The 72,089-nt window shown below is 37.9% G+C and overlaps 2 pseudogenes; both read right to left on the bottom strand.

The window, feature by feature from the left end:
* Positions 1-39,311: 39,311 nt before the first annotated feature.
* Positions 39,312-39,652, bottom strand: LOC118621442 (annotated as a pseudogene).
* A 1,583-nt stretch (positions 39,653-41,235) lies between these two features.
* Positions 41,236-42,568, bottom strand: LOC118621441 (annotated as a pseudogene).
* Between the last annotated feature and the right edge of the window lie 29,521 nt (positions 42,569-72,089).

Genomic DNA, 72,089 nt, shown 5'->3' with positions numbered 1-72,089 from the left:
ACACAATTGATGTATATTACTTCTCTGATTAAAAAAATTTAATTAAAATTCTAATATTTCAAAAATAATGAAAGAAAATGATTGGCAACATATTCAAGAAAAAAAAATGAGAAAAAAGCTAATCTTCTTGCTTATTCTTAATTATATAAGGAGGATGCTATGAAATCAGATAGAATTGATACTTAACCCATATGGGGATCCTAAGCAGAAGAAGGCAGTTTCTAAACTGAGAACAGAAACTTATTTAGGAATAAATCAGGGGAATGGAGGGAAAAGAAACAAGTGCTACTGCCGCTGGTGGGACCAGCATGTGCAAAGGCCTGAAGTAAATGGGAGTACTTGAATTAGTTAGACCGTGAGTGAGGGCCTTGCAAATGCAAGGTAGCTGCTTTTTTTTTTTTTTTTATCCTCTCCTGAGGACATTTTTTGATAGTTTGTTCAGATAGGTGGGAGGGAGAGAGAGAGAAAAACATCGACGTGAAAGGGACACATCGAGTGGCTGCCACCCACACGACCCAACCAGGGCCGGGGACAAACTGCAACCGAGGTACTGCCCTTAGAAGGAACCAAACCCTGGTCTCTCCAGACTGCAGGCCAACGCTCTAACTGCTGAGCCAAACTGGCCAGGGCAAGATAGCTGCTTGTGCACATACTCTGAGGTATGGAAGATTGTTTCCTAATAGCTCCATTAAATACCCTGTTTTGCAATTTTCAAACATGCCTTGCTTTGTATTACCAGTGCTTTGAGAAATAATTTTAAGTAACTCTCTTGGGTAAATGTTTATAAAGTTAAAACAGGAAAAGGGAAGTGAGTTTCTATCTTTAGATATGGGTTCAAAACAGGTAAAGGTGCTTGTAGGTGAGGAAAGACAATACATATAGAAAGTCAAATGTGTGAGAAAGGATTTGGTGTAAGGTAAATAGGGCATAGAAGATCAGGAAATTTTAACGATGAGCTAAACTTCAGGCTTTTGCCTATGAATCCCTGTGAATGTGTGTGTGTGTGTGTGTGTGTGTGTGTGTGAGAGAGAGAGAGAGAGAGAGAGAGAGAGAGAGAGAACATGTGTTAAGAAGGTAGAATACATTATATCTAAAGAGATAAAGTATGTAGATTAAAATTCATCTAATAAAATGTAGAAAATATTACTTTTTTGAGTTAAAACTAAATCTTGAAGTAGTTTTTAGTAGAAATCCAAACATATGTTTCATTCCATGTGACTTTTTAAATGAGTTAAATTATTTTCACAACTATATTATTACAAATATATGTGACTAGTTTGGGGAAAATGTGGAGCTTCCGACATTAATTTTACCTTGGAATAAGACCAGGTAGATAAAACTGGAGTGTTCTCTGGTGCAGTGACTAAGCTGGTACAGTGATTTAACTTGATTGAACAAATTCATCTCTTGCAGATGGCAGATCTGAATCTGCTTGAAGTCATTTGGGCTGACTGCATCGAGATAGAAAAGATCCTTGAATTTCCATTGTGAAAATGTGCTATTCACAGAAGTAGCTTTCAAAGCAGTTGAATGAAAAAAAAAAAAGTTGTTCAGTCAAATTCAGGGAGAGTCCATTCTTTCCAAAGTGACTATAAAAATTAGGGTCGTGATCCACAGAATCTGCCTGTGTCTGAACTGATTTGAACTAGCTCGACCTGCTCAAGGGAAGTGTTCTGATTTGCTGATTTGAAAGACAGAGATAGAAGATGGCAGATCAGGGATCTCTGTTTCCTTTGGTGACTTTCATCCTCAGCAGGGGCTTCTTTCAGAGAAATTCTTAGTTGGAAGTAGCATAACATGGACCCTAATCACTCTTCCAAAAGAAAGTGATTTTCCTTAGGTAGTTCTAGTTCACCTTCAAGAAGAAATTGCACTCCTAAACCAAATCATCGAAGTGCTATAAGTATAACACTTAAAGCTTTAATCTTCAAATATATAACCATGGGGTATCTCAAGTATATCTGAAATTACCATTTTTTAATTTCCTTATGATTTTTAAAATGTGTATATTTTTCTATGGACTAGTGTAGGCTTTTTTTACTCAGCAATACTAAATGAAGATAATAATAATAATAACAATAACTTTAAACCAAACCAGAAGTTTCAGGATTGTGAGATAATTCAGTCTTAGAATAGGGACTCCCACTAGCCCAATAGGATTATCTGCTGACATGCTACTACTTAATGAAAAAGGAGTTTCAATTTCATTTGTATGTGTTATATTCAGTTACTTACAACCAAAATTCATATGGGAAAGTACTATACAAGTTATATTACTTATATAATATCAATCATTATTATTTCACTGAGATATCTAATACAAAATTAGTACCTAATTATCATTTGAATTCTGGTAATTTTTAATTTGTTATTTCTGACCCATTCAGATCATGCTCTGTAACTCCAATCCCAAGACATCACATATGTTCAACGGCCTATTGGGCATCATACATCAACAAAACATGTTCAATTCTGAACAAATGTAATTATTTATGAAATCCCTCCATCAATCCTACCTCCCTCTTGTATACCCGATCCATCCGTTCAGTCACCTGTGGCAGAGTGATTCCCTTGACTTTTCATTTTCACTCACCATCAACATCCAAACAGTTATTAATTCCTTTTGATGCTCCCTCTGATTTAGCATTCATATTCAGTTACCTGCCTCCTTTCACAACCTCATTGCTTTCTTTTAGTACAGTATATCTTCCTTTCTCGTTAGGATTATTACAGTACCATTCTACTTGGTCTCCTATTCCATGCATCTCTTTCAAACTTTTTATAAATTAGAGAGTAGATTTATATAAAATATTAAACTGTGATTTTGTTCTCATATAGTATTTCAATAATTTTCTTTTCTTTATCTTGGATTCTGCAAAAAGCAGAACCTGAAACAATAATTTGCATGCAAGTAGCTTATTTGGGATGTCATAAAAAAAAAAAAAATTCAGGGGATTGAGAAATAAAGGTGAGAAATAGAAGCAAATTAATAAAGATTGTTTAGGAAAGGCCTTCAAATGTTCCCAACTGAGCAGTGAATAAAACTGTTGCTTCAGTTATCCATTACTGTATAATAAACCACACTCACTTTTTAGGGCCACAGCTATACTTATCTGAAACATCTTGAAATACAATCAAATCATTTTTTCATGCTGTTTCAATAAATTGCCATCATTTTCTCTTAACTATTGAAATATGAGCAAACATGCATTAGTCAGTGACTTCTTGGTCAGGCATTATCAAGTAAAACTAACACGAAAGGAATGGCCCTCTTAGAGTGAAATTTTGGTTAGGTAAATAGGGCACACATATAAATAGTGACAATACTGTTCATTTAGCTCTTAATTTTTCATTCATTGTCCAGCATTATTCTAAGCGCTGAGAATACAGGGGCAAACAAACAAACATACAAAATGTCTACCCTCATTAAACATATGTTTAGCAGAGGGAAACAAAATAAATAAAGAGCTTCTGGTCAAGATGGCGGCGTAGGTAAACGCAGTATCGCCTCCTCCCACAACCACATCAAAGTTACAACTAAACTACAGAACAACCATCATTCAGAACTGCCTGAAATCAAGTGAATAAAAGTCCTACAACTACAGAATTAAAGAAGCCGCCGCATCCAGACTGGTAGGAGGGCTGAAGCAGACGGGCTGGTCCCACACCCACGTGTGGTGGATAAAAATCAGGAAGACACCTCAGCTGGGAAGGTCCTCCCTAAGGACTGAGGGGTCTCCGTCCCACACCAGGTGCCCCGCTCAGGGTTCCAGTACCAGGAAGAAAAGTCCCCATAACTTCTGGCTGTAAAAACCAGCAGGAACTGAGGCTCAGGGAAGCTGAAGCTGGAGCCCCAGGCAGCTCCTCTTAAAGGGCCTGCATGCGCACGGACTTATCGGACTCACTCTCTCTAAGCTTGAAGGGGAGGCAGCTTGAGGGGCACCAAAGACATATGGGGAAGAACTGAGCTGTTTGGCACTGGAGCGAGGGCTGGAGAGGGGGCTTTCTCGGGGACAAACATGCTGTCAGAGGTCTTTGTTCCTTTGGTGAGCCCTTCCCTGGGGCAGCAGACAGCCACCATATCTGGGACTCCAGCAACTTGGCTTACACTTGTTGTCCCGCCCTGGTGATTCCCTGAGGTCCTGCCCCACCCAACTTTCAGGCCCACCCAAGCTGTTGCCAGTTGCTTTACCATAGGATTGGCCTGTCTTAGATCCTGCTTCAGGTTTTCCTAAATTCTTTCAAACAAGCAGCATGTGGACTCAGCTAGCCCTGTACTCTCATGAAGTAATACATAGAAACAAACACAGGGAGGCAGCCAAAATGAGGAGACAAAGAAACAGGTCCCAATTGAAAGAACAGAACAAAACTCCAAGAAAAGGACTAAGCAAAATGTAGATAAGCAACCTAATAAATACAGAATTTAAAACACTGCTTATAAGGATGCTCAATGAACTTAGTGAGGACCTCAGAGCATAAAAAAGGACCAGTCAGAAATGAAGGATGCACAGTCAGAAATGAAGGAGGCACTAACTAAAATAAAGAATAATTTACATAGATTCAATAGTAGAGTAGGTAAAGCCAAGAAGCAAACCATCGATTTGGAAAATCAGGAAGCAAAAAACACTCAATCAGAACAACAACAACAACAACAACAACAAAAAAAATGAAGATAGTGTAAGGAGCCTCTGGGACAATTTCAAGCATGCCAACATTCGCATCTTGGGAGTGCCAGAAGTAGAAGAGAGAGAGCAAGAAATCGAAAACCTATTTGAAAACTTCCCTAACTCGGTGAAGGAAACAGACATACAAGTCCAGGAAGCACAGAGAGTCCCAAACAAGATGAACCCCAAGAGGCCCACACCAAGACACATCATCATCAAAATGCAAAAGGTTCAAGACAAAGAGAGAATCTTAAGAGAAAGGCAGCTAGTTACCTACAAGGGAGTTCCCATAAGGCTGTCAGCTGATTTCTCAAAAGAAATTTTGCCTGCCAGAAGGGAGTGGCAAGAAATATTCAGAGTGATGAGAAGCAAGAACCTACAACCAAGATTACTCTATCCTGCAAAGCTGTCATTTAGAATCGATGGCCATATAAAGAGTTTCCCAGACAAGGAAAAGTTAAAGGAGTTCATCACCACCAAACTGTTATTATATGAACTGTTGAAGGGTGTTTCGGAAGGAAAAGATAAAATATATGAGTAAACAAAATGGCTATGAATACATATCTATCGACAATGGAATCCACAAACAAAATGAACAGGCAGAACAGAAACATTCTTATAAATACAGAGAACATTTTGTTGGTTGCCAGATGGGAGGGGAGTTGGGGGAATGGGTGAAAAAGGTGAAGGGATTGAGAAGAACAAATTGGTTGCTAGACTGACAAACCTCAAAGAGAAGGGGTTGGGGGATGGGAAGAAATAAACCAAAGAACTTATATGCATAACCAATGGACACAGACAACAGTGTGGGAAAAGGCGGGAGGAAGGCGGGAGTGGGGAAGAGGGGGTCAATGAGGGAAAAATGAGGAACATCTGTAGTACATTCAACAATAAAGATTTAAAAAAATGATAAAATAAAAAAAGAAAATTATATATCAAGGAGAAAAAAAAGAAAAAGCCAAAAAAATAAAATAAAATAAATAAACAAACACATAATAACTCAAATGATGATAAGTCCTGTGAGAAACACACAGAAAACAGGTCAAGGTATAAGCAGAGGAGATGGCTTCTTATTTTATGGAGGCTGGTTTATGAAGTTCTCACTGATAAGGAACATTGAGCAGGAACTGAAAGAAGAAAGTAAATTAATTGTGTGGATTTGAGAAGGTTGAGCAGTCTAGGTATTAAGAAGGCATGTACAAAGGTGAGCTGGGAACACATTTGGCTTGTTTTAAGAATGATGAGAAGACCTCTAGCTAGAGAACAGGAGCAACAAGGTGACCATAGGATGAGTTCAGAATTAAAATAGGGCCTGACTATACAGGTCTCACAGACAATTTAAAGATTTGGCCTTTTTGCCGACTTAAACAGAGAAGCCTTCAGATGATTCTGAGTGGAGAGACAGTGAGACCTGATGTATGTTTTAAAGGATATTTCTTTCCTGAAGGTCGTGAGGTTGGAAAATGGGAGCGGCACAACTGTGGGAAAGGCACAAAGTCCTGCTCAATCCAAAGGGGAAAACAAATAAACAAAAAACCACCTCATCCCATCAGTGAAGACAGCTAATGCCATCATGTCCAAGACACAGCTCAAATTAGATTGAAAATGAACAAATTACTTAATGCAGTTCACCCTCTTTAAAATCCTGATCTTATGTCTCATTGGCATTCAGTTCTCTACTATCCACCTTCTTGAGTCCAGGGTCTTACACTCATGGAATCTGTGAGACAAAGTTTCCTGACTCCTAAGATATGGGAAACATTTGAAATGTTAAGAACAGGGGCACACTATCTATCATGAGATTAGCTACCTTCCCATACATAATATCTAAAGATTTCTACATACTAGTTCTAGGTTAAAAAAAAAAAAAAAAAAAGGTAATTGCCTAAAATAATTTTTAGCTTAATGTCTTAAAACTGCAATAGAAAACATGCATGGAAAATAGTTGAAATCAGTTATTAAAGCCTCCTTGTTCTTCTCTTAGCCCAGAGCCAAAAATTTTTATACTTATGTCCATATATATTCTTACTCGAATGTTGAAACTTTTGATTGTTTTGCATTACTTTCTGTTAATCCATGTGATTACATAGGTTTTACAGTCCAGAACTTAACTCTAGAGATGTGTTATCCACATTTATAAATGTGGAAGAATGACCCAATCAGCATTAAGTTCTGGGACTTTGGAGACTTGAAGGAGAGTAATTATGTGTTGTGTATGTGTTTTATACTTTTTTATGTTAACTTTTTTTTCTTTATTGATTTTAGAGAGAGAGGAAGGAAGAAGGAGAGAGAGATAGAAACAATGATGAGTGAGAACATCAACTGGCCGCCCTCTGCATGCCCCCCACTGGGGATTGGGCTCACAACCTGAGCATATGCCCTTACTGGGAATTGAACTGGTGACCTCTTGATGCATGGGTTGACGCTCAACTGCTGAGCCACACTGGCCAGACAATTAACTAACTTTTAATTTTTTTCATGTTATATAGGCACCCATATTTTTCTCATTTTTTAAAGCAAACTAACAGTAGTAAGGATCAAACAATGTTGATCTGATTCTTGTGATATTTTTGAGAGAATTACATTCTTTTATTTTCTTTTTTTTCTGTTTTTGTTTTTTGTTTATTGTTTCTTTATATGCATCAGGCCACCTCATGCTACAAATAGGCACGTACAAAGTGAGTAGTTAATTCTCTTTCACTTAATATGTGTAATTTGTGTAATTAACTGTGGTTTAAAACACATAATGATCATCTCGTCATTTTCTCAGTGCTATTGTCTCTGTGCACCCACTGATCTTAACAAGCCGCAAGAATTGTGGCATTACGCCCTCAATACAGATTCACATTACCCTTCCCATTATAGGCCCATTATCCTTGAAACATAAATAAATCTGTTCCCACACATACACAAAAAGCCTCCCTGAAATACTAATAATTCCACATAGAAATACCTGATGTTAAACAGTGACACAGAGCAGTATTCATGCATTTACTTTGCATTCAGCAACAGATGAGCCTGCAGTTTCCAAATGAATTTCCTTATTTTATGACTTACCCACTGCAGCCAACTCTGGATCTGGGCTAATTTGCTCATCTGGTTTTAGCCTGGTTCAAATAAAGTGAATGGTGTATTTTATTTCCATATGGGCTACTTAGCTCTGCCCAGAGAAAGCCATCCACAAGTTGCATTTTAAGTGCAGCCAACCATCTTATGGATATATGCATATGGCCCAAGGAAATGAGATAAAATATGAGAATTATAACTAAAACTCATTGCATTATTTCTATGTGCCAACCTTGTTCTAACTGACTTACAGGAAAAAAAGTTCATGTACTAGTAACACTAGTAATTCACATAATAATCCAACTGGACATTTTCAGAGTGAAAGTTGTCTATAGATACTTCAGAGGAAATGATGCAACATCTGAAGGCTACACCAAAAGGAGTCTGAACACATGTATACATGTGTTCATGCATGTTAGTCAGGGCCTATTCATTTAAAAATGAAAGGCAAATTGCATCAGCTAGTTGAAGTCAATGAGGAGAGTGTATTATTTCACACCTTAAAATCTTATGAAGTCAGTATGATATAAAGATATATAGAGACTCATTTTTATTTTTATGTGGTTTTCTCACACAAAAACCTCTGTGTGAGTGGATAATTTTTTTTAATCTCTTTTAGTCACTGTTGTGTTTGTAATGTAGTAGGAACACTATCATATAGTTGACCCTAAAAATACTTGTCAAATACATGAGTAACTTATCTCGGTAAAATCCACAAAGCATGATGTAAGACATGCTATTGCTAGTCCTTATCAGCATGTTCAGAGAATTAGGAAAGTTTTAAAAATATGGTTATGCTAGTCTAAGTTAATTACCTTCCCAAATGATCAGGAAGAAGATAGGTGCTATTACTGAAAGAGAAGGTGGAAGTGAGGCCTAGGGCTAAAACCTATAAAAACAAGTAAACAAGCAAACAAACAGCAAACAGAAGGAAAAAAGGTAACTCTTTAGTTGTCTCTTTAGAATTGAACTTCATAAATAAAAATTTTATATACTTTGGATTCCAAAATGGCAGTGGAATGAATGGAAGCTATACAGACCATCTCCCAGGACCAAATTAGAATTACAGCTAAAATAAAGAGAAATTATCAGGAAAAAAACAACAGAAAAGCACTGGAGAGGACCCGTATATCCAAACAGAAAAAGGACACTAACTTGAGCCTGGTGGAAACTGCAGAAGTATTAGAGGGCAGGATGGGAGGCCACAGACAGCAGCTGTTTGAGCTGTGAGCACCTCCCTTGGGGTTAAAATCTCAAGCCAGCTCTACAGCACAGAGGGCTGGGACAGAGCACTAAATTAGCTACAGCCACTCACGTTGGGCTTCAGCAGAGGGAGGGCAGACTGGACTGGAACTATGTGGAGACTTGAGAGCTTGGAGAGTTGAGAGGGCAACGGGAGTTTTTGGCCAAATCATTCCCTCACAGGACAGCAGCCATATTACTCAGAGTCCCTTCCCAGAGCCCTTGGGAGAAGTAACACCCCCTCCCCCAGAAATTTAACACCACCCAGCCAGCCAGACAAATGCAAATAGAGGCTCATTAACAGCCAGAAAGCATCTGCCACACCTGCTGGAAATTCTCTTACTCTGAACACCTGAGAAAATTTTTCGTTCTCTTGAGGGCTACAACCCAAGGCTCATCAAGTAACTGAGACTAATAGCCTCTAGGCAAAAGAGGATAACTGAACCTTTCCTGGACTTGCAAATTTACCCAGGAAAGTAAGACTTGACAATGGTGTTTAACATGGGTCCTTCCACACTCATCCAAACCCAGCAGAGGGAGCCACAACTAGCAGAACACCAATACCCACAGAGAAAATTGGTCAGGCTCCAAACCCACTGAGGCAACCAAAATGGTGAAACAAAGAAACAAATGTAAGAACAAGATAATTCAACAGAAGATGAAATGGAATTGAGCAAGATATCAGAGGGAGAGTTCAGAGTAATGACCATGAGGAGGCTCAACAGCGTGAGTAAAGATATGGAAGTGCCCTGGCCAGTTTGGTTCAGCGGTTAAAGCGTAGAACAGTGGTCCAGAGAGACCCAGGTTTGGTTCCCACTAAGGACACGTACCTTGGTTGCAGTATGTCCCTGGCCCTGGTAGGATGTTTGTGGCAGCCAGTCGATGTGTCTCTCTCACTTCAATGTTTCTCTCTCTCTCTTCCTGTCTTCCTCCCTCCCTCTCACTCTATCTAAAAATGAATGCAAAAGTGACCTCGGGTGAGGATAACAAAAAAGTAAAATAATAATAATAATAACAATAACAATAATAGTAAAGATACAGAAGCATTGAAAACCAACAAATTGGAGAAAAATTTATATATTTTCAAAACAATTCAACGTCACATAAAATAACAACCCCAATATTTTCCTACTCTTTTAAAAAGATAAACACACACCTAACTACTCTGCACAGTAGAGAACCCCGGGATGAAGAGCCTTCGATTCAGTCAGATTTAGATGGGTCGTCTTGTAATACATCCAATGAATCTTGATATGGCTGCCTACTCTACTGATAACCATGCAAATCTGACTTCTGCAAAATTGACAAGTCGAGTTTATAAACCTGGATTGGTAACTTTATGTAATCAGTAAAACTCATTTCTTGGAAAAATCACAATCAAGTAATATCTTAGTCAAAGCTTAGTATTTGGTTCACGTATTATCAGCCAATTAGCATCACCCAGAAACTTTGCTTTCTGAACATAAAACAGAAATAATTTCCAGCTTAAAAAAAAAACAAAAAACCTTTTTATCAGTCATTAACTCTTATCTCACATAGCCTAACCTGGGTTTTGTGCTTGACAATAATCCTTTTTCTCATCACTGTATCTTCGGACTCACAATCTGTTTTCTTTTGATATGAAACACTATTCAATAAATGACAAAATTGTTTACCAAACAACCAAATGCAATCATAATCACAATAAAATTTCTATATATAAAATGGAGACTAAGAAATCTCCATTCACAATGCACAGCGGCAGCCAAGATGTGAGTATACTTACATTTTTAAATCATGTTCCTGGAGTTGGAGAGAGTCCCTATGCTGCTGATTCTGTTTTACTAGCTGGAGAGTTCTTTTGTGCACTGTCCAAATGCCAGTAAACAGAGCAGCAGATTCTTATTTTAAATGTGGTATCCCTTGGAGGCCTAATTTCTATTGTTCTAGTTGTAAGCCTAGAGGATGCTTTAAATGGTGAGAAATAGTGGGCTCCTGTTTGCCAGAACTGAGATTTCTCAATATTGGTCTCTTAACACCCTAGGTGACCATAAATCATTTTCACATTGAAGGACTCCACTGCCTCTTGGTTGGTATTAGACTTCTTGTAAATGCAGTGATATTTAGGTCTGCACACTGAACTACTGATTTCCTTCTTTTCAACCAACCACGCAGCCCTCAGATCAATGGCTTGTGCCTTCGTCTCTACTTTAGACCAACATGACACAACAGACTCCTTTGAGATGCAATGCTAATTAGTTTTCCGACAGGACCCTTCTAAATGGATTTTCTTTGCTGGGACAAGAATTCAAAAGGAAAGGTTTCAGAATAACTCTGGAAGAGTAAGTTTTCCCTTCATCTCTCTGGCTTTCTCAAGTATCAAAATTTCTAGTCTGCTATTTGTCAGCTGTCTAGAAGTATAAAGAACCTTTATTATGAAAACTATATAATTTTCTTATTTTTTGCTTTCAGGTGGCCTCCTTAAATCGAAGCCTATTGTTTTCCTGTAGTACATTACTACAGCTCATAGAAAGCAGCAAACAAAATTCAATAACTGGACACTTCTTTTTTTAACAAGTCTTCTAAATTTACATCCTTTTATAAAGCAATATGAAATTATAACATAATTTTATAAAGCTCTAATAAAGGAATAAAAGAGGAACTGAAGAAATGGAGAGAAAAGCCATATTCCTGGATGATAATATTTAATGTTTTTTTAAAATTTTTTTTTATTGATTTTAGAGAGAAAGGAAGAGAGAGGGAGAGAGAAATAGAAACATCTATGAGAGAGAACATTGATTTAGCACCTCTTGCATGCCCCCCACTTGGGTTTTGGTCCACAACATGGGCATGTGCCCTGATCAGGAATCGAACCAGCAACCTCCTGATACATGGGTCAATGCTAAACCACTGAGACACACTAGCTGGGCCTTTTCATTTTTTATTAATTTAGTTTTTTACAAATCTTTCCCCTTTTTCCCCACTGACCTCCTCCTCCCCATTCCCCACTCCCCCACCAGCATTGTTGTCTACGTACATTGGTTACACATACATGTATATAAGTTCTTTGACGTATCTCTTCCTTCCCCCCTCCGCCCCCCTCTTCTGAGGTTTGTCAGTCTGTACCCTACCTCTATGTCTCTGGGTCTATTTTGTTCATCAACTTGTTTTGTTCATTATATTCCACAAATAAATGAGATCATGTGATATTTGTCTTTCTCTGCTTGGCTTATTTCACTTAGCATAATACTTTCCAGGTCCCTCCATGTCATCTCAAAGGATAAGAGATCTTTCTTTCTCACAGCTGCATAGTATTCCATTGTGTATATGTACCACAGCTTTTTTATCCACTCGTCTATTGATGGACACTTGGGCTGTTTCCAGATCTTAGCAATTGTAAAGAGTGCTGCTATGAACATGGGTACATATATTCTTTCTGATTGGTGTGTTTCAGGTTTCTTAGAATATATTCCTAGAAGTGGGATCACTGGGTCAAATCAGAATTCAATTTTTAATGTTTTGAGGAAAGACCATATTGTTTTCCATAGTGGTTGCACCAGTCTGCATTCCTACCAGCAGTGTACTAGAGTCCCCTTTTCTCCAAACCCTTACCAGCACTTGTGTGATAATTTGTGATGGTGACCATTCTGACGGATGTGAGGTGATACCTCACAGTCATTTTAATTTGCATTTCTCTGATGGTTATTAACATTGAGCATTTTTTCATATGTCTCTTGGCCATTTGTATGTCCTGTTTGGAGAGGTGTCTCTTTAGATCCTCTGCCCATTTTTCTTTTCTTTTTCTTTTTTTAATTGGGTTCTTTGTCTTCTTTTTGTTGAGTTGTATAAGTACTCTATATATTTTGGAGATTAACCCCTTACCTGATGTATCATTGGCAGTTATGCTCTCCCATACAGTGGAATCCCTTTCCATTTTGATGCTTATTTCTTTTGATGTGCAGAAGCTTTTTAGTTTGATGTAGTCTCATTTATTAAAATTTGTCTTTGTTTTTCTTGCCTTAGGCAATGTATCAGTGAAAAGTGTGCTGCATGTGATGTCTGAAATTTTGTTGCCTACATTTTCTTCTAGGATTTTTATGGATTCACAAGTCACATCTAAGTCTTTTACACCTTTTGAGTTTATTCTTGTGTATTGTGTAAGTTGGTAGTCTAGATTCATTTTTTGCATGTAGCTATCCAATTTTTCCAACACCATTTATTAAAGAGGCCATCTATACTCTATTGTATGCCATTGCCACCTTTGTCAAATATTAACTGAGCATAATGTCTTGGGTCAATTAATGTCTTAATGGCTTCCATTTTCTCCAAGGTGATTTATAAATTCAACACAACAAATTTTAAAGAAATTGTTAAGCTGATTCTAAAATTTATCTGGAAGATAAAAAGTTAAGAATATTAAAAAATCATGAACAAGAAGAATGGTGGAAGAGTAATCATTCTAGGTGTAAATGTTTATATAAACTGTACACATACATATTGAATTAAAATGCAGTAATTAAAGCAATTTGTACCAACTGAATGCAAGGCAAAGAGATAAATAAAACAGAAGATTGGAAAACACAACAGTCCTAAGCATACGTATTTAAAATATAACAAAGTTAACATTTCAAAGACATAGGACAATTATTTAATAAATATTGCAAATTAAAACAACAGTGAGGCATCACCTCACACCTGTGAGAATGGCTTCCATCAACAAATCATCAAACAATAGCTAAGATCTAGAAACAGCCCAAGTGTCCATCAGTAGATGAATGGATAAAAAAGCTGTGGTACATATACACAATAGAGTACTATGCAGCTATAAGAAAGAAAGATCTCTTATCTTTGAGATGACATGGAGGGACCTGGACAGTGTTATCCTAAGTGAAACAAACCAAGCAGAGAAAGAAAAATATTACATGATCTCACTTATTTGTGGAATATAATTAACATAACAGTCTGAAGAAAAGGGTAGACCCAGAGACATGGATGTAGGGTACAGACTGACAATCCTCAGAAGAGGGTGAGGGAGGAGATAAACCACAGAACTTATATGCATGTATGCATAACCAATGGACATGGACAACAAAGCTGGGGACATGGTGGGGGGTGGATGGGGAGGATGGTGTCATTGGGGAAAAAAGGAGAAATATCTCTAACTAAAACAAATTAATAAAAATAAATAAATAAATAAAAGGTGAATTTAAAAAAAAAAAAAAAGAATAACAGACCTTAGGGACTGAAGTGTTGTTGAGCTCTTTCTTTTCCTAATGTCTCTTTATTCTTTTGTGTCAGCATCATTTTCTCCCACTGTGGGTGCCTTTCTCTTTACTCAAACAAACAAGAAAATCGCAGTTCTGGATTTTATCCATATGTTGTGGTGATCCTAAATGATAATGAATTATTTACCCATGTTTTAGTATATCAAATGCCTGGGAAGCGCTCAGATTTGCCTAGTTCAAGTCCATTTTCTGTTACTTAATTTATTATTGAGATCTGCTATATGGGATGCATATAGATTTTATGTAAATAAAATTTAACTGTATCCCAAATAATGCTGAATACTAAAATAAAACCATAAAATCTCAATAAACAATAACCTTTCATTTAGCTTGTAAGTCTGAAGACCAGCTCATTTGGTCTGGCCCGGTCAACCATGTTCCATGTATCTCTCATCTCTCTTCTAGCCCAGGATGCTCTTTTTGTGGTGATGACAGACACAAAATGCAAGAAGAACATGCAAGTTTTTTGGGGGCCTAAGTTTCCCTCTAGTACACTATCCTTCTGTCTTATTTTATTGCTCAAAGTAATTCACATGGCTAAGCCCAAATTTAAGGGACAGAGACACTCCTATAAGATTCTTTTTGCAGGATAGATCACATGACAAAGAGTAGGATCAGGGAGGAGTAAGTATTGGAACCTGTGATGCCATCAATTGTAGAGAACAATAAAAGTCTCCACTGGGATTCATTCTCACTCCTTGTGGTCTTGGGAGTAAAGTCTGTTATCAGAAGACAGAAGAAAGGGGAGCTTGGTTAATACTAACAGGACCACATACGAGACTACATATGTAAACATAAAAGATTCTATTTAGTTTTGCAGATAGGCTTAACAATAATCACATGAAATCTTTAGAGAAGAGAGGCATTTTCATTGTTGACCTGTACAGAGGTCGAGAGCTGCCTAATTCTCAAGTTACCTCTTCTTTCTTCTAGACCTTAGAGTGTACTTACTCTATGGTATTAGAAATGAATAAACAGCAAACACATAACCTGCTGCAGACAGAATACTGAAAAGTATTATCAGAAAGTCCCGTAGGGTTGATATATGTATCAAGCTAACTGAAACTACAAGTTACTTTTCTCACTGACAGAGAAGTAATATAAACTATTCTACTACAAGGCTTGTGGAGGATACAGATGAACAAATGAGAGAACAGGTTGAAAGCTGTCTTATCACAAAAAAAGGAGGAGAAAAAGCTTCATTCCTCAATCATTATTAGTTTTAGCCTTTTAAAACTAGGTACACCTTTTAATAATATAGGAAAATACATTTTAATCAACTGTGCATCATTATTTCATTTTATTAGCAGACAATTAGTAGAACTGACAATTAGTAGGCCGTCAATAAATATTTTCTCAATAAAATGTATACAGCAATGTAGAGAAAATATTCTTAGAATAAGAATAAAAGCCTAACACAAGACTATTAACCCCCAATAGAACTGTAAGGGGACAGAAGAGTGAGATGAACAAGCAAGAACCAACACGCCTTAGGAAAAATATATAGAAATAGACACTTAGCACAAATAGCTCAAAGATAACATCAGCTTGTGTTGTATAACACTGTATTGTGGAGGAAAAAAAAATATATATATAGAAAGAGATGTAGATTTAGATATAGATTAGATATAGATATAGATATAAATAGATATATCGAGATGAAGTTTAGAAGCTACCTGATAAATTAAGATTAAATTCATGATAGTAAAATTAATATAATCACTATTAGTAATAATATAAAGAGGTTGATATTGAGAGTAGGAAGAAAAAGGAAGAATAAAATGAAGTTCTTTCACATCTTGCAGAAATAAGGTTTTGTATAACTTATTATCAGAGAGAAATGCAATAAATGGAAAAAGGCTCATAGTTATAATTTCCTACCACATGTTTATGAACCTTTATGTGTCACAAGTAGTCAAACTGACATACTCTGAACTCTTTCCAAGATTTCATATAATTTTAGCTATGTAAATAGCTCAATGTTTCATTAGAGATTCAAAATAAGAAAATGACCTCGATTCTTTAAAGAAATGCTTTCCTATTTAAATAGGAAACACTGCAACCTCTCAGAGAATGTTTGATGGCTTTATCTCTCTTCCCTGAGCTTAATACAAGATGTAGAATTCTTAACATACACTGTGCATATATCCATATCTTCCATACATGAAGAACATGAAGAACTAACTATAGAAGACTCTACATATCTGGCCCAATCTACTTTTACAATGTCTTTGAAACTCTGTTCAGCTGTAAATGCCATCCATATTGCTATGTTAACATTTTGAATTCATTTCACTCATTCATGAAATAATGTCTTTTTTTCACCTGATTGGAAAAACTTAGGTCATATATCCACTATGAGACCTTTACAATCATCGAAGGAATGTGTGCCCTGACTGACTTCCTGTGGTTAAGGAATTCTCATGCTGAAGCTCTGAACGGAATCACCTTTCCCTGTACCCTGTTTTTGAATGGTGTCAAGGAGTTAAATACATAGTAACTGTGGTTATGTTGAGATGGAGCAAGGAACAATGGGTGCTGGATGGGCAACCCCAAAATACGCAATTTATGTTAGACACTTCCAACCTATCAGTTTCTATCAAAATCCTATAAGTTCTTTATATCACTTACTAATATTTTTATTCACTTATATTATTTATCATTTATAACCCTTATTAATTGTAAGCCTCATGACAATTAGGAAAATATGCTATGTTCACTGCTGTATTCCTAGATATTAGAATAGTGTTGGCTCATCATACACAATCAGTGAATGTTTGTTGAATCAATTTGTCTATCATTCAATCAATTAAAGAGCAAAGGGACTTGTTCAGGAAAAAGAACATAAATTAGAAGGTTGTTATCTTATCTTATATTCTGATTATATTTGTCTCTGTCTGTGAGTATATGCATTTATATGTGTTTAGGTATCTGTATAAATTAAAGGTTCACAGTTTTTTCCTTTCTAAATATTCCTTTTGTGGCTGTTAGGTAAACTTGGCCTATGTCAGTAACTAATCATAGCCTGCAAAATTAGTGTTGACTCAGAAATGATTCAATCCTCACAGGAAGTAATTTACACAATAAGACAACTGACTACATTAGAAGATAATTTCTAGGATTAATGTGAAACTGTCCCTGATCACACAGATGAATGAAGCCAATTTCCCTACATTTGTATGGGTTTGCCAAGTATATTATTGTCTTCAATGCACTAAATGAAGAGGGAAAAGTTAATGTAGTTCCAAAAATGCACTATACATTCAGGTCCAAGATATTAGATGTTTTAAATTCCACCAGGGAAAAATAATAAAACATAAATAGAAATAAATTATGGCATTATTTAATTAACTGGGAAGTTCAATGTGCTCTAGAGACAATTTATTATAATAAATAGAGCATCTTATCCTTGCAGCACATTGTAATGAATATAAATCAAGGAATTTCTTTTTTTACTCAAAGCAAAACATTTACCAGTTCTTTGTAAACTACACCTATGGGTCTCATTAGATTAATACTTTACTAGAATACATTCTTTTCTTGGCAGACTTTTTGTTAAGGGACATCTCTGCCACTTGTGACATCATTGATCATTCACTCCTATTTGAAACACTCCTTTGGCTTGCATGAGATCGCTGCTCTTTGAATCTCCTCCTAACTTTCTAAACTTTCCTCCTCAGTACTACTTCTCCTTCAAATAATCACCTCTTAACTGTTGAAGGTTTGCAGAATTTTCTCCTCATCATAATTCTCTCCAAGCACAACATATTCAAAAAGTATATCATCATTTCTCCTGAAACGATTCTTTCAGTGATTAACCTCTCACATGGTCATGGCCATTCAATCTGCTACTAAAGCTGGAATAATGGGTTCACCTGGAACTCATCATTCTCCTTTTCTTGCTACAGCCATTTAATCCAAAATCCTGCCCTATTTGTTTTCTTTCTTTCTTTCTTTTTAATCCTCACCCAAGGACCTTTTTCATTTATCTTCAGATAGAATGGGAGGGAGAGAGGGGGGAAAAGAGAGAGAGAAACATCAATGCAAGAAAGACACATCGAGTGGTTGCCACCCACACAATCCCAGCCAGGGTGAAGACAAACCACAACCGAGGTACGTGCTCCTAGAGGAAACTGAACCCGGGACTCTCTGGTCCACAGGCCGACGCTTCAACCACTTAGCCAAACCAGCCTGGGCCTGCCCTGTTTGTTTTCATAATTTATTTCAATTCTATGCTCTTCATCCTAAACCTACCACTAACCTATTGAACACTCTCATTTATCTCTACCTTTAGCTGTCTCTAAGCCTTCTAACTAATATTACTCTGTTCCCCATACAGAGAATGGGCTGAGAATCACATTGGACTAAAAATTATGAAGTGTATTGATCAACCACATTTTATCCATGCTGTTTTTTCCAATAGTTGGCATATTTTTAGGCTATACTTAGAGAATATAAAAGTACTAACTTTTAGATGGTAGATGATATTCAAAAATAAATTGTTTTGCAACACCTTTAGAGAACAACAATCGATAAGATATAATTTACAATATACAACACAATGACTGCACAATAAAATGACTGCAATGCTCAATTCTTACAATGCAACCGATTCTTTTTTAATTCTTCTAAAGAAATATATATTTTATCATAAGGCTCAAGTACTCAAAAAATTTTAGTTACTTTGTTTTGCTTCTAATGTCATGCTTAAATATGACAATGTAATTTTCTCCCACATTCTTTTTTACATCATATTCTTTACCACTCCCCAGTAAAACATCCAATTTATCTAATGTATTTTTTGGAACCACTAAAATACCTTGCCCACTTTGTACTTTGCAATTCCGCTTTTTTCTTCACTTTTGCATGTCAAGTTGCCATCACTAAATTTCATCCACCAAGTCCTATAGATCCTAATAAGCCAGTCTGAGAAAGACAAATGCCTATGCTTTCACTTATATGTGAAATATAACAAACACAATAAACTACTATACAAAATAGAAACAGACTCATAGATACAGAAAACAGACTGACAGGTGTCAGAGGAGTGGTATATTGGGGGCTGCTGGGTGAAAAAGGGGAAGAGATGAAGAAGAAAAAGTGCCAGACAGGGACAGACTTCAGTATGGTGATCACCAGCGGGAAAGGGGAGTGGAGGGAGGTGGAAAAAGGCAAAGGAGTTAAATGGCTGTAGGAAGAGACTTGACTTTGGGTGGTGAGGGCACAATGAAGTGTGCAGAAGGTGTGTTATAGAGGTGTACACTTGGAGCCTGTGTGGTTTTATTGATCAGTGTCACCCCAATAGCTTCAATAATCTTTTTAATTCAATGACCCTGTTTTGCTTCAAATGTCATGTCTAAATAAGTTAATTATTCAAAACATTGCCATTTTGCCCCACCCTTTCTTTTAAACCCAATAAAACACCTGATTTAATTAATGTCTTTTATTGGGACCCCTAAAATATCTTGCACACTTTATACTTCTGCTCTTTTCATCACTTCTCTCTATCATATTGTCACCATTCATGTTTATCCTCTGAATCTTACAGATCTCTCAAGGTTCTATTGAAGACCCGCCAATTTCCATCGAGTCTTCCTAGAACTGTTTATTTCCTTGAGGCATAGATCTCTACTGAACTCAAGAATCGTTCTTTAAATGTTCATTTGATAACTAATTGCATCCTGACACATGCAGTCTTCCAACTCTTTATTATGTTTTTATTTAAATATCATGGTTCACTATGTCACTATACTCTATTCCTGAGGGTAGGTACTATATGTTTTAACTAATAAATTTTATTTTTTAGAGCAGTTTTACGTTCACAACAAAATTGAGTGATTTCCCACATGCCCTCTGCCTTCTACCCCTATTACCAATATCTCCCACCAGAGAGGTACATTTGTGAAACTATACTGATACATCATTATAACCCAAAGTCCATAGTTACATTAGAGTTCAGTCTCGGTGTGGTACATTCTATGGGTTTTGATGGCTGTAATGACATATATTCAAGTATCATATATGATACTACCACTGTAGAATAACAGAATAGTTTCACTGCTCTAAAAATCCTCTTATCCCCAATCCTTGAGAATACCATTTTACTATCTCCATAGTTTTGCCTTTTCCAGAATGTCATGTGGCTGAAATCATATAGTAGTATATAGTCTGTGCAGATTGGCTTTTTTCACTTGGTCATATGCATTTAATTTGCCACTGTGTCTTTTCATGACTTAATAACTCATTTTTTTTAATGCTGAATAATATTCCATTGTCAGTTTACACCACAGTTTATCTATCCATTCACGTATTGATGGGCATACTGGTTGCTCCTGAGTTCTGACAATTATGACTAAAGCTGCTATAAACATCTGTGGACAAATTTTTTTCTGGACATCTATATTTCTTATTTATAATATTGTTATTGCTTTCTATACTCTATAATGACCTTGAATTTGATTTTCAAAATAAAGATTTCACTCAATAATGATATAACTGAAGCTCTTGTCTTCCCATGTTTTATATATACTCCAATAACATAAAACACATGTCTTTAAATGTTTGTAGACTGTTTTAAAAAACACATTTGTCCTAGCTGGGTAGTTTAGCTGGTTACAGCACTGTCCCAATATGCCAAGGTTGCAGGTTCCATCCCCAGGTCAGGGCATGTATAAGAAGCAACCGATGAATGCATAAGTAAGTGGAACAACAAATCGATGTTTCTATCTCCTCCTCCTCCTCCTCCTCCTCCTCCTCCTCCTCCTCCTCCTCCTCCTCCTCCTCTTCTCTCTCCCTCCCTCCCTCTCTCTCTCTCTTTTTTTTAATCTTCACAGAAGAAAATGGTTTATTTATTTTTTATTGATTTATTTATTTTTATCCTCACCCTCTCACCCTAGGACATTTTTTCATGTTTTGTTCAGACAGAGTGGGAGGGAGAGAGAGGAAGAGAGAGAGAGAGAGAGAGAGAGAGAGAGAGAGAGAGAGAGACATCGGCGTGAAAGGGACACATCAAGTGATTGCCACCCGCACGACCAACCAGGGCCGGGGACAGACTGTCACCAAGGTACACGCCCTTAGCGGGAACCGAACCTGGGTCTCTCTGGACCGAAAGCTGACTCCAACCACTGAGCCAAACCAGCTAGGGCCTCCTCCCTCTCTCTTTAAAATCAGTCAATGAATAAAATTTAAAAACAAAACCAAAAATCCACATTTAAATAAAAATTAGGGGACACACTTTTGTAGCATCTCCACATATCAATTATTTTTTAATAAAATAACTTTGTATAGAGGTAAAAAAAAGCTGAAATTTAAATGATTTTGTACAATCAGCCTGAAATTTCATTGTATTTTACTTAGAAAATTAGTTTTAAATGTTTATGAAATTCTATTAAAGTTGTCTACCACCACTCTAGTGTTCTTTTTGAAACAGTGAAGCAAAACACACCAATTTTCTGCCAAAAAACAACTTTAAAACTTTTATTGTAGAGCAGCAATTTTCAATCAGTGTGCTGCAAGAATTTTTAGCACATGCAGTACCTGACTATTTAGTCAGAAACACTGACCTCTCTTCCCTTAAATTGCAAAATTAAAAAAATGACAACAGCCAACACAACTATAGTCATCCGATGTGAATTAACCAAATTATACCTATGTTTTTGTATAGGTAAAATATAATGTATTTTTTTGGGTGTACTACAGAATTTTAGTAATTAGTTTATATATATCATGAGATGAAAATGGTTGAAAAGCACTGTTCTAGAAGTAAGCAAGATAAACGGATCTGTATATGACGGTATGGCAGTTCAGTGCAATTTACAAAATTAAGTAACATAAATCTATCTTTCAACTATGTGAAAACATCAGCTGAAAGAGCCTCCTCATAACTTAATGAAACACTAAGGTAAGATGCTCAACGGAACGTAAAACCTTAAATATAATTTTATTTTTCAGAGGTTAAAAATTTGCAGAAATATCTTTCCTCATTTTTAATAGTCTTGCATGGTTGGAAAATTACAGGATTGAAATAGTAATAACTTTCTAAGTGACTACTATCTGCTCGCCAAAATACTTTATATTATTTTCTGGGACTAAATTCTAGTCCATGCAGAGTGAATAAAAACGATGTGTGACACAGGCAGCTAACCCATAATATCTTCCTGTTGCTGCTTCTCCATGTCTTCTCCTCATGATGAGAATGGTGATTGCTGCCCCTCTTTCCAAGTGAGTTACACCAGAAACATGGTTTTGAAGATGAAACAATCTCTGTTAACCCAGGGCTCTGAATTACAATGGAAAGAAGAATCAATTTAACTATTTATTTATTTATTTATTTATTTATTTATTTATTTATTTATCTACAGAGAGAGTGGAAGGGAGGGAAGAAATGAGAAGGGAGAGAGAGAGAAACATTGATGTGAGAGAGACATACAGACTGGCTGCCTCCTCAACAACTCTGACCAGGGCTGGGGATGGATCCTGCAACCCAGGTACAAGTCCCTGACTAGGAATGGAACCTGATACCTTTAGGTCCATGGTACTGCTTAGATGTTTTCTATATTGTCAATAAGGAATCTAAAAATTAATAAATTGTCAAGTTCTGCTAATTCATCCATATTCTTATTTTCTCTTAATATTTAATTTAACTTTTTATATTTTTTGTTTCATAACTATAGTAACCTCCAAATTAGTTTTCTAAACACTGGCTCTCTCCCATATAATCCATTTACCATGGTCATCGTGGGTCACCCCGTACTCTTTTTGAGCCCAAATACCTTTATGCTTTGTTAAATAATATTTTCTGTTTTTGTGCTATTCAATAGAAGCAATCAAATGCTAGATAGTTACATTTATAAGAAAGATAGATCATCAAGTGGTTATAGAAATAGATGCAAATAGGAAAGATTCACTACAGATTCTATAAAAAAGTCAATAAAATTCCATAAAAGATACTGCTTCTGCATATTCAACATCTGTTCCAGGGTCCTTATCCATGATCTAGTTTCATAAATGGTTGATTGATTACAAGGCTATTTCCTATGTAAGCTTTACCGGTGTTTTTTGGGAATGGGGACAGGAACCTCTCAGTTTAGATATGACTATGACATTCTAATGGGTTAGAGATTGCTGGTTAGTTGTGGATTTTATAATGTAAAAGTTGCCTAGTTATAGAGGGCAATTACCCTACAAATCAAGTAATCCATTCAAGTGTCAATAAAATAGATGGGAAAGTAATACATAAAAACATACAGATGAAAATGTGAGAGATCACTCATCTCTGAAGTATGGAAACAAACAAGGGCATGTCCTATGTTACTTCAAGGAAATTTTCCTTTAGACAGATCAGAAAGAGGATTTCCTGATAGGAGGTTATTTCTTTTGTGTTCTAAATTGAACAACCATTTTTAGGTCAAAATATCTCTGAAATTGTTATTTAATTTTCCATTTTTTTCTTGATAAAGGTATGCCAGTTAGAGAGATACATATATGAATTAAAACATGAAGCCCTGCCCAGTTTCTCAGTGGTTAGAGCATTGGCCTGCGGTCCAGAGAGACCTGGGTTTGGTTCCCGCTAAGGGCATGTACCTCAGTGGCAGTTTGTCCCCAGCCCTAGTTGGGTCGTGCGGGTGGCAATGACTTGATGTGTCCCTTTCACGTCGATGTTTCTCTCTCGCTCGCTCTCTTCTTCTCTCTTCCTCACACTCTATCTGAACAAAAAAACGTAAAAATGTCCTCGGTTGAAGATTAAAAAAAAAAATGAAGAAAACTGTGTTTGGCTCAGATGTCCAATGAAACTGATAAGACCTTAAGAGAACTTCAGTGGTTTATAGGAACGATGTTATAAAACCAAATGTATCTCCATAGCCTGGCTAAAGACCAACTATTGCCAATTACAGTGTAATAAAACACCCAGTGTTAGATAGAAGTAACCAAATAAAGGAGTTCTCAGCCGCACTCATAAATAAACAAGTATGGCCAGCAGACCGTAAATTGGGAATTCCTAATCTAGACAAACAGAAAAAAGACAAACAAGGACAAGAGTAGGAAACTCCTTATACTGTTTGAAAAGTTGACCACGGGAAACTCTATTTTATAATGATACAAAAATGGTAACAGTTTTTCACCTTATCAGCCCTTGGAACCATCTTGAAAGACAGACTTCTTAGATCTCTATAGATTTCTTAGATGCCTACTCTGTCTAATGAACTTCCTCTTACAAAAACTATAGTGTTGCTACTGAAAGTCACATTTCCAACAATAATAAGTTTTAATTCATGAAAACATAATGAAATAATTTGTAAAAGAGGGATTCTTATTCTCAGGAGATAAACTCAGCATTTAGATCTAAATAAGAACTCAGTAATCGTGTTCTTTAAAGAATCAGATAGCAAATATTTTCAACTATGGGAGTGTACTGTCTCAGTTCCAATTATCCATCTCTGTTGTTGGAGCAGGGAAGAAGTCATAGACGTAATGAAAAATTATAGCCTGTAGGCAATAGCTTGATAATTCTTGATCTAGAAAATGAGAAATCAGAACTTAGATATGACCCAAAGGTGGAGCATAGCTTTAGTAGTCAGAGAGATTCCTGGAAAGGATACTTATAAAGTCTTAAGGGAAGGCACGGGTTCTAAAGGGAGAATCTTAAACCATGCCAGCAAGAAAGTATTTGGAGGCCTGTGGGGTAATTTTCAGAATTGGTATTTATAGTCCTCAACACAGACCACCAGAAAAATCTATTGACTAACTTAACAAAAATTTATTAAATTTGCTGCAACAACAGAGAACACTACTTTGACATTGTTTTAGTGTCTCAAACAGAGGAGGTTAGTGAAAGGAATTTATAAGATTATTAAGTCTCAGTTCAAGGGTTTTAAAGTGGGTCTTTTGAGGAGGTCTTTTTAAAGTTGAACAGTTCTTTTATACAATAGTATAGAATCGGTAGACAAAGCAGGTTGAGGATTTTGAGGTTAGTTTTGATGGAACTGTTGTCATGATAAGTGAGCTGTTTCTTCGGGTGTGAAAAATGTTATCCGACAGTTGTTTGCTCAGATGAGCAAACTGTTTTCTCAGCTACTTTTGCGGCAATGACTTCCTGAAGCAAGCAGTGAAGTTATGTTGACATAGGTGCTTCTATTTCTAAGGTGGGAAGAGGCAGCAGCACTTTTCAGAAGAGAAAGGTGCCAAGCAAATGATATTATAGATGTTCACCCTACAGTATTTTGTTTTCAATCCTCACATGAGGATATTTTTCCATTTATTTTCAGATAGAGTGGAGGAGAGAGAGAAAGAGAGAGAGAGAGAGAAACATCGATGTGAGAGAGACACATCGATTGGTTGCTTTTCCCATGACCCCAACTGGGGCCAGAAACTGAACTGCAATCAAGATATGTGCGCTTTCCTGGAGTTAAACCTGTGACTCTTTGGTCCTTGGGCCGATGCTCTAACTACTGAGCCAAACCAGTCAGAGCAGCCCTATAGTATTTTTTTATTGCTTGCTTAATTTTCTTTCTTTCACTTAGTGAATGGAATCTGTGCAACCAGATGTATGAATATTTTAATATTCAAATTCTTAATAATTATGGCTACTAATTTTAAGATGTTTTTATTTGAAAAAAATGAATAAAAAGTAAATACAGTGGATACTGTCATATGTCACTCAGATCTCTGTTCTCAAATGGAGATGTTATCCTCCCATCTACAGAAAGTTTTGCCAATTGACAAGTCTTGGCTATAAGCCTCAGCTGAAGAAACCTACTTTTCTAGCTGTCACTGGGAAGATCCATCCTATGGCTTTTCACACAGGAGTATGAAGTTTCTCCTCCCAACTCAGAACAACCCCCATAGGCCATCTTAATTCCAGAAATCCCTGTAGAATTAGCTGAAGCCTTCATTGGGATACATGGGCTCAACTCATCCCCATGTCCAAATATCTTTCTTTTTTTCTTTTCCAAAAATGTTGATTCCAAGAGTAACCCCCCATATATGTCCTTTGCACTTAGCTAACGTATATTCTCCTTCCCATGGAACCCAAGTTGGATATGTTGAAAAAGGGATGGTCAAGAAACAAGTTTAAGATTAAATTTTAAAATCTAAACAATTTCTGCCTTGACAACAGTGCGAACCCTGTCATTGGAGGTAGATGAAGTACAGATAGGACCTAACAAAAAATAGCTGTGCAATTTATAAAACTTTCACTGGTAGTGAGTCAATATAGTATACTGTGAAGAGAACCCATTCACTCCCATGCAGTACAAAATGTTTAGATGAAAGTATAGCACAGGAGAAACAGTAGCTACAAAGACAATAAAATTGGGTGTCTATTGCTATGTTTATATTGCATTTACTCCTGGATGTCAGATAACAAAAAGGAACGCCACTCTCACTTTATAATGAAAAAGTACAATTAACTTCAGAATCAGAATCTTTTTCTTTCAAACTCATTGCATAGCTAAGATTATAGAACAACAAACTGCCCCACCCCCCAAAAAAAGATGATTTCTGTCAGGAGAGAAGAGATGTAAATACTTGCTCACGTAGTTCCTGGAAGCAAGTGGACAACAGTAAGAAGAATTCAACCCTACTCATTATATAAACTTAATCACCTGCATGAAAGGCTCACCCGAAGAAAAAGAGTGCCCATTTTGAGGCATGAAACTACCTCAGTCTCTATTGTTGTATACAAGATGTCTGGCTTTTATCAGCAAATAGACATAAATGGCAAGGATAAAAAGGTCACTTGAAAGATAAAAAACAATAATCAGAACCACACACAGGCATGACATTGACATTGAACTATCTGACAAAATTTAAAATAACTTTAATATATAAATGGTGCTAAATTGAAAAAGGTGTAAACTTAAAGAATTAAATAAAAATAGCATGAAAATAGAAAACATATGGGAAAAAAATGTCTTTGACAGGCACTTCTGTGGACTAAACCATATCCAAGAAATGAATCAAAGAACTTGAAGATGAGTCATCAAAACTTACTCATATCGCATCACAGTGAGAAAAAGGGAGGAACGAACAAAAGTATATAAAGATCATCAGGAGCTATACAGCAACATCAAATATTGTAATATGTGTATTGTTGAATCCCAGAAAGAGAAAGGAAATATTTCAGGACATAATGTATGAGAAGTTTTCAAAATTAATGACAGAAAGCATACTACACATCCAAGAATCTCAGAGAAAACTAAGCAGGATAAATACCTCCCCAGCAAAAAATAAAATAAAATAATGAAGTCACCTAGATATATCATATTCAAAAATTACAAGCAAGTGATTGAAGGGAGCTAAAGAGGCATTGCACATAATGAAACAATTTTAAAAATGCAGAAAACTTCTAGTTTGAAACTATGTAAGTTAGAAGACAGTGGAGTGACATCAGTAAATAAGTGAAAGAGGGGAACTGTGAAGCCACCACCCAGAATACCTCCATCAAGAAACAAACAGGCTGAAAATAAGGATGAAAGGAATAAGATATATCATGCAAGATGAAACCATAAAAGAGCTGAAAATAACTAAATTCTATCAACACAAGCTTTAAAGCAAAATATGCTACTAGAGACAAAAGAAATTCATGATAAGTGTTCATTATTTTGAAAATATAAAAAAAATTATTAAAAATATACACATAAAAGCAAAGCGCAGAAATACAGAAAGCAGATACAGAAAGAATTAGAGAGCAAAATAGGCAAATAAACAGTATGAGTTTGAAACATTAATATCCAACTCTTAATGATAGAAAAATTTACTAGACCAAAATCAGAAAAGGTATAGATGAGATGAACAAATAGTGTCAATAATGAAGATAAAGTTAAAAATAAATAGTACAGCACCCCAGCCTGAGGAGGGCATGGTAGTCAAGGTCTTAGGACCCTCAGAGATGAGGGGTGGGTCATGACACAAAATAAGGCACCAAAAGGTAAGGGGAATTAAGAATAGCCAGCAGAAGATGGAGATGATGACCATGTTGTGGTCTTGACAACAGCTTCAAAAGAAAGGGCTCATACTAACCTTCATATTCAAAGTCTCCCAGCAAGAGAAAGCCACTGAATCCATGAGGAATGAATCCCAGAACCTATTAAAAAAAGTTGACTGTAGTTGACATTATGATGCTCTTCCCAGATCTCACTTCAGGAAGGAACTACCCTCCTCACTGACACACTTGTAAATGCTGCCAAAAGACAGTTTCGGCTTTAATTCCTATTTGCAGATTGCTATGCTGAAAAAATCTGCCTTAACCCACAGTGTTATTCCTGCCAGTAGCAGCCTCACTCAATGGCTAATCAACATGGGAATAAAATGCCTGATTATCTCTTTCCAACTTGGGGCAATTCTGATGGTCCATCTTAGCTCCAGATCACCCCAATGGTGCCCTTTTTGTTAGGAGTGCATGTCATCTTCTGCCTTTGCCCAAATCTTTATTTTGCTCCCTTCCACAGATGCTAATCTCAAGAGAACATCCCAAAATAAACATCCTGCAAGCTAATCTGTGCCTCAGAATATGTTTCCTTGCACCTGGGACCCAACCTGCCACAGTAAATGTGGAATTACTATTATTTTTTTCTCATTTTTACCGGTAGACCATTACACTGTCTTCTCCCATCAGTGGGCACAATTCTTTTCCTTTTCATCTTTGGCTTTAGAAATGACAATATACATTTTTCTGACCATGTCGTTTTTCAAGTCTCAGCTGATCTGAGGTTTATCTGACTGAAAATGTTGGACAATTTCATGTACATAAGCTTTAAGCACTCCTAGTACCTTGCACACTTCTCAGATTTCTTAGGTATTTCATTATTTTCTTCCTCACTGATATTGTCTCATATTGTTCTCAGCATTTCCTTGACATATTTTTGCATTCATTTTAAACTATGGTCACATCTAAAGGCTGTTGGAATTGTATGTTATATTTTGTGGGACCTTTTTTAAATCTATTGTCCTAATATCTTTTGTTCAAGTCTGACAATTCTTCACATTACTTTACTTGTCTATTACGAACATTAAAAGGAAGCAGCCTCTTCCTTTTAGTTTCCTTCACATTCATTTTTCATTTCTGTTCACATTAAAAGCAAAATAGCAACATCTGTTGTCACTTCTCCTTTCAAAGAATAAAGCTCTTTCTACTTTTCTCTCAGCCAGTGAATTATACCTATTCAAGGAAAAATAAAAATACATAATGTATTTATAATAATTAAAAAGCCATGTTATAAATAATTTGGTAATTTATTATTTTATTATAGTAAATTTAGCACAAGTTATGCTTGTTGAAAATAATTTTATATACTGTTTTATTTCTATCTTTTAAATTTATATATGGCTGCTATATTTTATGAAATGCAAAACTAAAAAAATTTAAGAATTAACTAGGGAAGAGAGCAGACATAGAGAAAATGATCAACATTTAATTCTTTTTTGTTTTGTTTATTCACCCATTATACATCAATGTTTACTAAGTGTCTACTATGTCAGGTGCTATTATAGGCATTGAGAATATAAAAAATGATAAAGATTTAAAAAATAAAACCAGAGAAAATCTCTGCTCTGTAGATTTTATAATTTAGTGAGGTGAGATCGACAATTATAATAAGTTAATTACTTATTCCATGGACCAGCAAAAATTTTACTTTGAACAGCCAAATAGTAAATATTTCAGCCTTTGTTGACCATATTATCTCTTTCATAACTATATACATTTGTTGCTATAGGAGCAAAGTAACCACAAATAATACATAAACAAATAGGCATGCTTGTGTCCCAATTAATCTTATTTACAAAATCTACAATGCCTAAAAATTAAGTAGAACAGGATCATAGGGAGAGTTTGTGCAGGTTTTTTTTTTTATCCTCACCTGAGGACAATTTTCCACTTTTTGTTCAGATAGAGTGGGAGGGAGGGAGAGGAAGAGAGAGTGAGAGAGAAACATTGACGTGAAAGGGACCCATCGAGTGGCTGCCACCCGCACGACCAACCAGGGCCGGGGACAAACTGCAACCAAGGTACGTGCCCTTAGCGGGAACTGAACCTGGGTCTCTCTGGACCACAGCCCGATGCTCCAACCGCTGAGCCAAACTGGCCAGGGTGTTTGTGCAGTTTTAAATCAGGTGGTCAAATAATGGTCACTTTAAAGGTGGTATGTGAGGATATTTGAAGGAGGCAAGGGAGTAAGTCACTGGATATACAAAAGAAGAATGGCCCAGAGAGCAAAGAACATGTGTGAAGAACTCTGTTAATTACTAAATTAAAAGTGATATTCCAGGGCTAATAATTTCTAAGTCTGTACCATATCGTTGTTCCTTTTTTGTGTGTATTTTTAAAAACTAGTGTCTGTTCTGTTCCAGTACCATACAAGTTATTATATATTCAGACATCACCAAAATGTACTACCACATGCAAAGCATGTAACTGTAGGACATAAATTTGGAAATGTAGAAATTTTAAGTTCAGCAACAAATTATCATTTCAGACTTATTTTTCCTTTACATAGCCCCTAATTCACAGGCATAACATTATAACTATTTACAGGCTCCTTCTTTAAAATTTACAACATATGAGAGTTTTAGAAGAAAAATATAGATCTGTTCATGACAGAATTTTTTCAGAAAGTAAGCTAAGATTATTGCAAGAACATTTTTAATATGTGAAATATAAATCTGAAAGCAACAAATGATCAAACCAAAAAAACAAACAAACAAAAACTCACAGACACAGGCAAGAGTATGGTGGTTACCAGAGGGAAAGGGTTGAGGGGTAGTAAAGGGTAAAGGGGGTTAAATACCTGGTGACGAAAGAAGAGTTTACTTCGGGCGGTGGGCACACAACGTAATATGCAGATCACATGCCATAGAAATGTGTGCTTGAAACCTATAAAACCATATTAACCAATGTCACCCCAATAAATTTAATAAAAAGTAGAGCTTTATCAGAACAAAATAAAATAAAATGCAACAAAAGAGCTAGAGAAATTTGCTTCTCTAACTGGCATCATTCATTAATACTTTATAATCATGACGTATATTTACCATCATGAGAAATAAGCTAAATGTCTTTTAGAAATGTAACAGTTCTTTAGGTAGGAAATAGTTTGAAATGATGTGATACAGCACCGGTAAGTATATTTTCATTTCTGCTCTATGCATAAAGATGGTATTTTAAGTCATTATTTGAAACTTAGTTTTCACGTTCAAACAATTAGTTTTTCATTTTAAAGTCTTTTGTAAAATTATTCATCTGTCTTGTATTATTCTCGTTATCAGATGTGGTTCAGGCACCATATAAGGGAAGAAGAAATGGATAAAATTGTTTGAAAAAGAAAACGGCGTGCTAATTTTCTAAACTTGACATCTGAAATGGCATTGAAAACTAGGTGGAACTTTCATTTCATACCTTCATTTAAAATTTTAAAATTACCAAAATAAAACTAGTTAAAATTATATAGTCCTTGAAAATTTAATTCTAGAAGTTGGAAGCTAGTCATACTGTATATTGATAGTAAAGAAAAATATTCAGTATAACATGACATGCTAATATTAACATTATATATATTATAACTGGCTTAAACAAAGAAAAGATATTCCATGCCTTCAACTTATATTCTAAAAGTAAATTATTATAAAGAATGAGAAAAATAATACCTTCTGGTAGCATCAAATTGTCCATATTTTAACACTGAAGCTATCAAATGTATTAATGACATTACTCTATGAGAACATTTTTTTTTACACAGTGCACTTCATTTAAATGTGTGTTATATAAAAACATGGGAAAATGTATTATTTTAAATATTAGAATATTTTTACAATTTAATATTATTTTTGGGTTTCCCCCCATTTTTGTGTCATGAGTCATTAGAGAAAGATTAAGTAGAATTTCATACTTTCTATTTAAAAACATACTGACACCATATAGTTGATTAATATTTTCCTAGTATACATACATTAAAATGTGCACTCCTATTATTGCCACAAATAGCAAGAAAAAAATAAATAAAACAAATAAAGCATTCACAAATTGGAGCTTCCATTAGATGTTTTTAATGCAGAAATTTTTTTTTTTTGAGAAAGTAAAGAATATAATTATGATTAAATATCTACCGGGTGTCAAAACTAAAAAAATATTTCATTTTTATAGCTCAAAGTGCCTTTTAAAAATTCAAATTAGAATAATCATTTTATCAAAGTTAGTTTTAAATACAATATATACATTCTTTGTATTGTTAACGATTGACAATATGAACTCCTCAGTCAGACTACCTGAATTGCATTCTGAATTCCAGCACCAAATAGCCATACAACCTTTAATAAGTAATAGTATCTGTCATAAATTTGTTATGTGTATTAAATTACTTAATCCTAATAAACAGAGTGGCACAGAGTATATGCTATTTAAATCTTTGTCAAATATATATTTTTCCTTTTTTTGTTTCTTTTTTTTTTGTGTGTGTGTGTTTATGGTTGTTATTAATTTCATTTATTTTTTTTTATTTTATTTTTTTATACAGATAGAGTGGGAGGGAGAGAGAGGAACAGAGAGAGAGAGAGAAACATCGACGTGAAGAGACACATCGAGTGGCTGCCACCCGCACGACCAACCAGGGCCGGGGACAAACTGCAACCGAGGTACGCGCCCTTAGCGGGATCCGAACCCGGGTCTCTCCGGACCGCAGGCCGACGCTCTAACCGCTGAGCCAAACTGGCCAGGGCTATTTTTCCTTTTTTTGAAAGTAAAATCCATACCACACTTCCTTCAGTAGTATCATTATAAAGGGGCTGTCAGTCACATGAGAAGTAGCTGTAATTCATCTATAGTCACTCTAAATATAAATGTAACTACAAATATAAATAAGAGACCAAATATTCATATTTTCTTATGACAGCATGTCTAATATAATTAACCTGAAACTAATGATCTGATTCTTTGAGCCTCAAGAAATATATTCATAAATATATGAATATGTAGACATTTAAAATTTTGTAAATGTCCAGGAAAAATTGCTACCCCAGTGTTCCATGTAAAATTATTATTCAAACATTAATCCATATACATACTTTTTTTTTAATCCTCACCCGAGGACATTTTCCCATTTTTTTGTTCAGGTAGAGTGGGAGGGAGAGAGGGAACAGAGAGAGAGAGAGAGAGAAACATCGATGTGAAAGGAACACATCGAGTGGCTGCCACCCGCACGACCGACCAGGGCCGGGGACAAACTGCAACTGAGGTACGTGCCTTTAGCAGACACTGAACCCGGGTCTCTCAGGACCGCAGGCCGACGCTCTAACCGCTGAGCCAAACAGGCCAGGGCTAATCCATATAATTTTAATAACACTACAATGCAGTACAAATTTAAGATATTGTTAACCATACTTCACTGATGAATAAACATTCTAAGAGGATTGTGCAAGTTAGTAGTAGACTTAGACTGAAATTCAACAGATAGAGTCTTAACTATTTCACTAATATGTACTTCTTAAAATGTATGCTTACTTCCATCTTCTAATATATTTCATAGAAATCAAGAGAGGAGGGATGGCTGAATGGACAAGATTACATTAGAAAAAAAATGAAGGTTACTTGACTTCCATGTTTTTAATCAATAGAGATAAATAGAAATTCAAATGTGGAAAAGGTGAAATAGAGGAATAAATGACATATGTTCTCAAGGCAGGATTGCCTGAGATTCTACCTAATCTAGTGGTTTGCAATAGGGAAGGTAAGGAAGAAAGAGATGAGAGGAGGAGGGCCAGAAGGGTGGGTCCTGAGCAGTCAGGATGCATTTTTGACTCTCACGTGAATGTGGGTACAATAATGTTTTAACAGGTGGAATCCAGAAGGGTTAAGCCTCCTGCAATGCATAGGGCAGCTCTGAACTACAAATTACTGTCTCACCCAAAGTCCCAATAATACCACAAAAAAGATAAGGCTTTTTACCCTGACAAAATTTAACAAATGTGACTATTTCACAAATTAGAAATTTTATAGAAAGTATTTTACTATACATGCTTATTTATTGCATTCTCAAACATGTTATAGCTCTTAATTATTCACTACTACTTTTCATAGGCAAGTATGGAACATGTGGCTTAGGATTTGATTTCCTCCAAGTTTGTGGCAACTAAGATAACCAGTAATCCTTCTTTCCTAATAACTCTAGTAGTTATTATATATAAGTAAATAAATAAGCTTATAAAACAGACATGGTGCCATTGGGGAATTACAGGATTCTATGAACTCCTAATCAGAACCATTTCTATCTGAGTCACCTCTCAGAGTGATGTATCAATGTGTTAGTCTAGGAGTAACAGAAACAATAAGATAATGCTTAAAATAAGATAGAGAATCATATTTCTCTCAAGTAAGGCACTGTATATAGTTGGGCTTTCAGGACAACTCAGTGATGTAATTGATTCCAGCTCGCTTCCATACATGTGCTTCGCCAGCCTTAGGCTTCCACCCTCAAAGCAATCCCACGCTTTGAAGATTTTTTCTAGGTTTCTCACCATTCCATTTGCTTTACTGGCAGTTAGAAAGAGGAAAACAAAATGACATATGCCAGTTTACTTCAGCCCCTTCTTTTGAGTACCCAAGTTTCATGAATAAAGTCTACTGTTGGAACCCACTGGCCAGGACTTAGGGACAGGCTACCCTATTTGTACAGGGGACTAGAAAAGGCGTTCTCTTTGCCAGGCACATTCCATTCACAACAAACTCTGGTTTAGATTGGTGAGGAAGAAGATGAGCATCAGTCAAGGACAGGCAAATAGCAGTTTCCGTCACAAGGATGAGGACATAATTAGATACTTCAGAGGAGATGACGGAAGAAAGAGTCTGTGGGATGGAGTAAGAATCACTGGGTCGCTTGGCATGGAGCTCAGGCCTTCGACTGCCAGGGGCATGCTGGCAGGCAGAGGCAGTGACTGGCTAGATCTGCCAGTTTGTTGATATGATCCAAGCAAACAGGACATTTTGGTCGAGAGATTATTGGCTCTAGAAAATATCACACCCACAGTGCTGATTGTAAGTAGTTCATTTGGTCATGAGAAGGATCTGGTCATGAGATCTGACTCCCTGAACAGGTAATAACTTGGCAGTGAGAATTACATGTCTTAATTGTTCGTTTCTTCAATTTCCTTCCACTGAAAATTTCTTAAAATATAAAAATTGAACTTTTCATTCAAGAGTGGTATTAATAGATTTTCTATTACTATTCTGAGCATTATGAAAAAAAAAAAAAGATATGGCAAAAGTATGTTTACAGTTGTGAGTACATAAAGCAGATTTTATTCTTGTATGATTATTAATTACTGTATCATTTCCCATAAAAACAACTGTAAGCCTACTTTCCCCCAACCCTGTAAATTAAATGCATTCCCTCAGAAGTTCTTTACCATCCATTCATATGTAACAATCTTACACAGTTCCAGACATCTAAGTAACAGAGCCAGAATTCAAACCCAACTCTTATGTATTTACCTAATATGCTATAATACGATCTCTCCAGGACTTTACTGAACTCTTACATTAATGGATATAAAGTGACTAGATGATGAAAGAGGTCAGACTGCACTCATCACTCCTCAAATAACAGGGAGCACCATGTTTAAGCCTGGGCAAAAATTGCTATGAATGTCATTAGCTAACATTCTGAACAACTCAGATAGAAAAGTGACTTAAATCCTGTGAACATACTTAACAAAAGAGGTTACTTGGAAAATTGAATAAGGAAGGACTACTTGTGAGAAAAAAATGATTACAGTGACTTGGGCTCATCCTAAAAAACAAAAGTAGGTCTAGTTTGTGATATCCTTAGATAAATTCACTTGTCCCCTAAAATCATCAAAGATAATAAAAAACATCGAAGAGACTCTATGCCTGAGGTTTCATAAAGAGTCTGACTACTTATCTGTAAAAAAATATATTTATTGGATTTATTTTTGTTTGTTTATAGCAAGAATTTATATAATAGATTGGATGTTGGACTCACCCCTTACATTTTCACTATTTCTGATATTATATCATTTCATTTAACTATCTAGTTGACTGGCATTTTCAGAGCTCTAGGGAGAATAGAAAGTTTGTTAAAAAGAAGTTTGCTTTCATCAGACTTATGTGGGTGCTTGGGGGGGAAAATGCTGATTACGGAACCTAGTCCTAAACCTGCTAAATAATAATCTCCAGAGTAGATATCAGCAATCTTAACATTTTATGAGCTCACAAAATGATTTTTAGTACACTAAAAATTGAAAAATGTTATTATTAAGGGTTGACATTCTTCTGTTACTTGTTCTTTGCCTTATATGATGGCAACTGTAGCATTCAAGTCTCTTTCTCACACTTCTATACCAATAGGCTGCATCACTAACATGGAACCCTTGACTACTGAATCCAGATGAAGTCTTAGAATCTTTTGAACACTATACTACACAAGACTAATCAACTGGAACGAAACTAGTCAACTCAATGCTAATTTTCAATAAATATTGACAGAATTTGATTTAATAAAATTAGTACCATATACTTACTTTCCCTCGGGTACAGGTCTGAAGATTCTCAATAGTCTCCATATTGAAGGAAATTGATAAAGGTCTAACTTGTGTTTTCTTTCTTAGGAATAAAGGAATAACTTTATCCCTAGCTTAAATGTTGGGCCTCAGCTAACGGAAATAGCAGTAGTAAGCTGCCAATTAAATGTTCTTGACTTCATACAAAAACAAGCTTCTGAGTCTATGAAAGGTAGATATTGTTGGACACTGGAGATCTAGAGTTACTGAAAATTAGGTACAGAATCAGGACTTTGAGAAGCCAGGATCATGTAGAAACCACAGTTATGGACAGCAGATACTAAGGGTGTTATATGCAGAAAAAAGTCTCTACAAAGAAGTGCAGACACTTAAAACCAATGCAAATGTGAATGACAATGACCAGTTCCTGTCACTCTGTAACATGTTATACTTCATCTTGTACTTAATTTCTTATATGTGGGTGCCCATAAGTTCATCTGTTTGATTCATTGTTAAAATCATTTTTTTTCTATAAGCTAACTTGAGTAGGTTTTATTTTTCCTTACTACCGAACATTCTATTGAAAAAAAACAAAATTCATATTTATTTAAGTAAACTAAGCTCATGGAAGAGTAAAAGATCTTTAGATTTCAATAGAGGTAGAAAAATATTCAAAGAAATATTTTACATTTTGTTGTTACTAAAATGTAAAATACATATATTATGTGCATATATATACACACACACACACAGTACAATATATTTATTCATTTTTCTTGCTTTGGGGAGATGCAACTGTAAATCATGTGACTTTGAAATCTACATATCATTTGTATTCATTCAAAGCACTACAAGAGATTAGAATGAAATAATATAATTCTTCTCAACAGATTTTTTTAAAAAATATGTTTTTATTGATTTCAGAGAGAAGAAGGGAGAGGACGAAATAAATAGAAACATTGAGACCAGCCTGTGTAGCTCGGTGGATTGAGTGACATCCCCTGGAATGAGAGGTCTGGGTTTGATTCCCGGTCAGGGCACATGTCCGGGTTGTGGGCTTGATCCCCAGTGGGGGTTATGCAGGAGACCGCCAATCGATGCTTTTCTCTTACATAATCTCTCTCCCTTCCTCTCTCTCTCTAAAAAATCAATAAATATATATTTAAAAAGGAAAGAAACATTGATGAGGAGGAAAACATTGATTGCACACCCCTCTTGGGATCAAGCCTGCAACCCAGGCATGCTCCCTGACCAGGAATCAAAAGTGGACCTCTTTATCCAGGGGATGTCACTCAATCCACTGAGCCACACAGGCCGGGCCTAATGTTTCTATCTCTTTCTTCTCTCCCTTCTTTTATATGAAATCAATAAAAACATATTTTAAATATTTTTTCTTTATTGATTTTACAGAGAGAGGAAGGAAGAGGGAGAGAGAGATGGAAACATCAGTGAGAGAGAACATCACTTGGCCATCTCCTGCATGCCCCCCACTGGGGATCAGGCCCACAACCTGGGCATATGCCCTGACCAGGAATCAAACTGGTGACCTCTTGGTGCATGGGTCGACATGCAATCACTGAGCCGTACTGGCCGGGCAAAACAACAACATATTTTAATGATTTACCTAGACCAGTGAAAATCAATTGCTCATTACATGTTATTCAAAATTAGGTTTTCTACTTGATTATTCAGACCAAATCAGGTTTTAAAAATAGGTGAAACTAGACTGGAATGTGTACATTTAAACTGATTAGACATTTGCAGAATGCTTATGCCACTTACCAACAGAGCACTAGACCCAAGGACTCCATTGACAAATATCTCCAGGTTCCTTTATGTTTTAACAATAACAATGGTTAGAACAAAGAGAAGATTGCAGCTTCCAATTGATTGGATTATGCTTTCTGTGTTAGTTACAAGTCAGTTTACACAGTTTGCCCCATTGTCTATACCGTTTGTCTTTTAAAAATTTATATTTAAAACACTTTTCAGCCCTGGCCAGTTTGGCTCAGCGATTAGAGCGTCGGCCTGTGGTCCAGAGAGACCCGGGTTTGATTCCTGCTAAGGGCGTGTACCTAGGTTGTAATTTGTCCCAGGCCCTGGTTGGTTGTGCGGGTGGCAGCCACTCGATGTGTCCCTTTCACATCGATGTTTCTCTCTCTCTCTCTGTTCCTCTCTCTCCCTCCCACTTTGTCTGAACAAAAAAATGGAAAAATGTCCTTGGGTAAGGATAAAAAAATAAATAAATAAATAAAATAAAACACTTTTCAAAAGACAAATACTTAGAGGAACAAGTCTCATGAATTATGTTTCCTTTAGTTACTGTCAGCAAGCAGAAGGATTCATGGAGTGCTCTTCATGGATTTTGAATGGGGTACTCAAGCACTTCATGGGTCTTCTCCCACATGCTTCTCCCACAGGGACAAGAGAATTTGAAAACTCTCTTTTAGACATATTGGCAGAATGACACAATTCTCTTTCGTATGAGCACCTTACCAACATTTATTTTGCTCAACAATGATGAGCCAATCCCATCAATGAATTCAAAAGTTAATAAGATCCCAACTAAGGGTCACAGTCCCAAGCCATCTTTCTCAATTGCTGTTTGTGTCTCTACACCTACTTTTCCGTGGGGTGACTGGTCACCGCATTTGGGTTGTAATGCTCTGGCTTCTTTCTTGGGCATGGACTGTGCTTTCTGGAATCGGCAGGTCCTCTTTGTGAATGTCTGCTATACTCTCTGTATCTGTTGGCACCAGAGCCGCCAAGACAGCAGACTCGTAGGGCTCCTCACTGCCACCTGGAGTCACCATGCCATCTTCCACACCTGTCATCTTCCGGCTTGGCTGTGCTGGCTCCTCCAGCCAGGGCCCAGAGCAATGTGCTTCCCAAAATGCAGAGCAGAATGGGCATTTCTGTACCATTTTGTTGACTTGTTTTCATTATGGCCCAGCAACCAGCTTCTGTGCTGGGGGAGATACAAAAAGCTCTGCAGCCATAAGCTGTACCCTGGCAGAGCACAAGAGGCGGGGGCCGCAACGTGCAGAGCAAAACCCCAGTGCAGGCGATGCCTCCGGTGCCCTTCACCTGCAGCCTCTGCAGGAGCAAACTTGACAGTTGGGAACTTTCAGAGCAGAGTCAGCATTTATCTCTTCCAAAGGCGGCAAGGGAGTGCTCGCTATAAACTGGTTTCATCTGCAGTCGCTGGGCCTGCCCTCTGGCTCTGTTTGGCTAGAGTGATAAAGGATGACCTCAGGTCAGGTTTACAGTTACAGAGCTGCCACTGGGGAGAGGCCTTGCCAGGTTGTGTGGAGGGCCCTGAGCCCTGCCAAAATTGGCTTTCAGTCTGTTCCCTAGCAGGAAGGAAAAGGAGCCTGCAGTAAGTGGTTTATTTAAATCTTTAAAACAGTGTATTAATTGTTCTGTGTTTTACCAGTAAGACACAAACCTCTTTCTTATTATGAGAAGTCAACTGTTCTTTATGTGGCCAATAATTTTAGAACCAAGTATGATATTGTTCTTGTAAATATTGAATTTGATGGCTTAAACAAACAAACAAAAAAAGTGGCTGCCTTCATCTGGGTGGGAAGGAGGCTGGCTGCTTGAGCTGGTTAGTTGCACCCTTTTCCAGGGGACTGCAGTGGGTGGCTCTGGGGACTTCTCGAGAGAGCGTAGCAGACTCTGTGGCTTCGGTATTTTGGAAAGAAAGGCTGAGATCAAGTTCCACCTCTCCTGACTTTGGATGCAGCACCGTGATACTGGGGCCCATGGAGCGACGTGTGTAGATGTTCACATGATACTTCTTGTCTGAAGATAGAGGAGGCCACAAGAAAGGACCAAGAGAGAGGTCATTGGGAACTGAGAGTAATCCTCGCCTGACAGCCAGCGAGAAAAGGAGGACCTCAGTCTTACCACCACACAGAACTGAATTCTGCCCACAACCTGAATAAGCCGAGTAGTATCCTTTTCCAGACCCTCCAGAGGAGAACCCAGCCTAGCGGCCACTTTGACTATGACCACGTGAGACCCTTCACAGAGAACGCAGTCAAGCCTGTCTGGCTCCTGACCTACAGAACCATGAACTAATAAATGAGTGTTCTTTAAGCACTAAATTGATGGTAATTTGTTAGGCAGCAAGTGAAACTAATGCAGAAATCCTGTCACTGCCTCCTGGCACCAAAGCTGTGGCTTCATGTAAGAAAAATTCAACAGCCCAGGATTTTTGTTCAACTGGTTAAATCATGTGGTAGATGAGGGAGTGAAGGTGAGGTATTGGGGAGATTAAAATGGACTCAGATCACCCAGGTGTGAAATAATACACACACACACACACACACACACACACATATTATTGGTCTCTATCTTCAGTTCCCAACTTAGCTCCTAAATCTTGTAAATAAGAATGCTAGAAGAAGCCTTTGTTCTAAAATTTAGTCTTTGATCCCATCTGAAACGTGGGAGTTTGAATATCTATGAAAAACTGCCACAAAGAGTCCTCAGTTGTGTTTCCATAGGGAAGACCTCAATGGTGTATAGTCTCTCACATTTGTAAAGGGGTGAATATCGTGGCAGTGGTACTGGAATAATGGAAGGACTGCAGTGGAATGAGAAGGGACAGGAGATTGATTCAGCACCTGCTGAACTTCAGTTGCTATGCTCCTGAACAGTTAAATGACTCTTATCCAAGTTCACATGCTTCCTCAAAGTGTTCTGCGCATATTCCTCACAAGCAAAGAGGACAAAGTATCTCCTGTTGGCCTACTGTCTGGTTAGGTAGCGAGAAGGATGCCTTCCTTTCCCCTAGTTTAGGACAATGTTGTCCAAAAAAGGCCACCACTTCATCAGTGGTGGTCATGAAAGGGAGCCCCACATGTGGACACGGAATTGATATTCCTTGGCAAGAAATTGGGATACCTCATTGGAAGTACCACCGGCAATTTTAAGACAATCTTGACCTGTTGTTTTGTAAACCTCAGTGTATCAGCTCTCCGCGTAATTTTTGTGTGCCTGTGTAGATCTAGGTCTCTGCTCCTCACTCACTAACTTCACCAAAGCTTTTCCCTTCACTCAGACACAGTGTGGAATCTCCTTTGGCAATAGGAGTCCTCTGAAGAATTTGCAGTGTTTTGATCCACAGACAGCCATGATACACCTGGAGCCCTGACTACAGTGCTGTCATCACTAAGTTCCTTTTTGCTGCAAGTGCCACTTTCCATTTGTAATTTACTCTCTCTGGATCTGAAAATGTGTGATTACAAGGCTGTGAAATCACTACCAAAGTTGTATTCCCCATATCTGCAACTTGAGAGGCTCCACACACAAGGCTGAGTGAGTCTCAACATTTAAACACTCTCACTGCTTACAGCATCCAGTGCATCAGAATCAGGTGCACCGGGGCAACGCTTGTTGAATTCTTTTTGAAGATCAAAAGAGTAAGAGAAGCATACAGGCAATAACTGTTGGAAGCGTCGGGAAGCATCAGGAAGCAGGATTTGCCTGACATGAAGTACATCAGTACAGTCAGGAGGAGGCCTCTACCCTTCAGTGCAGTAACTTGCTGACCCGTTCACCTGTCCCAGGGCTCAGTCTAGCTGTGGTGTCAAGTATAGGCCTTGACCTTATCTTAGTTGTCTCTTTACAACCCTGCATCAGTTCCAAATGATCCCATCTGACTAGTACTTCGTGCAGGTGTCCCACCTTCACGATGGCCAGGTCCATGACTTGCCATAACAACAGGACCAGCTGTTCCTCATGCAAGTGCAGGTTGGTTCCAATGTCCCCCATAGTGATTCTAAAAGGCACCACCATGGAATCTGCAGAAACTGGCATGATGGTTGTTGGCGCTAGAAGAGGGGTCAGGAGGTCATGGGACGGAGTGGAAATGAGAACAAGAAAATCTGTGCTAAAACCTCTTCTCTACATGCTGCACCTGCCCGCACTTACTGTATGGTGGCCCTCATGTGCATCCTGTTGGGATGGCACCCGTGTGCCCACCAAGAAGGGAGTATGCATGTTATTCCTCAGCTGCCCACAACCTGCCACAACGTGAATGGCTTGGTCCACCTGCAGCACTCGAGATTATTTGGGAACCTGTGGTAATCCCCTAGGACCTAGTGAAACCTCAGTGAACTGGGGGGAAGAAAGCTTTGGCTCCAGGGCCTGGGAAGCTCAAAGAGAACGTGCCCACCAGACCTGCCCAGGAGCACCCTGGGGTGGCATGCAAGGAGTTTCCAAGGGCTTTAAACCCAGCTTCCCCACCCCCCACCCCTAGCAGGTAAAACCTAATGGCCCTCAGACCCAGCTCAGGGATGTGTGCCAGGCGGGCTCCCCTGTGGACCACATCAAGAAGGTGGATGCCCAGGGGGCACCAAGCCAGGCACTGTGTCCAATACACCCCGCCCAGCGTGTTGCCCAGAAAATAGTCCTGCAGGCCCGGCCCCCAGCTTCTGGAGTGGAGAGACCACATACCACTTGGAGTGCAACCTGAAGTTGCCCCCGAACCCGCCCAGGGAGACACAGGCTTGGAGAATAAAATGCTGGAGATGCTTTTGGCCACCAGCATCCCCTGGTGGAGTCCAGGCCACCTGAGCCCAGTCGCAGGCAGCGGGCAGCTGCTGCGGAACCCGCTGTGGGTGGGGAGTTAAGGCTGGACCAGACGCCCAGTTCACGGTGCCCACGCTCTCACTGCCAGCCACACCAAGGTGAACAAACTCCTGCACCGCGACACGCTGCGAGACCCCCTGAACTTCCTCCCACCTTTGCGCACCCGCCCAGCATATGCATGTTTGACGGTGCACGTGGCCCCTCAGCCCCCAGAACCATGCCAGTGACAAGGGCAGCCAGCCTCCTCTGTTCAGAAAGTTCTCACTCCCCTCGAGGTGCATTGTCAGCTGGCCATCGCCTCTCTTTGTCTCCCCCCACCTGGCCTACCTGCGCAATGGGGCCACATCAGGGGTGTGGGGGATAAACAGTTATCTCCGCCAGTGCATGCATTCTGCTAGGTCACTAGCAGCCAAGACCAGCGCAAGGCCGGTGCGCCATCCTGGACCCACAGCCCAGAAGTTGCGGTGGGACTGTGACCTCCAGGTGACCCTGATCTCCACCTTTAGTGGCCACACCCAAGTGGTAGGAGGAGACACACACCCTGCTCTAGGCACCAGCCATTGTATTGGGCAGCAACAGCCAAGGGTCCCTGCAGGGAAAGGCATTCCCCACCTGACAGGTGGAGTTCTAGCCCCGACACCCACCCTTCGTCCCCAAATCCAGAATCTGCCTCTGTCTTGAGATTCACCTGCAACAGAAATAAACCAGGTACTCATCTCAAAAATCAATCAATCAATCAATCAATCAATCAATAAATAATGCCCCTCCTAAAAGTGTCTGTACATCCTGTGAATATGTTAACTTCTACATGGCAAGAAGGACTTTATCTTTTTTTTTTCACATTTTTTTTTTTTTATCTTCACCCGAGGACATTTTTCCATTTTTTATTCAGATAGAGTGGGAAGGAGAGAGAGGAAGAGAGAGAAACATCGATGTGAAAGGGACACATCGAGTGGCCACCACCCCCACACGTCCCAACCAGGGCCGGGGACAAACTGCAGCCAAGGTACATGCCTTTAGCGGGAACTGAACCCGGGTCTCTGTGGACCGCAGGCTGACGCTCTAACAGCTGAGCCAAACTGGCCAGGGCTGGCAAGAAGGACTTTAAAAGTGTTATGAAGGTTAAGAATCTTGATATGGGGAGATTATCCTGGATTGTTAAAATGGGTCCAATCTAATAAAAATGGAGACATTTTCCTGGTTGTAGGCAGCCAGAGAGAAATATGACACCACAGGGGGGAAAAAGTCAGTTTCTGGCTTGGAAGGATTCTCCCCAAAGCCTCCAAAAGGAATGCAGCCCTGGCACCACCTTGATATTAGCTCAGTGAGAACCATGTCATACTTCTGACATGTAGAACTGGAAGGTATAAATTTTAGTTGTTGAAACTCCTAAATGTGTGGTAATTTATCTCGGCAACATCAGATATAATATAGCCATAGTCATTAGGGTCTGGAGCGCAACTGAATTTGTTATCGAATGCAATAGATATGCATGATAAACAGTGGACTGTACATTATCTTTGTTAGTAAGTATAGATGTATACCTAAGATCGCTCAGAAAAGGGGAAGACATCATGGACAGTTAGTTGTTCCTTGTTCTTTTACTATGCAGATCTGAATAGTCTGGATAAATCCTGGTAAAGTTGGATATGGGTGCTGGCTTTCAAATTCTAAAACACTACAGAATACAATATGCCTCTTCCAAGAATCAGCATTTTGGAATGAATGGGAACCCACGAAGCACTAGGTAAGCGATTTTGGAATGTCTAGATCCTGTGGTATGGCAGCAAATGTTTAATGGTGATGTCATCCATAAGCAAATTCTTGAATGTATGGCATTTTTTTTAACTTGTGCCCCATTCCATTTTTATAGCTGATTAGCTAGATAATATATTACCTGGGCCTCTGATAGCAGGCTGATAATTTTTCAGCAGAAATTATTTTATATTATTTGATATTAAGAGTATTAACTGCACATATCCTTCCCCATTTGAACAGAACTCCAAAAGTATTAGTCTACATCTACTATATCTAGGACATTATGGTGGTTGGTCAGTGTATGGGTATGTGGTCCAATCTGGGCCACTGAGATGTGGGCAGCCTTTCAGAAGGTATCTGTTTTGCTTTGGGTATGACTGATCTTGCTACTTAGTTCCATAACACTCTGAAATGGTAGAGAAATTTACCATTAGAAATTTAGAAAAAAATAACACTTAAAATATCCATTATTCAAGACCAGAAGTAGAACATCTATAACTTTATTTTGGAGTCAGAAAATTCTAGATTCTGTACTGATCAGTAGTCTAGGTATTATAACAAACTGAACTAAAAAAAATGTGTGTGTGTGCAAGTGTTTTATTTTAAATAGTGAGAAATATAATGGAAAACTAAGCTGAAAATGCAAATAGGGAGTGAGAACAGGATGAATTACGTATTGGCAAGACAAGAACACTATTGTAACTAGAAAAGAAAAGAATAAATGCAAAAAAATAAAGTGCATTTAAAAGGCATCAGAGACCAATGGAAGCAACAAGGACCAGATGCACTAAAATACCAGAGAGAAAAGCCCTTTGAAAGGAACTAATCATTGCCAGCTATTTTATTCCCTCTGGGAATTTGTCAGATATTGGCACAGTTGAGTTTCTATTGGCCCGAGTCGACAGATTTTTACAGGAGAATAAAGAAACAGCAGAGATTTTGACCATCTTATGGTGCTGGCATCACAGTCTGGAAACTAGATGTTCTGGTTATGCAGCTCTCTAAAACAAATTACTCCAAAATGTAGGCTTAAATTTAGATCTAAAACAACAACAATCATTTAGTTTTCTTATGATTTGTGTGATTCTGGCCCAGAGTCATCTCTCAAGTGGTTGCAATACGATATGACTGGAGCTGGAGCAGTGGAGGGATGGAACAAGTGAGAGCTAGATGGGTGTGTGTGTGTGTGTGTGTGTGTGCGCGCGCGTGCTTGAGAGAGGGGCTCTCCATGTAACCTCCAAGGAATAGTTTGGGCTTCCTCACAGCTTGGTGTCCTCAGGGCAATTGAACTGTTAACATGGAATCTGAAGGTTGTAAGAGTGAAAAGTGCAAGAATTCCAGCAGGGAAGTCAGGAGTTGAATCACTTATTATGAGCTAGACATGAAAGTCACATTATGTCGCTTTCATCATACACTATTGGTTAAAACAAAATCCTGCACAGTTTCAAGGGAGAGGGGACATAGATCCCACTCTTCAATGGAAAGATGATCAACATTACATTGTGTGAAAAGCATGTAGCATGGGAGATTTGGTTGTGGTCATCTTCAGGAATTACAGTCTCCCACAGTACAATCTGCCCCCGATGCACACACAAGGTGACTTTTCAATATGTGGCATTTACTGAGTTCTAGGTCAAAGGAGAAGGGTCGGGGACTAGGCCAGAAAGGTAGAGTAAATTCTTCTGTAGTCATAGTGCTTTGGAAACAGGGTCTAGCTAGAAGGAAGGAGCCTACCACAGAGCCAAGACTGGTCTTCTCTAAGTCATTTAGGCTATTGTTAAGCTGCTTGGAGTGAGGTTATAAATTCATCTCAGAATTTCTTCAGGGTGGAATTCTCAGGGCTGTGGAAAGAGCTTTTGTTTCAATTTAAAATATGGAAGGCACCTGGTTTAGTCTTTTAAGCGTGATATAACAAAAAAACACAGACTGGGTGGCTTACAAACAACAAACATTTCTGTCTCATATTCTGGAGGCTGGAGGTTCAGGATCAGGGTGCCAGCATGGTCAGGTTCTGGTGAACACCTCTTCCTAGTTGTAACCTATCAACTTCTTGCTGTTTCTACATAACAGAAGAGGCAGCTAGCTTTCTGTGGTCTCTTTTAAAAGGGCACTAATCCTTTTCAGGAAGAGTCTTCCCTCATGACCTAACCACTTTCCAAATCTCCCAGCCTCTTCATACCTCACCTTGGGCATTAGGTTTTTAATATATGAATATTTTCACTGGATCTTGAGCTATTTTGCCCAAGAAGTTGGGTTCTTGTTTGGTATCTCACTTGGAAAACTCCTTTCTGGTAGATTAAGCATTCAGAAAAAAGCACAACCCATCTGTGGGATTGGGGTGAAACAGAAGTGCCCAGAGTCTAATGACACCTGTAAACCTACCCCAACCCAGCTCAATTCCCTGTGTATTGAGGTGATTTCCCCCTCACTCGGCTTGTACAATAGAGCAAAGTGCATGTCCTTGTTCATGAAAGATGCCATCTGAAGCCTCTACAGCCGATTCTATGCACTGCTGTTACTTCTGCATCTGAATATATATGCTAACAAATCTCCTACTTGGAAAAAGTCACATTTATAGAAGTGCTGGGACCTTTGGGGTTCTCCCAGTCTAGTAAATCTTTGAGGTATGAGTCTCTGTGACTAATGATTTTTAACAATTGAAACCTCTTTCAATGTATGGTGACTTCCTCCTTGAGGATGAGGACTCATTATCTCCCTGGCATGGTGACTTGGCACATGTACATTCAAAAGAAGCTATTAGGTTATTATTCAGCTCTTGTATAAACTGAACACATGAAGCATGAGGTCTTTTGAGTGCTGAGTCACAAATTCTTGTGTTGCGGATGATCAACTCAGAATCAACGACTGACCAACAACATAGGTCCCCAAACCTAGGTAGTCAAGTGGAAAGGTTATATTCAAGAACACAGCTGACTTGGCCCCAGTGACTCCTCAGTTTTATATGAAATAGTGGCAACTGGCTCATTAGAGAAAACTTCATCCCCTCCTCCGCTGACTGAAGCCAAGCTGCTGGAGCAATGGGACCCTTGAGCCACAGGGCTTCCCCTAAATACCTGGCCTGGTTCACTGATGGTTTGGCTGAGGGGAAACTTGATGGTGTCCACTAGGCAGCTGTATCAGCTCAATCTCAGCATCCACTAAACGGATGCTTACCGCTACGTGGGGTGGCTGCGAACGGTTCTGGGCAGGTGGGGCCCAGTCAGAACCGCTCAGCTTGTGGCCCGGGGTCCTCTGGGCCAAGCTGCCCCTCCTGGGACCCTCAGCCCAGCCTGACCCGCCCTCCCCATGTGTAGAGCTCCTGGCAGCTACTGGACTGCAAGCTGCCCTCCCCCCGCACGGTCCTCACACAGGGACAGGAGCGAGGCAGCAGCAAGGCAGTGCCGGACTGTATCTGCGGTAGACATAAGTTACGGTGACAGTGACAGAGACATCTCTGGGCACAGACGCACTTAACACAGGACACAGTCACCCTGACCAGTTACAGACAGAGCCCACAGACACTCGGCAGCAGCCTGCGGGGCAGACCAGTCACTGCAGGGACGGGCGGAGGAACCGTGTCCGGAGGCACACGGGATGGGCATCGCGCACCGGCAGTGCAGTTTTGGCAGAAGCTGCGGGTAGGGGCACATCTGAGGTTGAGGCCAAATCTCAGGGCGAAGCCACTGGGGGTGGCAGGGGCCAGCCCTGCCAGAGGTACTAGCAGCAAAAAGACCCAGCACAGGGTTGGACAATGGGGAGCAGCAAGGTTTTGTGGGTCCTCGTCTTGGGCCTCAGGAGGCTTCCCAGGCAAACCACTCAGGTTCTTTCTGGGTCGTCTGAACTCGGGCTCATCAGCCGTCACCCACCCAGCGGGTCTCCACGGGGAGGAGAAGTCCTGTCTGCTGAGCGGACTCTGGGAACAGTCATGTTGATTATAGGCAAACGAGACGCAAAGTGCTGAGTTGTCCTTGGTGATTAAAGCTCCTCCTCACTCAAAAAAAAAAAAAAAAAAAAAAGGTACACATCCAATGACTGCCACCCACATGACCCAACCAGGGCCAGGGACAAACTTCAACCGAGACCCAGGGCTGTTCTCATGTATCTGGCCAATATTCCCCATGATTAACATTGTTATATATATTTTCATTCACTTCTGAGCTATTGCCCAAGAGGTTGGCTCCTTGTTTGGTCTCTCACTTGGAAAACTCCAGACTGACAGACTAAAGACAACATTCTTGGGAGATGTACATGGTAGAAAAAGAAAAGGAAAAAATCACGCGTACTAATCAGACTCCATCATTTACATAGAGGCCCGGAGTAAGAGCCCTTTTATCTGAATAGACCAAATGAAGTAAAAGCTTCTGATCAAGAGACTTCAATACTCAGATTCTTAGCACTATTTCCTATATTCATAATTGTACCAAACATGACAACAGAGCCACTGTCCTAGACTGGGCACAAAGTATATATATATCTGTGTTGTCGATGCAGGGGTCAGCAATGCATGCCAGATCTGTGACTCCTGCCAAAAGCTGGCCCACTTGTCTCATGACAACATGGTGCATATCATGCCCCTGCTTACTTCTGACATACTATGTGGGCTCATACCATAACTGACATTTTTCATGTTATCTGCTGCTGTTCCAGTGTGACCAGCTGACTTGGACCACATAATTACGACTCTTGAAACAAAGCTGTGTTGTGTGTTGTGTTCAGCTTTCTGGGCAATCTTCCACATGATAAATACACATTTTTTTTCCCCACAAAAGCCACAACAATGAACTGATAATCCATGTTTTTGATAGGCTTTCCACATACCCTAAAATCCACAGGCATTTGTTATCATTTAGTATTGAATTATCCTCCTCAAAATGCATCCAAATAACTTTTGACTCCATCTCCCTCACCTTCTCCTAGTCCACAGGCATAGGTAAGGATTTAGTCATTGAATGGAGCTGTACTTAGAGAGGGATTATTTCATCTCAGTCACTCTCTTAATAATGATCAGAATGAATGGTATGGAATTTTATATATACCTATTCTGATAATTTGGAATTTTATCTTGCTCATTCTTGGGCATGATGATTCTTTCTCTCCCCTATATACAACCCTAGGCTGGACTGGTTGGTATATGTTCCAGTTGGCAGCTCAGTTCAAAGGTGGCAAACAATTCTGGTTCAGCTACCTGGATTCTCTTGATGGCTGTGTGAAGCTAGATCCTAATGAAAATGAATACCTGGTTATGAACAACGATTGCCAAGCCCCTCCTACAGCGGTCCACAAAGTAAGGGACACAATAAACATCTGTACATTTTATTAAAATTCTATTTTTTTTTCTCTTGCCCTCATACTTTCAGATGAAATAACTGGTTTGTAGTAAGTGCTGATTGAAAATATGTGAAATTATGGCTACTGGAATGGGACCTGTGGATTCAGGAGCATTAGAAGAGCAAGAATCCTAGTACCTGGAGAGGAAACAATGGCCGGAGTTACAGGTGTGTGAGGGGGCATTCATGATCTTTGTCTTACAATGATCTCTGGAATCTTACCCATGATGGAAAACAGACTTTTGTGCTCTTCCAAACTGTTATAAGATCCTGTAATGTAATTGACTGCTGGTTCTGCCATCTCCAATCAACTCTGAACAGAATTGATCACCCTGTCCCTGAATCTAACAGAGATGGGCATTGGAAACAGCAAGAGATGGCCTCAGACTTTGAACACCCTGTTGAAACATTTCTCAACACCTCCAGTTGTATTCCTCACCTCTATTTTCATAGCCATCTCTCAGACATTCTGTAAAGAAGAAATATGTCACACTTGTGATGTGGACAAATAGGACAAATTGCAATGAAAGTCCTCGAGTAGTCATTCCAAGAACAAGGACTAGACTCAGCCTTTTTAGCTGAAATGAGATCTCTGAGGTTTATCATCTGATTGGAGAGGTACTTTGGAGTATTGTCAATTGCCCCTGATTGATATTGGCCTCATATGTGGTCCCCAACAACTGTCAATAAGTTTTTCCCAGTGGAACCATGTGCATTCCTGGGACTGTTTTCACTGTGGAACCAGGCATTAACTAGCTTCCCTCCCTAAAACATAGTGACTTGCGTGCCATAGGAAACTTGTATGTATTTAAGGAAACATTACCGATAGATCATTCATTCTTTAAGAAACTCTGTAAAGATGTGTGCACTCACCTGGATATCTTGTTCTTTGGTTTTGACAGCATAGCAAAGTGAAGTGCACATTTTAAGGCATTACCAAAGGGAGATGGATGTCCTCTGGGCCCATGAAGTTTGGTAGTAGTTGGATTTAAACAAATAGGAAAGTCAGCTCTCCCAAAGAACCCTTGAATCTGTGTAAATGGTTCAATACATACAATATTTTCAGGTACTTCATACTTCCTGGCTGCACTTCCTCAACTCATATATTTTCTAAAAACTTGAGTTCATGTGTGGGTTGTTGCTTTGTTTTCATGACATTTATCATGACAAAGGCGACATTAAAATCTCTGACATGAGGAGGGAAGGAGAGGGCATTATATGACTACTTTTAATTTAGGAATTTAGGTAAGTCCTATATATACCTGTTTCTACTGTGATCCAATAGAGTTGAAGGAATGTCCATTTTTGAATGGGAAATCCTCACTAGTGTTACTTATGTACACAATGTTGTGATTACAGGTTTGTTGTATAGCATTCCCATTACAAAACCACTCTCCTCTATGGGTAACGGCACAAGCTAGAAATCACATGAAATGCTGCTTGGTAAACAGAAATAAAAGCCCTAATTTTTTTCTGCTACTACAGATTTGTTACTTTCAATACTAAAAGTTACTACATTAATATTAGTGAAATAATATTCATGTCAGTCCTTGATTCTAAAATGGAGAGAGCCCCACGCGTTCTTACTTAGATTATTACATTTGCTTCGGATTGTAAAATAATCATCCTGTGACAGGTGGTAAAATAATATTTAAAGTGCAGAGACTGATATTATATGACAAGATATTATTTTCAAGGAGCAAAAATCAAATTATATTTTTTATGCATCAGGATGGTATTTTATGATAATAGAAGACACTAGCAAACAAGTCTTAGTAAAGTTTTAAAAATTAAGACAGTTCTCTACCTCTGAACATTACCTTTATAAATGATCCATCAGTGGCTGCTACCAACATTCTTTCTTTACACTTATCTTATTTTCACTTTCTAATTTTGTTCTGATTCTGACCATTTATGTTGCTTATAACAACCAGAGATGCTACAACTTTTAGAAGCCAACATATTTAGAATCACCAACTAGAATACTGCACATCCTCAAATAGCATCATTTGCTCCTTCTCCAGTGGTCAGAAGAATAATTCTACATTCATCTTTATAGCCTAGAAACTGTGAAATAAAAAAAAAAACAAAAACCTCCAATTCTAGAAAACACAGGGTGATTCATAAAAAGAGAGAGGTGTCCCTACTGACGAAGTAAAGGTTCTGCATGTCCCCAGAAGCTAGAACCTTGTATCATACTAAATATAGCAATATTAAATCATTATTTGTAGATAGAAAATGTAGAGATGTAGGGTACTATCCATATGTTAAAATGAAACAGCAAGATAAATGAATCACTGCATGGGAAACTTACCAAGTCTACCTGAGTTTCTGTGGAAATAGTTCCCAGAAAAGTTCAAGTATGGCTTCTTAAGAAAAGGAGTAAGAGTAAGAAACCATGAAGTAACCTTAAGAAGCAATACTCAACAATTAGGTTGGAACCAGCAACATTAGCTTCATTTAAGGACCAGGAATTGCTGCAAATATGATTCAGTCTATCAATTTTTTGTCAAAATTGATAAACCTGTAGCAATACCTAAAATTGATATATCCTTTAGAAATAATGGGCTTCTAAAACACTTTGCATTACGTTAACCAAATTCAAGTCTAAAATTGCAGTTGACTCAGAACATGGGTGTATGTCCCTCCTTTGGCTCTTTGGAAGAGCACTGGAGAAGACATAAAAGATCCATCTATAGCAAAGGCACCCATAATATTTTATTTGATTTAAAGTGTATGGAATCCACATTAAAAATTGAAAGCATATGGCAAAATTTATAGAAACTTATGCCTGTTTCTGGAAAACCTAAATACAATCTATGTTCCAAAATGTTGAACTACCAAAAATAAAAATAATAAAATAAAAAGCATGTATGCTGAAATGTTCAAAAAAGTTCAAGACAAAAGTTTCTTTTAGAAATGTTTACTTGGTAATTTATCTTATATATCAGCAATATCATATATATATTTCAGTCTTTTAGGAAGGGATTTTTACAATATGCATATTTTATTTCCATTTTAAACTCTTCAGGTCTTTTTTTTTATGACTATTATTATTATTATTCACAAATCCTTTTGAACAATTGAATTGTTTTCCCCAGCCCTCTTTTAGCATTTAATTCAATAGAAAGGTAAAATGTATTTTATAGTCATAATTTACCTAACTCAAATAAATACCACATGTCATCTCACAGGTAGGGTTTTGTATATATATGAAATTTTCAAAAATACACCTATAGTTATACATAATCTAAAACAAAATAAAAACTGTATAAAAATGTCCAGTGCAAAAGTTCAAATTTGGAAACATTTAGTGTTGAGGAAAAAATGACATTTTATTCTTCTGGGTAAATGAAAAACTTACAGACATCTACAAACTAAGTATAATGTAATCAGATGAGGCAAAGAAGACCAAAATCTAAAATCTAAACAAGTTCCCCTCTTGCCACAAAGCTTCACTTTTTTTTGTGTGTGTGTGAGTTGGAAAGGAAGAATGGCTCTTCAGCCTCTACTATTAGGGGATTCCAATTGACATGATGCATGACCACATGTCCTGGAGCTTTGTCTGTCTCCCTCTTGACACTATGAGGAAACAGAGAAGAGATTTTTGAAGACACATTTATAGTGTGATATTTGTGCCATATCTTGTCTGTAAATTATATCATTTCTGTTTTATATTACATTCTTTATGTGTTCTGTGGACTTATTCATAACTTATGGAAGCTACACATATTTCCACTAATGTTCTATGTCATGCAACAGTCTGTTTTCTATAAGGAATGATTCTATAGGATGTTTTTGGTATTCTTTTAGTATTTTTTAAAATCCAGTGTTACAAAGCGATATAATTTTATTCACATTCAATAATAGTTTTTTTTTTCCTATTAAAAATGGCTATTTCTGCCATTTTTAAAATTCATAGTTGGAATACGACCTTTTTATTTTTCTGTGTAACAGAAAATGAAAACCTATTAGCTTTAATAGAAGACAAAAATCCAGGCGCATCCTTAATATGATCAATGATTTCTTCAGCACGAGTTAAAAATGGAGAAAAAGCCATGAATATAATGTTTTATGACCTGAGAGCAGGTAATTACTTATCTGCTTACATATCTATTTACTTTCCTGACTATTGGCATCAATATAGAATATTTACTTATTGTTAACATTAAGATTCTAATAATAATGTGATATGTGTAATATTAGGCTCAGGGAAAATATCATAATTTGTGTTTATAGTCTAAATATTTCTTCTCATTTCTTTTTAAATTAGTAAACAAAATACGATGTGAAGAAAACTTAGCAGCTTTCTGTTAAATGCTTTTAATCATCAGATCACCTAAGATAAGTTTTAAAAAGATCATCTCAATATATGAAGATTGAACTAGAACATGGCATATCATTTATCAAAATTCTTCTACATTTGCTATCGTTAACTAATCAATATTTCAGTACAATGCTGATCAGGTAAGGAAGCTCTACCCCTATTTTAACACCCTTGCTTGAATGATAGCTTCTGTCAATATTCCAAAACACTTCGGAGGTCAAGCCAGAAGAGTTAACCACTTATTGAACATTAGGAAATAACAAAGAGCAATTAAGTTCTCTAAGACTTGAGTATTTGGCAGACAGTACATTACCTGTTGTTTCTATCTCAGAAGATCCCATGTATCCTGTGGGACTCCAGAATGTATCTAAATTGTAGTAAAAGTCATTGGCTTTTCCCATAGTGTAGAATTGTCCTCAGAAATGACTGCCAAACATGAACTCTATATCTAAGCTTTGAATCAAGAAGGGGCCATTTAACTAAGGTTTACTTAATAGTGATTGAGAAGAAAATATATGTACCACTTGTAGTCCTGGGCCCATAGATACCGCCCCACACACACTACCTTCTATTTTCTTCTTTTCAATACCTTCCTCAGTCTATTCATATGTTCTTCTAGTTTAGACACAGAATGCTGCTATTTGCATGCCAATATTTCCTTGTGTGAACAGGTCATTATAATATAAAGTGAGGTTTGGTGTCCTCATTTAACTTGCTTATATCTTGTTCTGTTCTTTTTGAAGATCAACATAAAACCAAGGGTATACAGATTTTATTACGCTTCTGTGATTAAAACCAACAATAAGAATCAAATCTTCACTTCCTATTTTAATATGAAGATACAGTTAAATAGATCACCCTCTTTTTCAGTGCTCTATATTTATGATTCTGTGTGTGTGTGCACAAATACATAACAGTTTTGCTAGTCTGACCCCTTTTATCTATGCATATATATGCACACACACACACACACACATATGTATAATGTTGACCTTAAATAAACAAGCAGCCGATATTTCTCCAACAAAATGTGTTTATTTGAGAACATCAAGAAATTATAATTTGGGACATGCATACTAATGGCAGACAATGCATAAGTCCAGACAAATAAGGACATGAACACTTTTCTTTGGACTTGGAAGGGGCTGTTATAAGGAAGAGTCCATTGGAGGAAACCGGATGTTTAAAGTATAATTACTTTTCATTGGCTGAGTTATGTCCATCTCCTGTTGGCTGAGCTGTTACTGGACAAGGAAGAATCTCTCCTTTCTCCTGCCAAGGTTGTCAAGTAGTATCACTTTATTTTATTTTTTTATCCTCACCTGAGGACATTTTTCCATTTTTTTGTTCAGATAGAGTGGGAGGGAGAGAGAGGAAGAGACAGAGAGAGAGAAACATTGACGTGAAAGGGACACGCACGACCCAACCAGGGCTGGGGACAAACTGCAACTGAGGTACTTGCCCTTAGGGGAACCGAACCTGGGTCTCTCTGGACCGCAGGCTGACGCTCTAACCGCTGAGCCAAACTAGCCAAGGCCAAGTAATATCACTTTTTGCTGGAGATGCAAGGCACATCTTTTCCTGTTGGGGTCAGTAGTGTGTGTTAAGTGACAGGTATGTGAGAACTCTTTCTTTTGGCCTCTCAACTCCATTATGAATATGATTTCTGTTTATTAATTTTTACATATCCTTGTTTGATCAAGACCTTTCTCTGAAAACATCTCTGACCAAAAGTCAGGTTGTTCTAGATTCAGTGATCTTTTGTCCCTCAGTGCCAAGGAGGACCTTTCTTGTTTATTGTGTCCCACCTTAGAGGGAAAGTGCACAGAAAGGAAAACTATTGGGATAATATTTGAGTAACAACAAGGGGTAGGAAGGAGATCTTCTAAGCATTTTCCATGTAGAGTTTGTATCTTAGAACAGTGAACACTGCAGAACTGAAAGAATTAATTACTCACTTAATCGGGAAGGTACAGATCAGGAATAAAACAATAAGCAATTGAAAAGTATTGTTGTCTCAAAATAAACTAGAACAAAATATCTTATCAATAATACAGCAAACTCAGAGAATATGAATTTGTATAAGAATTCAGAGTCAGTAGTATAGACTAAAGATACTTCTGTGAGTTATACATCTTCTAATTGGTCTGATCTGAACATCTTGGGAAAGCTGTCTCATTAGGGGTCATCTTCTACTTTAGGAAATCTTCAACATCAGATCACCAGATGATGTGCAGATCCAATCAAGTTTAGGTGCTTTCTTTAGATATTTCATGTGAATTCAGGAGTCTATTCTCTGGAGTTTGTCAATATAAGGGGTTGGTTAGCAAGCAGTACCTTGTTGGGTCCTTCCAAATGAGGTTGAAGACAGTCCTTCTGGAGGTGTCTTTTCTAATAGATGAATTCTCCAAGTTGCAAAGTGTGTTGCTTAAGGGTTAATTTCCCTGGAGCATGCTGTGAAAAGACCAATTTACCAGAACATGGTTAATTTTGATAGATGCAATTAGGTCTTTACAGTACTGAAGTACATTTCCTTCCATCCACTGAAGATCAAAAGAAGCATGGTCCAGGTGCACTGGACACCCTGTGACTACTTCAAAGAGTAAGAGTTTATGAATTCCAAAAGGGTTAATATTTGATTTAGAAGGGTCAACAGCAATTTTGGCCAAGATATTTTGAGGGTCTCTATAAATTTTGCCAGTTGAGCCTCAATAAAGCTGTTATTGCATTCTTCTCAACCTGAAGATTGAGGGTGGTAAAGGCAGTAGTAAGTGTAAAACTGACCAAATGGCACAGACTTGTCAAAATGAATAACTGGTAAGATGGATTTCCCAATCACTATGAAGTTCAAGAAGGGTTCCTCAGGCATGAATAATCTATACCAAAATGACCTTTCTTAGCCACAGAAGAAGCAGTAGCTTGTCTATAAGGGAAAGCTTCAGTCCAGTAAGAAAAGATACAGGCAATGACAAAAACATATTTATATCTATGGGGAAGCTGTATGAAATCCATTCACCAAACCTCAAATTGTCCATCAGTCTATTTAAAAAGAGCAGTGTGAACAGTCTTCCCTGAGTTGTATGTTGGACAAGTTAGACAAGTGAGGCAGGTGCTTTTTACAGCTGCATTAATATTTTCTCACCAATACTGATTCATGAATGTTATCATTTTGTCCGTGGACCAATAGTTTAATGCATGTATAGTAGTTAGGAATGGGAATTTTAGGGTTTCCTGTAGGACCAGGTCATTATTTAGCAAGAATCAGAGTTTTCATTTTATCCAACAAAAAAACCGTTGACTTTTCAACCTTGATTTTCTTTTTCTGGGGCCAATCGTTGGGCTACTTTTCTAAGTTATCATTTGGAGAAATATCCCTTTGAGCAATAACAGATTAGGTTTGACTGCTGTTGGTTCCTTTAAGGGCAGCATTCCTTGAGAAAGTGTCAGTGAGGTGATTCCCCTTAGCTTCCACACAGTGAAGTTTAGAATGCCCTGGGATCTTAATACGAGCTAAAGCAGCAGGTAAAGTACAGCCTACAATAATTCTTTAAAATACTGCCCATTTTAAATTTTATTTCCACTGAAAGTCAGAAAGCCACATTTCTTCCACAATATTTCAAAATCATGAATTATGCTGAAAGCATAGATACTATCCATATAAATGTTGGAGCTTTGCCATTGCCTCGGGTGTAGGCTTGTGTGAGCACATATAATTTGGTTTGTTGGACAATTGCAACCACAGGCAAATGCGCCTCCTCAGTTACATTGAAGGGTGTTGATGTTGCACATCCAGCACAGTGTTTGTCATGAGCCATAGCACTTTTGGGGATCTTCTCTGACTCCTCATGCAGGCCGCCAAATAATGTTGAGCTTAAACAAATAGACAGCCAGATATTTCACCAGCAAAATGAGCTTATTAGGGAACAACAAGGAATTGCAATTCTGGATATGTGGTCTAATGGTGAGCCATGAAAAAGTCTAGAGAAACAAAATAGGGTATACTCTTGTATGGATTTGGAAGAGGCTGTTGTAAACAAAGAGTCCATTGGAGGTCACTGAAAGTTGGAAATATAGTGACTTTTCATTGGCTAATTTAGTGCCGTCTCTCATTGGCTGAACTGTAAAGTGGGCAAGGAGAATTTTTTCCCTCCTGCTGAGGTAATAAAGTATTATTGCTTTCTTTCAAAGATGCAAGGACAGTCTCTTCCTGTCGGGGTCAGTAGTGTATGTTGAATGACACATGAGTGAGAATTCTAGCCTCCAGACTCTATTTATTTATTTATTATTTATTTTTTCCTTTATTGATTTCAGAGAGAGAGAGAGAGAGAGAAACACTGATGAGCGAGAACATCGATTGGCCACCTCCTGCATGCCCCCACTGGTGATCGGGCCCACAACCTGGGCATGTGTCCTGACCAGGAATCAAACTGGCGACCTCTTGGTGCATGGGTCAATGCTCAACCACTGAGCCACACCAGTCGAACCACACTCCATTTTAAATGAGATATCTGCTTATTAATTTACACAATATACATATGTATATTTCTGTGTGAACATTTAAAACCTTTTCTGTGAATTGTAATAGCAATCATTTCATTATCCCAACCATGTACTAATTCCTTGTCTTTACCCTCTCTCCTCTAAGACAAAGTGAAAGTTTTTTCATTAAGTTTCAAATGGATTTCTAAGTCTTGATGTCTGAATACTGAGCAAACCAGCCTAGAATCAAGAATTTATTCTCATAGTCTCTCTCTCTCACTCATACACCCAAACGTGCACACACTAATGTTTCAACATGCAGTCAACAACACTGGACCATGCAAACACTCTTTACGAGAAGACTGTTGGGAAGGCAGTAAAATGCATGTAGTCTTCCTCACCAAGAGTTAGGGAGGCTACACAGCCTGTGCTGGGCTTTTCATTTTCTGTGGGGATATGTTTACAATTTCAGGCACAATGTGTGCTCCTTTCTCTGTTTCTTGGACAGATATGTAAATCCCCCTTCCCTCCAATGCCTGTGTGAGTCATATCCTTCTTGGTTATCCTGAACCATGCACTGGGTTGACTACTGCTCCTGGTGGAGTCAGATCCTTCCCCTGGAAGTGATAACAGGTGTGACTTGTTTGACAAGAAAGTAGTCACTTCCCTATGCTTGGAATAAGCATTTCTGTTCCCAGTTTACTTGTCAATATCAGTAGTAATTTAATTTTACCAAGAAAGTGAGATATTCTCAATTATTTGGCAAAATGTACTTTCATGTCTTCCACGTGCAATATTCAGTTTCTTCAGCACCATCTTTTTTATGTTTTAGTAACTCAGTTAATATTATCATAATCTCTAGGAGGGGAAAAAATAAATAAATAAAACAAAAAACAGCAATGCCAGCAATAAAATGAATAAAGCACCCCCCCCACACACACACATACAAATACATACACAAACGCACAAAATATCCTCAGAGAAAATGTTTTATTTAAATATAATTTAAAAAATGATACTAGACCCCCCCACCCCAAATACTGATTAACTTTCTTGAGTTTGAATAACACTCATCACACACAAATAAGTGAAACAAGTGATAATTTGGGTCTTTAGTTTATATTTATGTTACTAAATTGTATAAGTGTTTATCACAGACTGAGAGATTTTTTTTAACAGAACAGTAATCAAGTTCTCACGTTTTATGTATCAGAAAACATGCTAGCCATATTGAAAACAAAATAAGAATAAAAAGTTGTTTACATTTTACTGTTCTGGTGAAGGCTTCAGAATTTTTAGACATACTCGCTTTGAAGCAGGAGATTATATGTCTTTTTTATTATTGGTGACACTGTTACAGATGTTCCCCTTTCCCCCCATTTGCCCATCTCCCCCTAGACCCTGCTCTCCCCTTCCTATGGCCCTCACCACATTGTTGTCTGTGTCCATGGGCTATGAATATAAGCTTTTGTTTATTCTCTTCACCTATTTTCACCCAGTTCCTTCTACTCACCTCCCCTCTGACTTCTGAGAAATCAAACTCAAAATGATATATGATTTACCTTCCTCTAAATGGTTTCTGCCATAACTGTCTCCTATATGAGGCCCAGGAAGTTTGTTGTGGAATGTTTATCCTCAAAAGTTTGAAGAAGCCTTATTTCTCCTTTGTTTTCCTCTTTTGTAATATGTTGAAAATAACCTAACCTTTTCTTGTTTCACTTTGACATAGGTGATGAACTGTTTGTTTTCCACAAAATTCATGTGCTGAAATCTAACCCTTGATATGATGTTATTAGCAGGTGAAATCTTTGAGAGGTAATTAGGATTAGATGAGATCATGGGGAGAGAGGCTTCATGTGAGGAATTGGTGCTCTAATCAGAGTCATAAGAGAGTGCCCTGTCCAGTGGTCTCCATGGTTAGAGCGTCAATCTGTGTCCCAAAGGGCTGCAAGTTCAATTCTAGGTCAAGAGCACGCACCTGGGTTTCAGTTTGAACCTGACTCCAGTTGGGGCACATGTGAAACAACCAATTGATTGATGTGTCTCTCTCACATCAATCTCTCTCTCTCTCTCTCTCTCTCTCTCTCTCTCTCTCTCTCTCTCTCTTTCTCTCTCTCTCCCACCTACCTCCCTCCATTCCACTTTCTTTCAAAATTAATGGAGGTACATATGTTCTTTCTGATTGGTGTTTTAGGCTTCGTAGGGTATATTCCTAGAAGTGGGATCACTGGATCAAATGGCAGTTCAATTTTTAATTTTTTGAGGTAACACCATATTGTTTTCCATAGTGCCTGCACCAGTCTGCATTCCCACCAGCAGTGTACTAGAGTCCCCTTTTCTCCACACCCTCCCCAACACTTGTTGTTTGATGATTTGTTGATGGCAGTCATTCTGACAGGTGTGAGGTGATACCTCATTGTTGTTTTAATTTGCATCTCTCTGATGATTAGTGATGTTGATCATTTCTTCATATGTCTCTTAGCCATTTGTATGTCCTGTTTGGAGAGGTGTCTATTTAGTTCCTCTGCCCATTTTTTAATTGGGTTCTTTGTCTTCCTTTTGTGGAGTTGTATGAGCACTCTCTCTATATATATTGGAAATTAACCCCTTATCTGATATATCATTGGCAATTATGTACTCCCATACAGTGGGTTGCCTTTCCATTTTGGTGATTGTATCTTTCGCTGTGCAGAAGCTTTTGAGTTTGATGTAGTCCCATGTGTTCATTTTCTCCTTTGTTTCTATTGCCTTAGGTGATGTGTCAGTAAAAATTCTGCTGCGTATGCTGTCTGAATTTTTTTTTGCCTACATTTTCTTCTAGGATTTTTATGGATTCATGAGTCACATTTAAATCTTTCATCCATTTTGAATATATATATATATATATATATATATATATACACACACACACACACACACACACACACACACACACACACCCATGTTCTTAGCAGCACTATTTAAAATAGCTGGAAACAGCCCAAGTGTCCATCAGTAGACAAATGGATAAAAAAAGCAGTGGTACATATACACAATGGAGTACTATGCAGCTGTAAGAAAGAAAGATCTCTTATCCTTTGAGAGGACCTGGAGGGACCTGGAGAGTATTATCCTAAGTGAAATAAGCCAAGCAGAGAAAGACAAATATCACATGATCTCACTTATTTGTGTAACATAATAAACATAACAGTCTGAGGAACGGGGTAGTCCCAGAGACATGGAAGTGGGGTACAGGCTGACAATCCCCAAAAGAGGGGGTGTGGGGAGAGATAAACCACACAACTTATATGCATGTGTGCATGAACAATGGACATGGACAACAAAGCTGGGAACAGGGAGGGGAGGGAGGGGAGGGGAGTATCAGTGGGGGAAAAGGAGAAACATCTGTAACAAAAATAAATAAATAAATAAATAAATAAATAACAATGAAAAAAATCAGGTGAAGATTTAAATAAAAAAAGAGTTGTAAGAGATTGCTTTCTCTCTCTGCTCTCCACCTTGTGAGGACACAATGAGATGTCCGCAGCCTGGAAGAGGACTCTCAGCAGAACTCAACCATGCTAGCACCCTGATCTTGGATTTCCATCCTCCAGAACTGTGAACTGTGAGAAGTAAATCTCTCTTGTTTATAAGCCACCCATTTTATTATAGCAGCCTGAACAGGCTAAGACGATGTATAAATACGTGTTTTTACAAAGTTTACAAAGTTGTGTATAGCCCATTGTGAACAGTAAGTATCTGCTCTGGGTTTTCTGGCACTGAGATCATTCCTCCAGAGAGTATCTCCAAGTTATTTTGGATCCAATTTTATAGCCACTTGCTAGTGTAATCGAGGCAATGCTTTGTTCCCACACATTGTTGCCCTCAGCACAAAGAGTTTTATTTGCATTTTTTAGGTCATCTTTTCTGCCTGCAATAAATAGGACAGAGCTTTTACTGGAGTTTTTTTCCTACAGCTAAATCCACACAATGACACTTCTCAGGCGTATGTATTCGATGCACTTAGTTTCCCCTTGAAGACCTGCTCCTTTGCTTTGAAACAAATCATGTTGTTGGTGTGTGTGTGTGTGTGTGTGTGTGTGTGTGTGTGTGTGTGTGTTGATGTAATAATATTGTATGAAATTCTCAAGAAATTAAGTCCTTATAGATAGGACTTTCTAGTCTTTCTCAGAGTGTCTTCCCACCGCATTGTGACTCTTCAACTACAATTAGAATATATGTAGTTAAATGTATTAAAGTGGGGAAAATTATAAGAAAAGGCTTGATTGTGCTGAGTCTATTCAGAAAACATTAGTTTTCAGTTGTTGCTTTGACAAATTACTACAAACTAAGAGGCTTAAAACAATGAAAATATATTATAATACAGTCATAGAAGCTATAGGTTCTAAAACAAAAGTTTCTGCAAAGCTGCATTTCTTCTGCAGATTAGAGAAGAATCTTTTCTTTGCTCTTTCTAGCTTCCATAGTCACCTGTGTTCCTGGGCTTTTGGTGCCCTTACAGCAAGGCACCATGGTAGCATCTGCTTCATCACATCTCCATATCTGACTTAGATCCATCTGGCTCTCATAAAGAGCTTTGTGATTTGCCATGGGTGGACTTGGATAATCCAGGACAATCTCTTGATATCAAGATCTTTACCTTAGGCACATATGCAGAATCCCTTGAGCCATGTAAATTAATGTTCAAAGGTTCTATGCATTAGGATTTAGACATCTTTGGGGAGCTGCTATAGTCTGAATATTGTGTCTCTCCAAAATTTACGTTGAAATTCAAGTGCCCAAGATGATGATATTAGGAGATAGGCCTTTGCTAAGTGCTTAGGCCATGAAGGTGGAGCCCTCATGAATGGAATTAGTGCCTTTGTAAGAGACTCCAGAGAGCTGACATGCCCCTAACATCATGTGAGGACACAGTGAGAAGTCAGTAGTATGCAGCTTGGAAGAGGGCTTTTTCCAGAACCCATGTTGGCACACTAGTATTACATTTTCAACCACTAGAACTGTGAGAACTAAATTTCTGGGTTTTTTGTTGTTGTTGTTGTTGTTGTTGTTTTATAAGCTATCCAATCTTTGGTATTTTGTTATAGCATCCTGAATGGACAAGATAGGGGCCATTCTATCTAAACCATGGAGATATTGATTTTGTAACATTTATTAGAAATCTAATAGACATGTTGAAAGACAGTTTACTGATAGATAGATAGAGATTGAAGTTATTAAAATGGAAAGTGTAAGTATGTAAGTGATATTTATAATTACAAGGATAAGATCTCATTATCTAAAAGATGCAAGACAATAAACTGGTTAAGAGCATTTTTACTTAAGCAGACTGTCTTGGGGTTCAAATCCTAGCTCTGGCACTTATAACCTATATAACTTTCCTATGATTCAATTTGTCTATCTATAAAATGGAAATACCTTATAGTGTTCTGATTAGAATTAAAACTAAATACAAGTTCTAATTAGGAGGATTTTTTATAGGGAGAAATTGTAGCTACATTTCGGATTTACAAAGTTGAGAAGAGGGTAAGGAAGGGTATGTAGAATCAGCAAAGAGGGGTGAAGCAAGGGAAAATGATAAAATATTAATCTCCCAGTATAGTAGAGAGGAAAGTGTTTCAAGGGTGTTTTAAGGAAGGAAAATCAGCCTTAAATGTCGTTTGGAGAGCTTACATGCTTTGATACAGAGAGATCCCTTTAAAGGAAAGGTTTCCATGTAAAGGTGAGGACAAAGCTGATTAAAATGGGCTCCAGGGAAAACAGCAGGAGAGAAAATGGAGATAGAATATACAAGACTCGCAAGAGGAATCTTATTTAAAGAAGAGCAAAGAAATGGAGATGTAGTAGCCACAGAAGCTAGAGATACTTTTGTTTCCTAACATGGTGGGGTATAAAAGAACGTTTGCTGCTGCTGGGGACAGTCTAGTAAGTAGAGAAGAAATTGATGCGACAGGAGAGAAAGTAGATGACTTCAAGGGCAAAGTACACTAGAGGGCAAGTGGATCCCGTGTGCAAGTGGAAGGGCTGGTTGTAGGAATACAGACAGGGTTTTCGATGTTACCAGAGGAAAGACAGACTATGAGTGTCCAGATTCGTGTGCTTTTGTAGACACAACTGTGGGACATGAGGAAGTCCTTATCTTAAACCTTTATTTCACAATCATTTGAGAAGAGAGGAAAAAGTATGAAATAGTATTTTCAGAGAACTGGAAAGTATGTGTCTATGGCTATATAGTCCAATAATGAAGTATAGCTGAAAACTTTCTTGAAGTTGTCGGCATTCATGTAAAGTTAAGGTATTAGCAATATTGACTGTTTTCATCAGACATATTCAGTTTCAAAATTTAGGTGTAATATATTCAGAAGTAGAGTTTTGTCATAGTTGTGATATTCAAATGCAATAAAAATTAACAGGGATCAAGGACGGCTGTAAAAGAGCAGTTATAATGATGTGCAACTAGGCTGTGAGATGAGTAAGAAGGGCAGTGATATGAGGGGAATGATGGGTGGTGATAAAGGGGTAAGGTCAAGGGTTCATAGTTCTGATTTGTTGTGAACAATTATTGAATAGGCATTGTAGTCTCTAATTTCTAAGAATTGTAGTGGAACTCTGACTAGACTTACTACTGCACTGTTCCCTCATCCTGCTGGCCTTCAGGTCACTATGATGCTGGTAACAATACAACAGAGTCAGCTCTGAGTGTAATTTTGTACACAGCTTATATATTGCTGTTTTACTGGACCTACGGTCATATCACTGCTTCCAAAACTTCTTCAAACACTAAACAGAAACCTGCTTAACAGACATGTTATTGACTTTTATTTTTGTTTCTTTGTTGTAGGTTTTTATTTTTTCTCTTCTCAATCTATTCTGCTGTGTTAAATTCTGATATTTTATTCTTGGTCACATTATTTTATATGGTTGCTCTGCCTTCTCCTTGCTGCCATATTATCTATTCTATGCCCTTAAGAAAACACCCATTCTTTGGTTTTTAATTGTATTTCCAACTCCTAGCACTCAACCTACAAATTGTACTGAATATAAATATATAATTTTCTCTCATCTCATAGAATAAGTGCCTCTCTTCTATCCAAGAAAAATCTTATTTCCTGGTTCTCTAATCACTTATTTTATCAGTCACCTCATCTATTAGCTTACAGTACCTCTCTCATGGTCTTTACTCTTCTATCAATAAACATGGCCAGGTCTTTCTCATTTCCCTCTCTGTGAAATTATTTTGTTCCTTCTCATTTTTAGCCAAGTTTCATAAAAGTTTAATTTTTGTACTTTGATTTGACTCATCCTTCCCTGATGCTCCTGCTACTTATATAGACAACAACCCACTGCCTATATTCTACTTTCATCATCTACTTGTTCAATTCATAAATTTCCTTCCAATTGCAAATAAAATGGGTAATTTTTAGTCTCTTATGTTACTCGAATCCTTTAATATATCTGAGAATGTTCATGTCAACTTTAAACTAATTTCTTCCTCTTAGTCTTTTATCTTAATTCACCAGGTTTTTCTTTACCTTTCTGACCATCTATTCTCATCATCTTTTGTGGAGATCAAGTCTTTCTTTAGAGCTTTGTGGTCCTTCATGTTTGATCCTGGGTCACTGCTCTCCTCTCTCCACACTTATCCTGGTAATCCTTTGTGATGAACTTATTTTAACTCCCAAAGATGTTCAAATATACCTTCAGTCCTGACGTCCCCCTTGATGTTAAGACATATAGGCACAAATGTCTTTTTCACAGACCAATTTGAAGAGCTCAAAATCCTTAATTTTCTTATTACTTATAATATATCTTTGTCAACAGTATCCAACAATATAAACCAGAAATGTCAAGGACACCCATGAGATCTTATATTATTTCCCCATGTAGCCAACACCTAATATTTTCTGACAAACATGTTTTCTGAATATTTCTTTTAATGTTTAATTTTTTACTCTATTTGTATTTCCACTATTTTTGTTCATAGCTTACCACTTTTTTTTCCCAAAACATGTGGATTACTATTTTAAAGCACTATAAAAATGTCAACTAAGTTTCCGTAAAGAAAGTAAAGCCAAGTTCTTTACCAAAGTCAGCACATCTACAACCCAGTCCTTAGCTCTGTCTCTGTGTACATTTCTCATAGTTTCTGCTTCAATGATGCTGTACTCCATGAAGTTTATTCACACAGCATTTATCATCTACTATATATAAATGTATTTATGTATATTATATCTCCCAGTTCCTCTAAGAGTTTCCCTAACTTTTCTTACTTGGCCAATTTTCTTTTTCCACTACTCAATTCAAGTCAGGCAACCTTCCCTGAAAACTCAAATAATGGTAAATGCTCTTCCAATCCCACATAGACATTTTTATGTATGTCTGTACCTCTTCTTCAAGTAGTGTTCATACCTTTCTGGCAAAACTACCTCATTCCTTCTTGCATTGTTGTTACATAAGCATAGTACCTGAAGGATTGTATGAGCTAACAAGCATGCTAAGTCAGCTGACTGTGACCATTCTTCTAAGACATTTCTGTCAGTAGACCTGTATCCTGTCAGCAGGCAATTACATTATTTCCGGTTTTAGTAATCATTACTATGTCCTGAATTTTACTATGTGCCAGACACGTAGTTCTAAATATTTCCCTTGAATTATCCCTAAAAAGTGTTTAATATTATTATCATTATTATTCCTATTCTCTCACTTGAGAGAACTAGGGGATAGTGAGGTTGAGGTACTTAACTATGATCATAAAATGTAAGTGGTGAAGGTTGATTTCAAAACCTGAGTTATGATCCAATATGGTATTTTGAATCTCTATCCTAGCCTTAAATGGTAGATGTTTACCTCCAATTTTGTAGAAAGAAATGAAAAGAATATATATGACTTTTATTTACTTTTATAGAGGTCGAAGTCAGGTGAGTGGTAGGTCTAGATTTAGCTATACATATCTGTATGTTAATATTTATATTGGACAAAATAGAGCTATATATCCATATACAGATAGAATAATAGTGATCTGTAGCTGCCTGAATTTAAAATACATAATACCAAGTAATGAGTGTCCAAGAACAAGCACTGTAGCCGCAAATGGTTATTCAGATAGGGCCTCCTCGCAGACTGAGAAATACGATAATGTCCTTACATTTTATTGTTGTTAAATGCAATGTGTTATCTGGCATAAGTTGTTATGAGATCGGCATGAGGAGAAGCCAAGACAGTAGGATCCAAGAATGAAAGATTTAGTGACAAAATAAAAAGAGGAGGATGGGAAGGCAGATCCAAAGAATTTAAAAGGAGTCTGAAAAGACTCATGCATGGGAGGCCAGCTTTTGGTTTATATTGGCACATGTGGGAACACTCATTGCAATTCCCTGGATCCAGTATAATCTTTTCATTATGAAAGTTATTATGGTTTTAAATCAATTTGATGTGAGGATTCCTTTTGAGCTTCTAGGAAATTTGGGCCATCCAAACTTAATTTCCTTTAGAGGAAAAAAAAAATGACATGTCCCTCTTTAAAAAGACATATTCTGCTACCATAATACTTCAAATTTCTTGAGGCCCAAAGCAAAAAGAATCACATTTAGTTTAGAGTTTAAATAAACAAAAACAAAAACCAACCAACACACAAAAAAACATGTCAGACACCACGTCAGGTAAACTTTATAGTTTACAAAGAGCATTTGATTGCAGTGATAGTCTAGTGTTGTTCATGAATGGTGTTCTGTAAGCAAAAGCCTGAAAAATTACCTGCTGGTAAAGGGAGCCACAGAGCTTTAGAAACAGGGAGACTGAGCATGTTTTGGGGAGAGTTGAAAGGCACTGTCACCTCGTACGTCAACCTTCAGGTTCAAGATCCCTGGTGCAGTTGACTTGAGGCATCACAGTACCTCAGTGCTCAGCCCAGTCCATCTAGCCTCTGAGGCTGTTTCCTACATCTCCCCGCACTACATGATTAAAATTGAAAGCAGCCCTTCCTGGTGCTTTTTCAAATTTGGAGTTTAAGAAAAGTCTCCTTGAGTTCATTCAGGCTGACTATGAAATGTGAAGTCCAAAAGGCCTGAATGCTCATTGTCTTTATTAAAAAAAAAAAAAAGAGAGAGAGAGAGAGAGAGAGAGAGTAGAAACTCTCAAATTATTCCTTAATTCAAAGTTTTTCCTACTGAAAATACTGGATAGAGTGACACAATAAACAAGTGTTTTTTGGCTTCTTAAGGAAATTCTTTAACTTTTCAGCTGCTGAGCAAACGTGGGAACAATAAGTAGTCGGCATCGACTATCTTCAGATCGCAGCCCATCACCCCTCTCTGGAAAGGGATGAGACGGAATGAGATTCGGAACGTCTGTTTCATTTCAGTGCTGTGCGCATAGCACAGCATCCTGAGCATGGCTTTTAAACACTGTGTATCAAGTAATTAATATTATGCTCAACAAAATTTTCCTAATGGATCTATACATAACAATTCTACTTGTTTGGTCATAAAATGCTTCTTGAATATCTGCTTTGTAATACATTATAATACCTGGAGGCTTTATAGTGATTGTTCTTCCTATTCAGCCAAGTGTGATCACTCCCAGTCACCTTTTGGATCAAATAATGACACTGATGCCGAGAGCAATGTGAAGAGCCAGGGTGGGTAATTATGTGTATTTCTATCCATTTGAGGTGTACATTATACCACTAACATGAACAAATTTGGGACCTTACGGAGGTTGTGTATCTTGCCAGTCACAAATCTAGAGTGGGGGCTAAAAAAATATAGTAATACTTGTCTTCCCATCCTCTCAGTTTTTCTAGCTGAGCAAATAATCACATTAACAAAGACAGATTAACAGGATATCAGTTTATCTGTTATATTAACAGATTATCAGTTTTCATGCATGCGCTTGGGGACTTCACATATATAAAAATTCCAGGAAAATTCCAAAGACAGTGACATTGGGTATATAAGACATTTTGAACACAGGAGAAAAAAAGGAGGAATGAGGTATTGGATTTCAGAAGTGGAAACGGGTGATTTGCAGGTAGTTGAGGGAGAGCAGAACGCACATGGCGGGATAATCCTTGACAGGCCGCTCAGAAGCAATGGGCCCCGGGTGTCTAGCTGAGAGGCCCTGTCTGATGCCTCCTGTTTACCTTGTTTCACACCCGCAGCAGGTGTCTCTCTCTGACTCTCCTGGGCATGGAAGCCGGGAGGGTCAAAGTTTCTCTCTCTCTTTCTCTCTCTCTCTCTCTTTTTTAACTTTATTGATTTTATTTATTTATTTTTTAATTTTATGTTTTTCATCACCTTTTATCCCCTCTATGCCCTCTTCCGCCTCCACCCCTCCCCCTCCACCCCTGCAACCAGCACACTGTTGTCCATGTCTATAGTTATCTTTTTTTTTTCTTTCTGTTTTTGCTCAATTCCTCTACTCCCACCCCCCTCTCCAGAGATGTCAGCTTGCTCTCTCTATGAGTCTGTCTCTATTTTGCTTGGTAGTTCAGTTTGGTCATTAAATTCCACATTTGAGTGAAATTATATGGGATTATCTCTCTCTAACTGGGTTATTTCACTTAGCATAATGTTCTCCAGGTCCATTCATGCTGTCACAAAGGGTAACATTTTCAGGATGGAGTTGCCTCAGAAAATTAAAAATAGAACTGTCTTATGACCCAGTGATTCTTCTTCTGGAAATGTATCTGAAGAAACCTGGAACATTAATTGGAAATAATGTATGTACCCCCATGTTCATAGCAGCACCATTTACAATAGCCAAGACCTGGAAACAGTCAAGTGCCCATCAGTAGATGAGTAGATAAAAAACCTGTGGTACATTTACACAATGGAATACTACTCTAAGTTTCTTTATGAGTCTTATTTCTTAATAAAAAGCTTAAAATCAATGCCCTAAAAAAGCAGCTTCAGGGTGACAAAATTGTGGTTTCCTTTACTAATTAACCACAGGGTCAAAATCAAAACTCAAGCTGTTTGAACCAAGGAAAACCTCTAACTCTTGTGAAAGTGCATTTGTAAATTCAAACTCCTACCACATCTGGTACATTTAGGTGCTTCATTTGATCCAATTACATTTATCTTATTTTTCTTCCACCCCCTAGTCCTATGGCATTAATATAACATCCTTTTTTTTTTGAAATTCAAAGTTTGTCATTGTCTATGCTCAGAATAACTTGCTTCCTTCTTTTTGCCTTTCCCTCTCTTAAATCTTACCAGGAAGCTTTAAATGTTCCAGGCTCTGGTTAGTTTCAATATCCCAGACACTAACTTTATGTTTGTAAAGAAAACTTTTTGAAGAGAGGAAAATACAAATTTCTTTAAATTTGCCCCTGAAACTCAGGGTTAGGAGTCCATCAGAAGAAAGGGATAAGAAGACAGGTTTTCAGCAGGGGCTGTGCTAACCCTGACATGCATCTCCCTCCTCAGAGCTCACTCAGCTCTGCTGCAAGGAGAAACCGAATAAGAAAAACAAAAGGATCTGCAAAAACAACCTTGGGCTGTAGCAAGGTACTGTCTTTCCTGAATTATTTAACTGGTCACAAAGATTTTGGTCAAGATGGTTTTCTATAAGTTCCAAGGTACCAAAGGAGTAAAAGCTGCTGCTATGTCACTGTCAAAGGTATGAGCTTGGGAGGGGAGTGTATGTTAAAGCAGCAGATAAATGGGATGTAAGGCAGTGCACCCTGGGACAGCAGAGCAGGTGCCAATAGATAAAGACAGCAATAGTGAATCAGCTGCTTTGGTGAAAGCAATAACCCTGGAGAAGCATTAGCGTGGTGACAGCACTGTCTCTGCAGTGTGGCATTTGTCCTTAATAGTGACAGCATCAGAGGTAGGGGGCCTTCAGAGTCTTG

Source organism: Molossus molossus, unplaced genomic scaffold, assembly GCF_014108415.1.
Source record: "Molossus molossus isolate mMolMol1 unplaced genomic scaffold, mMolMol1.p scaffold_m16_p_8, whole genome shotgun sequence".
Classification (NCBI taxonomy): Eukaryota; Metazoa; Chordata; class Mammalia; order Chiroptera; family Molossidae; genus Molossus; species Molossus molossus.
The sequence above is the reverse complement of the archived record's forward strand: the minus strand, read 5'-3'. Positions and strand labels throughout refer to the sequence as shown.